Below are 72,089 nucleotides of genomic sequence, written 5' to 3' on the forward strand. Positions count from 1 at the left end.
GTTTCAGGCCATGTTGGGTTGGAAGGCAACCAGGTAGCGGACGAACTAGCCAAGAAGGGACCAGGGATGCTTCTAGCTGGAGCAGGACCCTTCGGTGCAATCGGAAACGGTTTCATGGCTATGACAATAAGAAATGCAGAGGAACGGTTGAGGAAACTATACCGGGCAGGCCTACCAGGAATGGAGCAGTCCAGGATGCTTATTGGGGGATACGAACCCAAGCGCAAAAAGGATTGCTTAAACCTCACTAAAAAGAACCTCTGAATCATAGTGGGTATTCTGGCTGGTCACTGTTGGCTAAACTGTCACCTAGGGAAGCTAGAGATATCTACGGACACTGCCTGCAGGTTTTGTGCGCAGTGTGATGAAACCTCTATTCACGTTCTGGGACAGTGTCACGCACCGCACCAACAGGCCCAACCTTTCCAAAATCGAGTGTAATGTTAGTCGTGTGATTTTTACCTTCATTTCTAGGGAAGGTCACAACACCTGAGGTACCAGAAAAAATCTCGTACCGCTCAGTTTTTGATATCGCTTCGATGGCTTTTTCTATTAACCTCCAGTTACCAAGCTTCAAGGATGTCCACCAGGGGATCACATTTACGATGCGAAAGTCATTAACGTAGGATCCAAAAACGCCCAATGACTGCTTCAAAGGAATAAATTCATCTAATTCATATTGTCCCGCGGTTTCGTATTCAGGAATTAGATCTTGGATTGCTTCCGATAAAGACCGCTGCCTGTAAAAATATGTGTGAATAAAGACAGAAAATTTCAAAAGATGATAATTACTTACTCAGTATCCAGGTTGATGTCGTTAATGAAAACTTGAGAATAAGGAATCGGCAAATTCGCAAGATTATCGAATTGCTGCCACTCAAGGATAGTGCTACGAGCACCAGCTACGTAATGCAGGAAACTGGGCCGCTCTAGTTCCGCGTTGTAGCAAACTAGCGCAAGAACTACAGGTCGATGTTCCACGAGGAATCCATAGGCAAGGTCTTGAAATTCGCATCCAGGCACCCTAGTTACGAAATATTTGGATGCACTAAAACAACCAAGCCATTGATCACTCCCAAGTTCTACGGCACCCAACGTCACTCGAGAATCAATGCAGGAAAAGACAACGTGCGCCAGAGGAAACATTTCAAGACTGTTACTAACGTGGTCAGTACCGTTGTAAAATCCATACCTGTGGGAATTTTCAATTGCTAAATATCCAAAAATGTATGGATACATATAAATAAATGACTAACTTGAGAGTACCCCAGCAGTAACCATTCACTGTTGTCCTATCATCCCAAGATACTTCACCCCCTCTTGTGCTGATAATGATATTTTTGGAGCCAAATTCTTGGGTAAAAATGGCAGGAAAAAAACGATCATTGTTCAGGAAGCACACGTCTACGTTTGAAAAAGGAACAAGGATTACTTCTGAATGAAAATTAGAAAATTACAAGAATACTTGCTAATCCGCCTGTAACAAACAGTAAGACTGCTAACACCCAGAACATGGTTACTGCTTCTGATAACGCTACCAAACTGACTGACTTCGCGGCTCCGATTGCATCTATTTAAATTAATTTTTTTCTTTTTCAAAAGTATAGGAATTGATAACGCCGATTAACCTTAAACTGAAATGTTATTTTAGTAACATGACACGGGGCCATTCAGATACGGCGAATTATTATTCCAATTTATTTGTAAAATTAATAAAAAATTAATCCCGCAACGTTTCTCTTAGATACAAGATACAATAGACCGGATTAAATCCTCTCCCCTGTATAATCTAATACATTCCTAGGATTACACACTAGATTGAGTTCCATTAAATATGATTACCATTTACTCATTGACAGCCTTTTTATGTCCCGCGATCTCGAGCTGGAAGAAATGCTGTCCCCGCTCGAGAACACGGTACGGCTCTTCGTATGGAGGCTGCAGCGGCTTCCGGACAGCATCCCTCCTGCCCCAATATGTGCGTGCACGTGTCCAACTCCTTGGGCGCGCAGACAGGTGCGGACTAGTGTTGGGTGCGAGGTGTGGCCTTGATGCGTCGGAGATTGTCCCTCCCCCCTACTCTGTGAGACCCGATCTCTTGTCGAAGACCAGGGCCTCGGGTTCTCCTCTCCCCTCTCCGCGGGGCTGGCAGCAAATTCCTCTCGGCGTGTAGTACGTAGGCCGAGTAGGATGAGAGGCAAGGCTTGGGTCCAGGACAGATCATCGCGTGCCATAATGGCAGCTTTCAGCGTCCAATGCCAACGCTCTAACATCCCATTGGATTGCGGGTGGTATGCAGTAGTCCGATGGCGTTTAAATCCCAGAAGTTTGCCTAACTCCGAGAAAAGGGTGGACTCAAATTGCACTCCCTGGTCAGTCATAATCATTGCAGGGACACCGAATCGAGGGATCCACTCTTGACAGAGGATTTCGGCACAAGATTGCGCCGTAATGTCCTTCAGAGGTATTGCCTCAGGCCACCGCGAAAATCTGTCGATGATTGTAAGGCAATACTTGTAACCGTGCGAGTCTCGCAAAGGGCCTACGATGTCGAGGTGTATGTTGTGGAATCGCTTGGTAGTGCGTGGAAATGAGCCCACTTCTTTTCTTACATACCTGGTGACCTTGGCATACCATGCACTCTCTGGCCTAGAAGTTGATGTCCTTATTCATGGAGGCCACAAGTATTTCTCGGTGACTAACCGATTTTACGTCCTGATGCCACTTCCTTGCGAAAATTGGCCAGAATATATGGCCTGGGTCCCTTTTCCGAGTATTCGCAGGAGAGAGAGAGGTTCGAGCCGAAGATGGGCAACTCCCGAAATTTATATTTGGGTTTGGATTTGAGGCTCTGAACTACTGTGTCATCTACCTGCGCCTTGGCGATAGCCAAGAAGTCGATTGAGGCGGGGATGTTAACCTCGAAGACACGTGACAAAGCGTCAGCAACTATGTTGTCCTTGCCGAACACATGTTGTATGTCGGACGTGAACTGGCTTATAAAGCTCAGGTGTCGAAGCTGACAAGGGGACGCTTTGTCGGGCTTTTGTTTCAAAGCATACATGAGAAGCTTATAGTCCGTGAACCCTGTGAACGGCCTGCCTTCTAGGGAAAAGCGGAAGTATTTAATGCTCAAGTACGTGGCGAGCAGCTCTCGATCGTAGGTGCTGTAGTTCCGTTGAGCGGGGTTTAACTGTCTGGAGAAGAAGCTCAATGGCTACCAAACTTGGTTCTCCTTTTGGTGAAGAGCAGGATTCACTGCGATGTCAGAGGCATTAACAAAAACGTCCGCGGGTGCATCTTGTCGAGGAAATGCCAAGAGGGATTTATAAAAAGCGCGCACAGCCTCTTCAGACCACACAATCTCTCGTGTTTCCTTTGTTTTGGGGCCAGACAAGTACTCGTTCAAAACGAACTGGTGTTGGGCAACCTTGGGCAGGAAATGATGATAGAAGTTTAACATTCCCATGAACCTCCGCAAATCCTTCACAGTTTTCGGACGCGGAAAACTTGTAATTGCTTGCACCTTGTCCGGGTCGGGCTGCATTCTGTAAGGGGTAATGAAGTGGCCGAGGAATCTCACCTGTGTCTGGAGGAACTTGCATTTTTCAACGTTTAGGACTAAACCAGCCCGAAGCAGACGTTGAAAAATGCACTCGAGATGGATTAAATGCTCAGACTCTGAGGAATAAGGGACCAAAACATCATCCAAATATATGAAATAGAAGTCGTTGTGGTTGTGGAGTCTATAAGGGACCTGTTCTGCAAGTCCACCAGCAACCCATAGTGACACAAGAAGTCTGCGCCTAGTATCGGGAAGCTGACTCCGCCAGGATGAATCGCCATCCTATGCAAGCCAAGACTTACGTCCACTTGCCTATACCCGTAGGTGTTAATTCGGGAGGAGTTTGGTGCCGCCAGATTCAACGGTTGAGGAAAGAGTCGATGGTGCCGGGGTACGGGAAGAACCGAAACCTCCGCACCAGTATCTACGAGATAACTGTGTCTGCTAAGAGGGTGATAAATTGTTAGGCGACGTGACGCTGCGTTCTAGAAGGCCGTCGCCAGGACCCCCCACGGACCTAGTTTTTCGAGGTAGGCGCAAATTTACACGGGATCGTACATCTGGTAGCTTTTTCGCCGAATCTGCGATGGTACCAACCTGAGTGCTCTCCGGTTAACAAAATTCGAAATAAATTTCGAATGCTGTTAACCTCGCTGCGCCAAATTTGTAAATTTTACATTTCGAAGATATACAAATTCTTCCTTTTGGCCACAGGGGGTCTTCATCAAGCCCTATCAGAGGACTAAGCTTCGTGGAAATTTCCGGCCTGTTTGCCTGCCTCGTCGAATTTAAATGATTCTGAAAACTATACACTGGTCTAAGGACTAATCAGTCGGATTTCAAACTGTTTGCCTTAGTATCCCAACATCACGTCATTTGTATTCCTGAAACCTGGTTGGATGACAGGATTTTAAATTCCGAGTTCATCGAATGCTACTCTGTCTTTCGTTGTGAGAGACACTGCGCTGCGCTTGGTAAGACAGCCGGTGGAGGTGCCCTAATAGCTGTTAAGTCCTTCTTCCCCCTCCTCCACCTCCGATTCTGTCACCATACTAGTCATTCCGCCAAACGTATGTCCCTTTATAATATCGTGTGTATATTTTCCTTGCCTCAGCTCGCTTTCTCTGTTCGAGGCTTTCGTCGACAGATTATCAGAGCTCCTAATCGCTTTGTTTCCCTCACTTCCCTTCATCCTCTGTGGCGGCTTTAATCTTCCCATGTTTTCCTGTCCCATTACTTCTGGCCTTCCCTCCCTCGTTAATAACTCTTTCCGCCCTTCCCTTCCTCTATCCACTTTCATGTACACCTTTGCCGTCGTCCAGTTTTACCATTCTAGAAACCAGTTAGATCCCATTCTTGAACTTGTCCTTTCTAACCTTCCTGTGCGTTGTCTTTCTAAAGATCAAGCCGTACGTACATATGTTGTCCCTGGCACCTATCATCCCGCTCTCGAGTTCGATGCTCGGATATCCCGACCCCACTCTCCTGTCGCGCAGGGAATGAGGAAGAGCTGAGTGCGTTTGGGCACAAAAACGCGTCGTTCACCGCAGCGATCAGCAAAAGAGGCAGTAAGGGCTGACATACCCGATGTGACATCAGGACCCTCAAATAAAGAGGAAGCCTTATCAAGTGGCGAGATTGACCCTGCGAAGATGACAACTCCCATACTTTGTAGTCAGCTCCGTCAGAATTGCTAGTCCTGAGCAGATGGATTCGGACACAAACCGAGTGGAAGTGCAGTCGACTGTTCTAGCTAGAGCCGAAGAGGAAAGGCTCATCAGAAAATGCGCAGCAGTGGTGCAGTGTATGCAGTCAGCAAAGTTCCTCCAGAGGAGCGTCAGCGTCAAAAACGCACTGATGGAACTGGAGATACTATTGGATCGCATCTTCTTCTACAGGAGAACGTGGAAAACAGCGCAAGGCGATTGGAGAGCAAAAATAGTCACACTCCTCGCTGAGAACGTTGCTTCAAACGGACCGCAAATAGCCCACTACAAAGCAAACTGGGGAAAAAGCAGAAAGCGGACGAGGTGCCTGAAGGAAACTTTATCGAAGCAGTTTCCAGGGTCCAAAGAAAGAAGGCGAAGAAGGAAAAAAACCAACAACTGACTACGCCGCCAGGAACACGTCTGTCCAAAGACAAGGAGGCTGCCAACCAACAGCCAGAAGCAGAAAAGACGAGGAAACGAAGGAGGATTAGACCGCCCGTTCTGCTCATTAACCCGACGGAAGGATGAAACCCGAAGACAGCGGATCAGAGGTGTCTTCCAAACGGAAAACGAGGAGTGGTGGAGTTCTCGTCAAACTGGGCCCAAAGACGGCTAACAAGAACACGTTCTGCGAAAAGGTCATGGGGTTATTTTGGGAGAACGATCAGGTTTCCAGTCTAGAGCCCATGTGCTCTCTAGAAATCCGGGATCTTGATTGCCTCACAGAAAAAGTCTAAGTGCAGGAGGCGATAAAGCGTGAATGTCCTGAGGTAACCAATGGCCGAGTAGGTATCACCTCTGTAAATGCTCGAGGCCAAAAACTTACCGTGGGGGAAGTCCCCGAGCAATATGCGAGAAAACTCAGTAGCGGGAGAATCAAAATTGAATAAGCAGTATGCAGGGTAGTCCACCAAGTGCTACAGGTGTCTGGACTATAGACACACGTCAGCAGCTTGCAAGGGACCGGACAAGAGGACAGCATGCCGGAGAAGCGGTGAAGTGGGTCATCAAGCGGAAACCTGCAATGAAAGCGAAAGTTGCGTTCTCTGCAGGGATTGTGACGCGTCTGGCAAGGGCGTCGCACACACTACGGGCTCGGGACGGTGTCCAATCTTCAGGGCGAACTTGGAAAGGGCTAGGGTGCGAACGGCATGATCCGCATTTTTCAAATTAACATGCACTGGAGTGCAACCGCTCATCAGTTGCTAGCACAGTTTGCTGCGGAAGTAAATGCTGATCTAGTGCTAATTAGCGAGCAATACCGAAACAAGGACCCGTCCTCATGGCATCTCGACTTATCGGCCACCGCTGCCGTCTGGGTTCGGGACGACGTTCGACTTCGTGTTCTGGCCGAAGGCCGGGGAAACGGATTTGTCTGGATCCGGTGTTTAGGGATAACGTCTTTTAGCCTTTACCTGACGCCGAACGAGACGATGCCAGACTTTCGGCGCCGGCTTGATACTCTTGAGGACGCCGCTTCGAGCACGAAGGGACGAATCCTGGTACACCGTGATTTTAATGCCAGGGCCCTTGAATGGGGCATGCCTTTGTTAGAGGCCGGAGGGAAACGGATTCTGGAAATGACGGCGAGAACCGAACTCGTATTTTAAACATCGGATTCACGCCAACATTCTTCGGAGGATTTTTGACTCGAACACGGCCAAAAGTTCGCAATTTTTCTTGCCAAGAACCCAGGTCTCCGAAGAATACATAAGGACTGGCAGGATTATTGTCTTGTACAGTAAGAGCTTTGACCCTATGGTGAGACGTTTCGAGCGGAACAATTTTTGTAAGCTGAAGTAGACTCTGCTGGCAGCCATCAACCGTGCCCGGATTTCGCCGTCATAGTTCGATTGTGATTTTCGACCCTAGATAGGAGAAATTGTCAACGGTCTCAAAATTGTAGTTTTCTGTGTTTAGTCTTTCCGTTTGAACAGTGCGGTTTGATGTTGTTGATTGGTTGGTTTTTGGTGCTGACGATGCCACATATATTTTGTCTTGGCTTAATTGAGGTGCCACCTCGAGACGCCTGCTCGATCTGGATGAAGGCAGTTTATACGTCTCGGGTGGTTCTTCCCGTGATGTCGACATCATCAGCGTAGGCCAGTAAGTGGGTGGATTTATAGAGGATCGTATCCCTCGCATTTACCGCAACGTTACTGATTACTTTTTCCAGGGCCAGGTTAAAGAGGACGCGTGATAGGGCATCCTCTTGTCTTAGACGGTTGTTGAAGTTGAGTGGTCTTCAGAGTGATCCTACTGCTTTTATCTGGCCTCCCACATTGGTCACGGAATACCGAATTCTCTCATGACAGTGTCATAGGCACTGTCTCATGACAGTGTCAGTCTCCGTCGGACAGTCGATTGTCATCTCCTCTAACAGCTCGTTGGCGGCGTCGATTGGGTTTAGGTCGTCGTCCGGTTTTGCAGAGCGGAACACTTTTACCTTTGCATTGCTGATTCCGAACCACACTTTATAGTCGGCCTTTTTCGGTGCCTCCAGACAGTCCTCGTTTATACGGATTAGTAAACGCTGGCTGCTTGTTTGAGGTTCCTCCTTCTTGATAACAACCCAGACGTCAATGGGAATCCCGGGGTTGTGAAGGCGCAGTAATTGGACAAGATTGTCCTTATCCATGCGGATCTTCGGCAACCAAATACGAGCGACCGATCTCCTGGGAATCTCGTCGTAAGGGATGACTTTGAGCTTTACGCCCCCCAAGCGTCGCTAATCTTAGCGACACACGAACCGAGAAAAATCCTTAGAGAACTGGTCCATGCAAGCTATTAGGTGGAACCCACGGACCACCTCAGAGGAATCAAAATGGGGAATGAGTCCCGGGTGTTTGCCTCCGGTATCCAGGAGATGCTCATAGACCATGCCCGGCAGGCTGGCTTCAACACTGGTCCACGCCTCCGGTGTTAGTTCGTCGCTAGCAAAATTACTATCCGCCAGCGCCACACGTAAGTGGCTCCTGGCCACGTCGCTGAAGGGCTTTGCAGTTCGTAGCTCGTCGGCTGACGGTTGCTGCCCAATTTCCTTAGGATGTTTCTTAGCGTCTACGCTCTTGCCCATTCTGCTCTACTTCTTATCTTGCTCGACCTCGTCTTGAGATCGATTGCGTTTCAGAGCGATGGGCTTCGCCTTCTGCTCGTCAGCCAGGCGTTTTCTATTGTATTCTTCTACAATCGCCTGGTATTTATCGAGGTCTTTTTCATCCTGCTCGTCGACTGTACCGGCCCCATTATTCTTAGCAATCTTGCTGAGAATATGCATGGCCTTCTGGTACTGGCTCTTGAGGAGGACACCAGTTGACCTTCGCTTCTTAGCCGGTTTCCGGCGACCGACGTTCTTGTCGGTTTTCACTTTCGAAGGATCCCCCGACACTGAGGGTTTCGGGTTAGAAGTACTATGTCTGGTACTTGCTACACCCAGCTTGACGGCAGTGGATTTCAGACTGGAAGCCACTAGTCCGTCTGCCGCTCCGGGAGGTCCTTGCAGTTGGTTTCAGCACAGCGGTGCTCTGGCTGGCTGGAACCCAGCAGCTCGTCCCCCGATGATGCGCCTGGCATCGCTCCCTCTTCTCTTATCGTCGTTTTTTTGCTTTTGTTTTTTGAAAATTGAGCCCATGTTTTGATTCCACAAGTAGTCCGGGTAAGGGTCTTATTTGAAATTGAAGGTGCCCAAGGTGTTCAGAGTTTGCATGCTAAAGACCAAGCTAGCCATTGGCCACGCAGTCCTCGGCGTATGCTGTTCCACCTTGGTTTGGGGTCTTATTAGCGCCTTTTCCGGTGCAGGGAGGACGATCCTAGGGCTGTTGCTTCGGTCCATCCCCCGCCAGATCTACTTGCCCCTAACACATGACCAGCAGTCGTCAGTTGGATGAGCCTACTCCCAGCCGGGCCCTATACACTCTTGGCCCGCCCGAAGACGGTTTCCAGCGGCCACCACGAGGAGGTAGTGTGAGGACTTGCCGAATTATGCAACTTTAACCTGAAGCATAATCAGACTAGGCAGCCCTTTAATCCTTAATAACCAATTACATTCATTTTTGTTAGCGTTCAATTTTATTCATGTTAGTGCAGCATTTTTTTGCCATAAAATTATTACATTACATTTTTAATTCAAAAAAACTGGGAAGTTATCCAATTTATCTTCTACTTCTGCTGGCTTGCAACAAAATGTATGACCAAGTGCTGCCATTTTTCTAGTCACTTTTATGGAACTAAGAACTCCGCCATGCTATTAACATAGTATGCTGGTCCCAAGCCCAGGTAAAGAGGAGGGTTTGAGGCAACGTACTCTGTACTATCCTCAGTAAAACAAAAATAAAATGCTGAGATCAGGGAAAGAGATAAATAGAGTATAGTTGGAGTTATTCTATTATGCTAAATCCTACCTGATCTCTCTTGGTGACAGGCCCCGCGACAGGTCGACCAAGAAAATGCATAGAATGTCGTTACAAACATGATGATCGGATTAAGTCACAGGCCTCGGAGAAATGCTAGGGCGTCCACCTCAGTCGACGCGGCAGGACGGGCCCCGGTCCTGTCGAGAAATGGGCAAGGGTTCTTGACGCATGGACGGCGTCAGGACGTAAGCAAGTTAGTCCGCACACAACGAACAAAACAAATACGTGTCTGCACGCTAAATGTTGGTACCCTAACTGGAAAGACCGAGGAACTCGCAAGACAAGGGGCATTGACATCTGCGCTCTGCAAGAAACCCGATGGTCTGGTTCCAAAAGCTGCGACATTGAACGCGAACGCGGTAAAAATGGCTACAAACTTCTCTATTTTGGTAACCCACACACTCAATATGGTGTTGGCATTGCCATCTCAGAGGGTTTCCGTGATGCCATTAAAGAAGTCGAACGATTTGATGATCGGCTGATGAAGCTCACCATTATATCAGCTGATCGCACTATTCACTTCTTCACCGCGTATGCACCACAGACAGGTCGACCTGATGCCGAGAAAGATGCCTTCTGGCAACTTCTCGATGAAAAGACTTGTCACGTGCCTGCTGACGATTACATAATCATTGCCGGCGACCTTAATGGTCATGTGGGTGAAAAGGCAGACGGTAACAGGTGCCATGGGGGAAAGGGGTTCGGAGCGCGCAATGAAGGTGGCGAGCGTATAATCGATTTTGCGGACACCCATGACCTTGTACTTATGAATACATGGTTCATCAAACGATTGTCTCATCTTCCCACATTTTATAGTGGGAACAATAAAACGCAAATCGACTATATTCTCATAAGACGTCAACATTTTACCACTGTCACTGATTGCAAAGTCGTTCCCTATGAGACCATCGCACCTCAGCATCGGCCGTTGATTGCTGTCCTGCGAATTAAGCCACCGATAAAACGGCGTGAGGAACGCACTGGCCCGCCGCGCATTAAATGGTGGCGATTTGGTGAGAAGAATGAAGAAACGGTCTCACTCATACGATTGCCAACCATTACGAATGTGGAAGAATCATGGAACCAAATGAAAGACACGATCCACAAAGCGGCCTCTGCAACCCTCGGGGTCACCAAGCCGGGTAAGCGGTACATCAACCGAGATACTTGGCTTTGGAATGATGATGTTGAAATAAAGGTCCGTGAAAAGAAACACATCTACCACAAATTTCTCGACGATAAAACGCCTGCTAATTGGCAAATTTATAAGAATGCCAACCAGGAAGCAAAGAAAGCGGTCGCTGTCACCCGAGCGAACCATTTCAAAAATCTTTACGATAAACTGGACACTCGGGATGGCGAGAGAGATCTGTATCGACTTGCTAAAAGCCGTGATGAACGCACACAGGATATCGAACACTTCTGTTGTGTTAATGACAAGAACGGTACTTTGCTTACCAACCGTCGAGCCGCAACGGATAGATGGCGAGAATACTTCGAGCAGATTTCAACTGAAGAATTTGCTCATCCTCCACTTCCACAATCATTGCCGACATTTGGAGCAGTTCCACCAGTCAGCGCAACTGAAGTCGCGGAGGCAATAAAACAAATGAAATCGGGGAAAGCAACAGGACCTGACGACATCGCTTCTGAGCTCTGGAAAGCGAAGAGCTGGGACTCAACACTGTGGCTCAGTGAATTCTTTAACCAGGTTATTCAGGAAGGAAGAACAACATCTGACTGGCAAGAAAGTACCACTGTTCCAATATGGAAAAAGAAAGGTAGCCCAGCAGAATGTTCAAATTACCGTCCGGTCCGGTTACTTTCTCATACCATGAAGATTTTTGAACGCATTCTTGACAACCGTATTCGCGAAATCGTTGAAATAACCGTGAATCAAGCCGGATTTGTCAAGAACTGCGGAACTACTGACGCAATACACGCTGCGCAGTTACTCATGGAGAAACACCGTGAGAAGCATCGCCCTCTTTACATTGCCTTTCTGGATCTAGAGAAAGCGTTTGACCGTGTACCACACGAACTCATCTGGTATGCTTTACGACAACACTTCGTGCCAGAAGAACTCGTGCGCTGGGTTCAATTGCTCTACCACGATCCGAAAAGTAAAGTTCGAAGTATGGCGGGTGTATCAAAACCGCTTCGTGTCTCTGTTGGAGTTCATCAAGGAAGTGCCCTCTCACCACTCCTCTTTGTCCTTGTTATGGACACGGTCACACGGGATATCCAACGTCCAGCGCCCTACACACTGCTTTATGCAGATGATGTTTTCCTAGCATCTGATAGCAAAAATGATCTGGAACAACTTGTTCAAAAATGGAATGATCGCCTCATGCAACACGGTCTCAGATTGAATTTAAACAAAACTGAATTTTTGACGACCGATCCCCATGAAACAGGCACAATCACTGTGGGCGGCAGTGATCTGCCCAGAACTGAGCGATTTAAATACCTCGGGTCAACGCTATCAGCCAATGGAGAGCTGCGTTATGAAATTGCTTCACGCATTAACGCAACCTGGATGAAGTGGCGTTCCACAACTGGTGTCCTTTGTGATCGACGTATCAACGAACGTCTCAAATCTAAAATTTACCGCAATGTCGTCCGTCCAGTCGCTCTCTATGGTTCTGAGTGTTGGCCGACCATAAAAGACAATGAACGGCGTCTCGTGGTAATGGAGACGAAGATGCTACGTTGGACTAGTGGCGTCACACGTTTAGATCACATCCGAAATGAGGATATCCGCGATCGTTATGGGGTTGCACCGATCGTGGAAAAGTTGCGAGAGAGGTGTCTTCGATGGTATGGTCACGCAATTCGTGCAAACGAGAATTCACTTGCAAAGATTGGTCTGAACATCGAAGTCGATGGTAAACAACCAAAAGGCAGACCTAAGCAACGGTGGCTTGATACGCTGGATGGGGATTTGAAAGCCTCGAGATTGCACCCAGATCAGGCATTCGATAGAGCCAAATGGCGAAGCCGATCACGACGAGCCAACCCCGCTTGTGAACGGGACAAAGGCTGAAGAAAAAGAAGACTTTTATGGAACTAAGCCACGAAATGCTGTCACAGATATCCTCGCAAATGATGTAGTCACCTTTCGAGCTAGCAACGAATGGAGTATTAACACCAATGACAACAACACCCTCGTCCGGGTGGTTCCTTTTCCTAATGTAATTCCACACATATTTTGGTAAATTTCGATCATGTGCAACTGCTGGAAATGAAAGTACACCGGTAGACGCGACCCCATCAATGGTAGGGTAGTTCACAACACCTGACGTGCCAGCAAAAATGTCGTAGGTCTCATCTCTTGATATCGCTTCGATGGCTTCTTCTACGGACTTCCAGTTACCAAATTTCAAGGGTTTCCACCAAGGGATCACATTTACGCTACGAAAGTCATTGGTGTAGTATCCAAGAATGCCTAAGGATTTTTTTAAAGGAATAAATTCATCCAATTCATATTTTACCGCGGCTGCGAATTCAGGAATTGAGTACTTCAATTCGGCTGATAAATATCGCTTCCTGTAAGAAACACAAAATTTCAAAGGATAATTCCGAATGAAAAATGAATTTTACTTACTCATCTTCCAGGTTACTGTCGTCAATGAAAATTCCAAAGTCAAAAGTCACATTAGCAACATTTTGGGTTGGCTGATTCTCAAGGATAGTGCTGCGATCGCCAGCTACGTAATGCAGGAAACTGGGCTGCAGGAATTCCAGGTTGTAGCAGACTTCAGCAAAAACTACGGCCTGTTCCCCTATGAAGAATCCAAAGGCAAGACCCTCGTATTTGCATGCGGGTACATATCTTTCGTAATATTGAGATGTTTCAGGACAACTAAGATTTCCATCATTTTGAAGTTCTGACTTGTCAAGCATCACATGCGAATCCTCGCATGAAAATGTAATCTGCTTCAAAAATCTCAGTTTGTAATCATCTTCATAGGTGCGAGGACCTTTAATTTCTAAATTTCTAAAAATATATCAATATGGTACGTACGGGGAAACCCATAAATAAAGGACTAACTTGAAATTGGTCGGGCAATAAGCAGTCACTGGTAGTCCATCATCGAAATGTAGTTGAACACCTTCTGTGCTGATGAACGTATTGTTGGAGCCAAACTTTTGCAAAAAAATGAGAGGGTAAGATGGCTCATAGAATAAGGTGCACCTACCTGAATGGGAAAAGGGAGCAAGGATTACTTCTGAATGAAAATTAGAAAATTACAAGAATACTTGCTAATCCGCCTGTAACAAACAGTAAAACTGCTAACACCCAGAACATGGTTACTGCTTCTGATAACGCTTTCAAACTGACTGACTTCGCGGTGCCGATTCCAGCATCTATTTCAATTTTCATTTTTTTTTTCGCAAAAGTATACGAATTGATAACGCCGACTAACCTTAGACTTAAATCTTATTTTAGTAACATGACACGGAGCCATTCAGATACGGCGTATTATGATATTATTGCATTTTTTGTAAAACTAATTAAAATGTCTCCGTCAAAGGTTAGTATAGGTCCCAGGGTCGCAACTCTACTACCAAGTCCGATCTTCACCTCCCCTTGGTGATTGCTGAGAGCTCTTCCCTAACGAAAAGCTGCACAGGACACCAACTCTAGGTTGAGGGTTGGGTAGGGCCGACATACTTACATGGAAAACACTTTGTTCCTCTCTAGATGGGAGCACTTCCACCCAAATTGACCACGTGCTGATTGATTGCTATCACCTCTCAGCTTTGATGAATGTAGGTACATATAGGAGGGCCGGGGCAATATATCTAGACTCGGATCATAACCTAGTTGGTATGATGCTACGGGATCGAATGGCAACCTGGCCTAGAAACTCTATCTACAATTAAAAAGATTGAACCCTGAAGCATCATAAGAAAGCCTTCTTTAACACCTATAACGGCAATGAATGGAAAAGTTTAATCTTCACCAGGTGGCGGACGACAATGCTCCTGATGAGGAGGTCAACTGGATCATCAAGAACGCGTTCTATATGGATGATCTGTTGTACGGGGCGTCCAGTATAAAAGAAGCTCAAGAGGTCATCCGAAAAATCACAGAAACTCTAGGGAAAGGCAATTCGTCGCCCACTTCGTTAGCGGAAGTTTGCCTTTCCCTAGAGTTTCTGTGATTTTTCGGATGACCTCTTGAGCTTCTTTTATACTGGACGCCCCGTACAACAGATCATCCATATAGAACGCGTTCTTGATGATCCAGTTGACCTCCTCATCAGGAGCATTGTCGTCCGCCACCTGGTGAAGCGTTCGAATTGCTTGCCAGGGTGCACAGTGTAACCCGTAGGTCACCGTTTTCAAGTAAAACTCTCTTATCGGTTCTTGAGGCTTCGCCCGCCAGAGAATCCTAAGCTTGATCTGATCCTCCGGTCTCAAAAGTATCTGCCGATATATCTTAGTAATGTCACTAGAGTATACATACGCAAACCTGCGTATTCTAGTGACAATGTAGAAAATATGGTTTTGCAACTTTGGACCGGGATGGATCATCTCGTTAAGGCTCACACCATTTGATGTCGGACTGGAAGCATTGAAGACATTCCGCAATTTCGTCGACGTGGCCTCTTGGCGAACCACGCTTAAATACGGGATATAATATACCTCGCCGCTAGTGTCAGATTGATGACCCTTTGGAACTTCAGCCATGTGGTCCAAGTTAAAATATTCTTCCATAAACTCATCCGATTTGAGCTTGTGGTCTTTGTTTTTCAACCACCTTTTCTCCTGACCGAGATAGTGCTGCACAGCCTTGTGGTAGGAGTTTCCTAGTTTAATATTATCTTGTCGCCTCGGGGTCGGTACCACGTATCGGCCATCATTCTTTCGGTAATGACCCTTTACAAATAGGTCCTCACAAATTTCGTCATCTACGCAACTAGATTCATCTCTACTTAGGGGCATATCCCAAAAAGCCCGTAAGACCTATTCCCATTCCTTGATAGTGACATGCGTTGAGGTGAACTTTGATACCGAAGATTCCGCCGGGCCAGACACAATCCATCCCAACTTCGTGTTCTGGAGCGGAAAACTATCTACGATTTCTACTCCATTCATGAAAAGTTGTGGAAGGATACTAGACCCCAATAAAACTGGGACATGAGATGCATGTTCCGTTACGGGGTCTACCAACTTCTTCCCTTGCAACAACACCTTTACTTGCGGCGGTACCTGTGGAAGGGAACCTTTAGTTGCCCGTCTGACTACCAACGCTTTAGTGCTGACCTCGGAACCATCGTCCAATTTAAGGGTGAGACACACAACCGCTGACACTTTCCCTGCTGACACACCACCTACCCCTGAAATTTCGATGTTGGTCTTTTTCTTTTTTAACCGAAGTTTCTGTACTAGATCTTCGGTTATATAGCTGCTCTGACTGCCTTGATCGATCAAACACCGAACTGGAACGGCATGTCCTTCTCTTGCCTCTAGCTTAACGGCAGCTGTTGGAAGAATGGTTCCAGACCATGACAATGCTGTCGAATTTTTGGCATGATGAACAGCAGAAAACGGATTATCCCCTTTGCACGGAAGCATGGCAGTAAGATGTTGCCCTTTGCATATTTCGCATTGGAGTTTCTTGCGTTTATTCCACGTTTCCCCCCTGATATATTTGTGGGAGAGACAGTAAATGCAAACATGATAACGGCGGAGCAGTTTCTCCTTGTCAGCACTTTCAATGAATTGAGGACACTGGGCTGTGAAGTGCTTCCCCATATATAAGAAGCATTTAATCCAGTTTCACCATCCGACTTGGAGAGCAAGGCTATCTCCTTCTGGGTTTTTCTCTTATTCCCAAGATCCTCCGCCTTGGATATCCCACTTAGACCATCCCAACCGGGGGACATGACCACATATCTATTTTCTAGGAATTGGTCGATGTCGTTTATCGTAACGGGCATTTTTGGATCTCGTAACGTTAAGTCGAACTCCCTTCGGGTTGTCATATCCATTTTCCTCGTCAGGACGAACGGAATGAATGGAATACCTTCATCTGCATTGAATCCTGCTTTCCGTAGGTTCTGAACTGCGGAACGCATGGTATCCAATGCTCTTCGATCTAGCCTCCCTTTGGTTTATCTGAGGTAAGTCAACTAACGCCTGAATTTCCTTTTCTATTAAGGCCCGACGATTACTGCACCTTCGGTCAAGAAGAACCCATGCTTGTTGGTAATTCTTTCCGTATATCCCTAAATGGTCGATTACACGTTTTGCATCGCCTCTTAACTTGCTCTGAAGCATCATTAAGCGCTCCGCAAAACCGATTTCAGAACCATCGTATACAGAGTTAAAGAGGCTTTTGAATGGTTCGTATTGACTGATATCCCCACTGAATATTGGAATATCTGGGATTGGTGGGGCGGGTCTAAAACGATATACTGAGTTCCAAGGGGAAAAATGGCTTGAAGGACCAAAATGGTTTGGCCGGGTCTGGCTGGGATCCAAGAAGGATTCTGAGCGGTTTGGTCCAGGAGTCCGAAAATATTCTGGGCGGGGCTGACTAGGGTCTAATAAATAGTCCGGTCGTAGTTGGGTGGGGAAGGGCCCAAGATTAGATGTACGCGGTTCGTCTCTCCACGTTGGATAATTTTGTCTATTCTTATCACAGGCCCCCCATGCCCCTCCGAACGCAACTTCACACCTGCTTGAACTCCTGGGCAGATCCCTACCTGTCGCTTCACCTTGGAGTCTGTCGTTGACGTCTAGGCCCAAGTCTCGTTCTAATAACTCTGTTTCAACTTGTCTTGAAACGGCCCCCCTACTCGAACTTCCTTCACCGGGATCTATATAATTTTGAGTCACTGGCGGGAGTTTAGGGACTTGTTCCCTAACTGGCCCCAAAGTTAACGGGTCGACCTCTGTTTGTCTCTCCTCAGGAGTAAGAGAGGGATGAACTCTCTCAACGAACTCCTTTGCTTTCAAATAAACTGATTGCATGAGTCCCAGCTTATTCTCTCGAAAATATATTAAATCTGCCGAGGGATTCAATAATAGAAGCCGTTTATGTTCTGCAATGAATTCTAAATAGATCTGCCGGACCTCGCTCCACGCGGTTTCAAAGCGTTCCTTAGTTCGCTTCTCCTGCCGCAGTTTGCACCGCGTCTCCCGAACCTCTTCAATCTTCAAAACCCGCTTTTGCTGAGCTTCAATGATCTCCTGGATCTCCATTTTTTGGTTCTATTTCAACTGGTGGTCAATTAATTGATTTAAATATTTCCGGTTGGCACGGACAGTGTGTATGAACGACACACAGATAACGTGGGAGGCGCAACACTATAAGGACCTTTCCTTTGGTCTGGACGCGCCCACGTAACAACAACAATAATTTTTAAAAATTTCCGTTTCGCACGGACAATATATTATGAACGACACACAGAATACGTGGGAGGCGCAACACTATAAGGACCTTTCCTTTGGTCTGAACGCGCCCACGTAACAACAACAATAATAAAAATGCACACCAACGATGTTAAAGTGTCGTTTGAGAAACGTGGGAGGCGCAACACTATAAGGACTTTGCCTTGGGTCTGAACGCGCCCACGGATCAACAACACCACAAAAATTCACACCAACGATGTTAGAGTGTCGTTAGAGAAACGTGGGAGGCGCAACGCTATAAGGACTTTGCCTCGGGTTTGAACGCGCCCACGTATCAACAACACCACAAAAATTCACACCAACGTTGTTAGAGTGTCGTTAGAGAAACGTGGGAGGTGCAACACTATAAGGACTTTGCCTCGGGTTGAACGCGCCTATGTATCAACAACTAGCAACTAGCATTGCCGGGCAATGCTACACTCTCGAAAAACACGGGCACGCGCAGAGTCCTATCACGAAATCCGTCGAGTGGAGAAGCAACCCTGTAGACAGAAAAAGGAAGCCTGGGAGAACCATCAAGTCTGTGAACTTGTGAAGTACAGGGAGCGGCCGCACCAGGTGCATAAATTTTACCAACAAGTCAGCAGCATGAAGGCTTATAAACCTCGATGCTCATCCTGACGAGATAAAGATGGTGTTCGAGAAACGCTTCAAAAACAATGTTCGAAAAATGCGTTCTTTGAAAATACTGGGACCGGACTTCTTTCGAGATTCAACCAAACTCACGGTTGGGTGAGAACGAGATGTTATAATAAAGAAAACGAAAGATTAGTGTTAATTGATTAATTTTATTGCCCGCACAAAGCATGATGAGAAGAAAAGAAACGAAAAAAATACGAGAACGTGAAAACAGTAAAAAAGCGAATTGCGCGTGAAAAATGATCTGATAAAACGTCAAGCGGAGATCTTGATAGAGAACCGCTGTAAATTTACACACACAGTCAGCGCTAACGCAGAGATAAGATGAGATGAGAAGCGGGAGATTTGAACAGATGGAAATCTGATTTCCAGTCGTATGGGCATGTAGGACGATGGGTTGAATACTTCGATGAACTGCTCAATAACCAAAATATCAACGGGTTGAAATTCCTGCCAAATGAACACGTGTGTGCGCCATGCGATGAAAAAGCTTTTGAAAGGACTTCAAGGACACCTATGACAACATAGCTAGAGCAGATGAGAGAATTCGGTATCTGGATCAAATTGGTAAGACTAACTAGAATGATCCTGACCAAAATACGAAGAAAGATAATAACCCTAGCCGATCCCAAGCCCGGTTGTGAAAGGAAGAGGGATGAATAACTTCAGTCTGAATGGCTGTACGCCTCCACAGCGTCTCAGGTGGTAGGTCAGGAAAGTTCAGGAACTTTATAGTCTCATTACTTATTGAGGAAGCTATCACCACAGTTCGCAGTTAAGTATAAAATGCAAATCCATCTATGAGAAGACGGAGAAATTTAAGGTCCGGTACGAATAACCGGCGGGTGTCGTCTCACTTGGGAACTGGGCCGGGCTGTCGTAATGGACAGCACGACGTCGAAACCGCTAATCGTGGGGTGGTTCGATGTCTAGGCGCCACGACGACCAGCAGCATTGCTCCGCCTGCTGCAGCTGTTTCGTCACAGTCTGTGGTGACCACTTCAGCAAGTTGGCGGAGGCAGCGGATGAAGTGCACTGAGCAAATGAACCTCTTCGTCATGCGCTCCTACTACGAAATAACGGCGGGGGCGGGTACAACACCTTACCACCTCTTGTTCCACCTGAGATTCGTCGAGCGTTTCCCACAATTCGCGCACGCGACTGCGCAGCGAGTCGCGGACCAGTACCACTTTATAACTCGCAGCGACACAATCCCGGCCACCATCAGGGAGCGTGTTCGACTTGAGGTCATCAGGGAAAGTACTGACCGAGAGTCGATGGGGGCAGAGGCGGTGGCATCAATAACACCACGTCGCACTCCAGTACAGTTTCAGTACTCGTCGAAGCACTCTTCTGCACCGTCCAGCTGAGGTTTCCGCTGAGGTTCGTGACGAATTCCAAAGAGCGTGTACAGAATTCTCGGAAATGGATCCAGACTAGGTATTCCCAGGCTCAATGCATCTCTAGCAACTCCGGGAATTCTATCTCAAATCAAAGATAAGATTGCATCTCGACTGTGTGCTGATATGTCGCTGCTGCAACTACAATCACTTGTGCACTGTAGTGCAGTTGCGGCTATCAGACTGTACGGTCAGGAGATTCGCCTTCGTGTTATTGGTTTGAGTGACCAAAGAGATCCACCATGGAAAATTCGTCTGAAACGTCGGCGGAACTCACTAAGACAGGACATTGCTATGCTGACTCAAATCAGCTCTGTCAATGTCAGCAGACGGGTGAAGAATAAAATGCAGAGGCTTTACTGTTACTATGCCATCCCCAGTGAAACACCCGTAGTTGAAATTCTGGACGCACTAAAGCAGAAACTTTTTATCATATGCAGTCGGTTACGACGGTACCGCCGAAGGCACCCGCCATGTCAAAACGCCTGGTATGATTTTTGCAGATGTTACCCAAGAGGAAGTTCGAAGAGTCATCAACAGCTCGAAGAACTGGAAAGGCCCAGGTCAGGATCGGGTGCATAATTTCTAGTATAAGCAATTTACCGACGTATACAGCCGGTTGACACAAAGCATAAATCAGGTCATGAATCGGTCGGACGAATTTACACCCTTCTTTCCTGCCGGGATTACCTACCTTATCCCTAAGAAGGACATGATGGAGGACCCCGCAGGTACAAGACCGATTGCTTATCCATCTCCATAAATTCATAAGGTCCATCATTAATGAAAGGTCAATGCGCACCTCGTGACGACATCCCGTCCGAGGAGCAAAAGGGCTGCCGAGTTGGCTCAAGGGGTTGCAAAGAGCAACTCATTATCGACTCGGCAGTTGTAGGACAATCAACTAGACGCCAAAAAAACTTTTTAACTGCTATGTTGATTATGCAGAGGCTTTCGACAACGTTCTGCATACCTGGCTAAGTGATGTCCTACATCTGCATCGCATTGATTAAAAACTAAGAAAGATTTTGGCGACAGTCTTGAAAGGATGGCACACCACCTTATGAGTGCGTACATCTGAGGGTACTAATACCTCAGAGTCCATCCATATACAGAGTGGCATCTTCCAGGGGGACCCTTTGACTCCCCTTTGGTTTTGTATCACACTGAACCCCCTTTCATGGGTACTGAATGATGCTAGTGAGCATGGTTTTGCAATAAAATCTGGCCTACGTTATGGCACCGCCGTTATAGCATAACAGTGCGTTTCCACTTTCCGCTTTCCTCTTTTATGAACACTTACTCTGCCCTGAATTTCAATATCACCAAAAACTCCTTGGGCCACACTCTCGATCTCTTCCTTTGCAACCTCTCCAAGCGCCACCCCCATTTATGTCCTTGCACATCCCCGTATGTCAAAACTGACGCTCACCACTCTTCACTTGAATTTGACGCGGAACTCGCTCGTTCAAAACCCAAAACCAAGGCTATACGCTCTAATGTGAAGTCAATGGTCAGAAAAGCGAGTAAAAGTTACTTATTTAGCATGGAAGCCGCCATTGCCCGCGGTAACTTAAAACCCTTTTGGTCTCACGCTCGTAATTCTCGTAATTTTACTCAATCTCTCCCTTCTTCTAACAGTTTTGCTGATTCCACTGCCAAATCTCCACAACAATGCGACCTTCCCTACACCTACTTCTCTTCAGTGTTTTCTCCCTTGAGCTCTCCACCCTTTACACCTCTTATAACTGCAGACTGCTTCGAATCTCTAGCCATTCTTCTCCTTACGCCTTGATTGGTTGAGTTCCTCATTGGTAATCTTGACCCCAATGTCGGACCTGGCCCCAATGCGCTTTCTAACTTCTTCCTCCTTAACTTAGCAAACACATTTCCCTCCCCCTGACTATAATCTACACCAAAAGTCTAGATGAACGCTACTTTCCCCGTCTCTGGAAAGAGGTCCTTATCAGCCCTATCCTCAAGAACGGAGACTCTTCTCTTGCTGTGAACAACCACCCCATTTCTCTTCTCTCCTCTTGCTCCAAAGTCCTCGAAAGATACTTCAACGGCTGGTTGACCGTGCACTTCGGTCACCTCATTGTCAAAGAGCAGCATGGTTTCATGAAAGATAGATCTACGGCTTCAAACCTTCTGATCTTCACCAACTTTGTTTCTAAATGCTTGAATTCACGGCGGGAGGTATATACTATTTATACCGATTTGCCCAAAGCCTTTGATACCATTGACTATAACATTCTCCTCTCTAAACTTTCATTACTAGACTTCCCTCCCTCAGTCATCTCCTGGCTTTCGTCCTTTCTCTCATACCATTCCTGCAAGGTTTCTTTTCATTGTTACTCATCTCGTTCCTTCTCTCCTTCCTTTGGTGTTCCCCAAGGCTCTATTCTTGGCCCGCTACTCTTCCTGTTTTTTATCAATGACCTCGCCTCACTTGCTCGTATTTGCTTTACGCAGAGGATCTTAAATTATTTGCCGGCCTCCTCTGGATTGTGCTCTCTTACAGTCCAACCTTGATAATTTAGTCCGTTGGTATTCAGTCAACAAGCTAACACTGAATGTCAACAAATGCCACTGTATGTGCTATTCGCTTAAACCCTCCCCAACATCCTTTTCCTATTTTTTCAGTGGATAACCCCTTTCACTATTGACCTGGTTCAAAGACCTGGGTGTAATATTCGACGAAAAACTTCAATTCCCACTTCGTTCACATCATCAATAGAGCTTCCAAAATGTCTGGTTTTATCCTACGTCCCTCCTCCGACTTTACCCCAAACCAGCCCTCCTTAACACTCTTCAATTCCCTTGTCAGAAACATCCTTGAATATTGCTGTGTAGTTTGGTTCCCCTTCCGCATTCGTGGTCTTGAAGTTGTACAACGCAAATTCACCAGGACCCTCTTTTACAAAAAGAATCTTCCACGCGTTGATTATCCGTCATGACCCCGCACCCTCAAACCCTTAACACCAAGCGAAGAAAGATAAAGGATAAAAGCAGCATAATTACTTTCGAAGCTATTCTACGTCAACAACGAACTAAGACAAAATCTTTTGAGACCTGTCCCCTCCCCCCCGTGATGTTGAGTTAAATGCGAGGGGCACAATCCTCTTTAAACCCACCCACCCCAGAGCTTATTTTTTGTTGAGGATGGTGAAAGTCCTGAGTCGACACCCACTTGATGACGGATCGGACCACTTGGGAAGCAACTTACTGCCAGTTTTGTGGTCCACGGACTCTTCCTTTTTGGGTTTAACACCTAAATTTTCCAGTAAAATTGACTGACGGTTTCGTCCAGAGGGCGGAGATAACTCATCAGACTCACCAGGCAGCGGAGTCCGTGGACCACAAGCGAGGAAATTAGTCGCTTTTCAAGTGGTCCAGTTCATCATCGAGTGGGTCCTAGCATCCTCAACAAAAAATTCAATTTTGGTCTGAACTTACAATGGGTTTCACTTCAATATAATTCGAACTCATGTCATGTTTCCGATTATATATAAATGCAGCGATTACCACCTGTCGTTACTTTCGGCCACGCTGCTCCCAGGCCAGAGGTAAGGCAGCGTCCGATGAGTTGCCTCTGCCCTGGATGTAACCGTTAGTCAACTTTTTTTTACTGGCTTATACTGGTGATATTGACATCATGAGAAGAACAGGACATGTGCGCACGCTCCTCGACACGAGTGGCAGGTTCTGGAAGAATTCTCGGCAAGTGACCATAAATACATTACCTCCGAAATGGTTGACACAAACTATCGGCGTGCGCTATCCCGCCGCTTTTTCTTTGCATGGGACGTTGCGGGAGTGAACACCGGGAAGTTTGTCGAAACCCTTGGAACAGGTAGGGCCGGGCTGGAGGGTACTCTTGAGGGTGGTGGCACTGCAGCTGGCACTGTGTAAATTCAGTTAACAACCTAATAACGACGGCCTGCGGAAATTGCAGAGCTCCGGAAGAAGTGCCACAGACTTCGCCGCTTAACACATCATGCATCGTAATGATAGAGTACAGATCAGCCAAGAGGATACTCCGCAACGCGGTTAACAGGAGCAACGCCCGCTGCTGGCAGCATCTGGTCAATTAGATCAATAGGGACCCGTGGGGACTCGGTTACAAATTGGTAACTCGAAAAATCGAGGCTCCGCGGAAACCCTGATCACTTAAGGCCACGTAGATGGACCGCATTATACGAGGGCTATTCCGCGCGGAGAGCACCGAGGACTGCTCACTTTTCTCTGCTAAAGAGTTGGAACAGGCAGTCTTTTCTATGAAAAACAAGAAAGCGCCAGGACCCAATGGTATTCCGGCAGAGGTATATATACTGGTATTTCTTGCCTAAAAGACTACATTTTTCCTTCTCGTTGGAAAGTGGCGAGGTCTGCGCTAATCAGCAAAAGGAAAGGCGAGCCTTGGTTATCGACTTCATGCCGCCCACTTTGTATGCTTGACACTGCTGGCAAGTGCTGGAAAAGCTCATCAGAAGTAGACCCACTGAAGCGATACGCGCTGCCAGAGATTTATTCACACGGCAGTTCGGTTTTAGAGCAGGGAGATTCACAGTTGATGCTGTCATGCAAGGCGCGGATACCGTTCTTCGAGCGGGGGCACGCAACCGCCGAGCTCGACGGGTCATTCTAGGCACACTAGAAAATTCTTTCACGTGCCTCTCACGGATATTGAGGGACTATTTTAGGAATCGCGCCCTGCTTTATGAAACGCTAGAGGATCAGAGGAGGATGCAGGTCGCGTCGGGGGTAGCGCAGAGATCCATCCTAGGGCCGGACCTCCGAAACGCTTCCTATGATAGTCTACTTAAACTCGACATGCCTGGAGAGTCACGCCTGGTCAGTCGCGGCGCATGTTGTTGGACGCACTGTCGAACAGACGCAAAGTAGACTCGGTATATGGACGCGATGAGTAGGTGGATGGATCACTGCTCATGGTTTCAACCTTGCACTGGAAAAAACCGACCGTGCGTTCATATCAATCGTGAGTCGATAATCCAGTCAAAACCAAGGGTAAAGTACTTTGGACTGACCTTTGACTCAAATATAAGCTTTTTTGAGTAAATCAAAGCAGCAGCGAACAAGGATGCAAATTTAGTTTCGACGTTAAGCAAGCTAATGGCAAATATTGGGGGTCCAATGTCTAGAAGGCAACATCTCCTGATGAGTTCAAAGCAGTCTGCCTCGCTCTACGGCGCAGAGGTGTGGGCAGATGATCTTGGCAAGGAGGTATATCGTAAGCGTCTCGCGCAAGTGCAGAGACGGGAAGTTTTGCGGGTGACGTCTGCATACCGTAACGCCTCTGAACCGGCCGTTGCCCTTTTTGCTATAGAGCGTCAAGCCATATATAATCGCAAGGAAGAAGACCTAAGGGAGGTGGTTACTCGTGAAGACTCTTTTGGCAAAATGAAACTTGAGGCAGATGGACTGCGCGCCTCATTGGCAGCTGAGCTGCGTGCCTGAATCGGAAGTATGGTGACACTGACTATTTCTTTACCCACTTCTTAAGTGGACATGGAGGTTTTTAGTTTTACCTGCGCAAGATAGGAAAGACACGATCTCTATATTGTGTGTTTTGCAATAGAGTTGTGAACGATGCTCAGCACACTTTTTTTTCTTGTAGAAGGTGGGATGAGATTCACCAGCAGTTCTATTTAAACACAGAGGATCAGTCTCCAAACGATGTTGCCGAGGAAATGCTGAGGACAGCTGACACGTGGAGCCGTGTTGGACATTACCAGTCCTTCTTGTTGCAAAGAAGATAGAGCTCAACCGGTGGAGGAGTCGGATGGCAGGGGGTTCCTTGAACAGACAGTTTCCTTCATCCTCTCCCTCCTCCCGTTGGTGAAAGGAATTCCCTGATTTGAAGGCTCCGCAAGGCGGGAGAGTTCGGCGGCTAGCCCAAAGTAATGTGACAAACGGTTCCAAACCGGGAGTCAAACGCTCTCTGCGTAAATGAATTCGTTTTCTTGGTGACCGGGTCCAAAACAGCAGAGAGAACCACCCGTCATCTCGTCACACACAGCCCGCGGCCCACACCCCTGGCAAACTTAAAGTTTGTACCCATGTTTTGGTGAGGACCGGTATTCTCAGGAAGCCGCTGAAGTTACCATACAAGGGGCCCTATAGAGTATTTGAGCATGGGAAGCACTCGTCCATTCAGGACGTCGGGAGCAAGTCCAAGAGTATCTCTTTGGACAGGCTGAAGCCTTTCTTCCCGGAAGCAGACGGCACTGAGGGGAAACGTGTTTGTTTTGACGTCCCAAGTCGACCACAGCCGAGTCCCTAAGTTTCAGCTGGGGGTGGGGTGCTGTAGTGGAGTGATACCGGCCCTGTTCTTAATTAAAATAAAAATAACTATTAAAGCATGGAGGGATCAATTGTATTCTCAGCCAGTTTCTCAGCGGTCATAGAAGATACTGTCAGTACCTGTGCAGGTTACCTCACCTGACGTATACTTTCAATTCCCAATGTTTTCCACACAACCTTAAAAAGTTGTCAAAGTGTCCTAATTCCGGTAGATTGATGTGCGATGCAAATTGAAATTCAGTTAATTTGTGGCCATTGCATCCGACATTATAATTATCATCCATAAGTGGTCAGTGTGACACATATGGCCTTCGGGGATACGTTCTATAACTCCAGCAAGCAAACACATACTGGCCACTCGGAATTAATGACAACAGCATCAACCACAATTCCATCCTCCTTGGCATTTAATGGTGACAATTTTCGAGCGTTGTCAGCACAAAGTCCTGGAACAATTCGAATCTAATGCAAAGGTCGTTATTACAATGACTGTCTGCTTGGAAAACGCCTCTTCCATTCCATTTCCATTGAACCAATTTCAATTATTCTTGCAAGTGTGTGTCATTTCCAATCAAATCAGAAAACAAAGCTCCAGTCGTAACCGAAATGGTTGGATTTCTCTTTCCGGCTTTTCCGGAATAGTCGGAAATTTGTTGTTCAAATTCTGTGTGCGCTCAATCCTATCTATTTATTAGGACATGAGTAGCCTCAGTTAGTGGTACATGGGCTGTTGTGTCATCCCCAGAATAGGCTCAATCATTAGCCACTGATGGGGATTAGAGGGTGGGTGTATGCGTATTGGCTAGACATTGAAAGTTATCTTGGAAAATTAATGAAATTGACCTAACCCAGCTCTTTCATGTTATTTTCCATGTCAACAGATTCGCTCCTTAAGAACCCTTCATCAACACATGGGGTCCGCCCCCATATAAGGATAACACAAGGAACATTGTCCTCTAGCTGATTCCTTCTGCTTGTGTTCAAGTAGCTTTTGCCACAAATATTTGTGCTGAGATTTCGGCACATCGCATTAATGCTGATGTAGAGATAGTAAAGGTCGCAGCGGAGGGTGTGGGGTCGCTTGAGTTACGATTGTCAAGATGCTTCCGCAAGACAAATTAAACAATAGACACAATGGACACATGTTATGGTTAATATGAAATCCTTGTAGGAAATGGAGAAATATGCCCATTTGTTAGGAATTCTTTTACTCGAAGCTGTTTCCGCTGTACGTGGACGTAGTGTTGCGTTGGAGTTTGCCACGTGAATCCACCGATGAACCATATTTCATCGCGGATTTAAGCTTCGGAAGATGCAGGAACAGCATACAATATCTGATCTCCTCTTGTTGTAGTTACGTGTTTGCCAGTTCTTGGGCTAATTATTCAATTTGGGGAGAAAGCTGGTTTCCTGTATTCTCTGTTGGTTCCGTCTTTTGAAACGTTTCACAATTTGGGAAGGTGGTGCATGAGGCAAACAAAAAAATCAAAAGAATGCTTGATGCCTTTTTCATTAATCTTTCTAGTATCCGCGGCCCTTAGCCGTCTTTTTCCAAGCGGATCTCGAAAACCAAGCTTCCCAAGAGCACGTGATTGCTCGAAATTTGGAGCGATCCCGGTAATCTTCCGCGGAGTCGCTCATGACGGCTGCAGTTCTGGGGAGACCCTGAAAAGACGCTCGTCTTTGCTTTTGCATCTTTATTGTTCAGCCCTTCCTCTAGCAGGAGTAGAACGAGTTAGTGCATCCCCCAGTGAACACTATCCTTGCATGCGGTTTTGACTCTGACTTGCCTCACAATCTTGCTGGGGCTAGGGAAAGTCTCGACCATTCCAACCGATCTGCAGTTTAGCGAACTATGGTATTTTTCCTTATTTTAGGACCCAGTTTCCTTGAACGAGCTGTCCTTATATCGTTTTCGCAAGTTCCACAGGTATTCACTTTCGAGCTTAGCCCAAAATTGAGTCTACAGCTCCTGAACTTGCAGCCACCGTTTTGCAGAGGATAAATCGCCCTTGAGCCCTTTGCCTATTAGAGATATACGAAGACAGTGGTGTATCAAGAAATGTGCAGGAATCAGCCCCTGAAGATCGTCTGTTAGTGGATACAGAGGTCTGCTATTTAGGATGACCCAACAGGAAGGAACCAGTATATGAAAATCTTCGTACTAACGGAAATTCATCCGAGCTCCACACAAAAATAAGCACAGTACCACTCACCACGACTGAACAACTCAAAACGCACTCACCTGAGCAACTCGACTACTTGTCGATATCAGGATGACAGCCACGAGGAAGGCGTAGCAATCGGGCTAGAAGTAGTCGACAAACAGGTGGTGACCACACCGGGAAATTTTCAATAGAATTTAGAATAGTCCAGTCGCGTGTCCAGCCAAGATCGTAATTGAGATTGCAATGAAAACCTAGCTTGGTTGGAAATAATACGAGGACCACAAACACCGTTTTGAGATCGATTAAGACAATTAAGGTTCGTTTACGTTATATTTCAGTTCAAGAGGAAATACCACCCCAACATCAAATTTAAAATACTCCAGGAGTCGAAGCTGAAGACAAGAACCGACTCAGTTTGTATCTTAAAGCACTATGCCACTATCTCAACGACAACTTGTTTGTACCACTGCAATTTTGCCGACAAGGCAGAGAAGTGCACCAGCCCATGCACGTCCACGGCATCAAAAAACTGAACTCGTTGGGAGCTCCGGTATAGCGGCTACCCAGAACGCAGCTTCACGCCGGCTAACCATTTGCGACCCTTTGAGCAAGCGCCATTACCTAATCGACAAAGGCGCAGACATCTCGACCCTCCCGGTATCACGGAATCACAAGTTAATCCTGCAACAACTTAAATTACCGGCGGCAAACTCCTCTACTATACACATCTGTGGCTGCAGGCAAGTAAACGTCAGTCTAGTACTTCGATGAACGTTTTCATGGAGTTTTGTTATAGCGGACACCAGCAATCCCATGTTAGGCGCAGACTTTCTAGGCCACTATGGATGACTGGTAGATCTGGAGAATATGTCTCTTATAGAAGAAGGTGTATTTGACGAAGTGGCATACCGAGGAACATAACTACCAAAAGTTGTCCTTCGCAGCCAGCTAACCATGTTGTACATCACTATATCCGCACAACTAGCTCCCTTCTCTTCTCGAAGGTGCGTCCACCTCAGAAGCTCGTTGTTGTTAAGAAAGAATTTGACGTACTTTTAAAACAGGGTGTTTGCAGAACACCAAATAGCTGATGGTCTTCTTCACTACACATGGTTCCAAAGCTCAACGGCGACTGGAGACCATGTAACGATAGCAGACGTCTGATGTTCAGACCATTCCGGACCGCTATCCGATACTACTCATCCACGAGAACGGCAATATGCACACCCATCGGGCTCTTCGAGTTCACACGGATGCCTTTTGGTCTGTGGAATGCTTCGCAGTTTTCTTAGAGATTGATCCGCTCACAATTTCTCCTGAGGGAATCCACCCGTATCCAAACGAGGTTCAGGCCATCATAGACTTCAAACAACCAAAAGCAGTCAAAGACCTGCCAAGATTTTTGGGCATGTTAAACTACTATCGTCGTTTCTTGCCAAAATCACACAACATCAAGTGATCCTCAACGCCTACTTGTCTGACCCCAAAACCAAAGGTTCGCACGTGATTGCGTGGTCTACAGAGGCCATCCAGATATTTAAGCTTACCAGACGACAGCTGGCGGACGCTACACTCCTGACATTCCCTCAAACATATGCAGTTTACTTCAGACATCCAACACGTGTCCGGCAAGGACAATGCAGTTGCAGACGGTTCGTCACGTATTTCAGAGGTCAAAATCCCTATCACGGTCGATTTTTCGGTAATCATCGTGGCATAGAAAGATGACGTAGTGCTTCAGACTCTCAGGGACAACCCCAAATACAAACTTCAGGAGTTTAGCCTCAACGGCTCAACCTCTGAAACACTGCGACAACGGCGTACGTCCAGAAGTGGTAAAGCGTACCAACAAACGACGAGTGTCACCACCTGGGCACAATCATTACTCAACATAACGACATTATTCCTCTCATTCGAGATGCTGTTCGCAAAGAACATTTCGATCGAGGACTACGAGATATGGAGGACTATGAGAAAGAGCCTGGAGCGAACCCACCTACTTATCAAATCTCCACTGTGAGAGTTCTGAAAAAGAACTCAGGCCATATATTCCGACCGCTTTTCGCCAGAAAGTATTCCATGCAGTACACGATCCTGCCCACCTAGGCATTCAGACAACGAATCTGGTGATCGGAAGTAAATATTTCTGGCCCTCAATGAATAAAGATGTTAACTCCTGGGCGAGGCGGTGCATCGCGTGTCAGAAGTCTAAAGTCACCAAGCACATACAAAAAAAGTAGGCTTATTCCCTTGGTATACAAAGTGTTTTCACACGATTGGGCTTTGTAAGATTCACTTCAAGTATTGCCTCACAATTGTCGATAGGTTCACGCGGTGGCCAGAAGCAATACCTCTAACCGATATTTCCGCACAATCGTGCGCCGAGGTCTTTTGTCGGGAATGGATCCCACGTTTTGTGGTTCTGGCCAGGGAATGCAGTTCGAGTCTACCCTATTCTCGGAGTTAGACCAATTCCTAGTTCTCAAACGCCATGGTACACAGTCGTACCACCCGCAATCCAATCGGATGCTGTCATAGGTCACTAAAGACCGCTATAATGGGGGATGATGACTCCTCTTGGTCGTAAGTCCTAACTTTCGGTCTACTTGGCCTCCGTGCAGCCCATCGTGAAGAGTTTGCCGCCAGCTTGACCAAGCTAATATATCGCGAAAATTTGAGACTTCTTAGCAACCTTGTGCTCGACACTAGGTCAGCCTTTTCCACCACAGGGTTTTGGGCTTGCTCTGGGACACAGCGGTCAAGTTGAAATCACCGCCGTTATCCCATCATTTTTCGTGGAGGGCTTATGCCCCCAAAGATCTGGATGCTTTACGAAAGCCTCTGCAACCACTATATGAATCAATTACAAATTGGGAATCAAAGTGCTGATACCCCCAACGTGCGTAAGATTTACCTGTGAAGCATTTTTTCACATACCCTTGAAAACTGAGCCCTCAAACAACCCTCCATAGTGGCTAGCCCTTGGGGGATTGTGACGCCAAATAAAGCGCAAGGCATCCTTCTAGGTTAGATAACACTTACTGCCATACCTTGTCTAAAGTTCGGGCATCCGCTACTAAATTAGTACCATAATCCGACCGAACTAACCTTGGCTGGCTTCGCCAGCTTATGAACTAGAACTTTGAAAAGCAGCTAAGAATGCATTAGTCCTGTGGTCCGAGCAGATTTCCAGCAGCAAAGCCTTGGTAGACATGTAGATAAATATAACCCCATATACCTTTAAAGGTTCTGGATTCGTGTGGAGTTACCTAATCTCCCATCAGGCGCATCCCCTCGTGCGGATCAGGGAATGCTCGGTGGACGCTACATGGGCATGCTTATGCGCAGCCTGGGTAGATTTGCATTAAAATTGGCAATTGGAAGGACACCCAGAAATCCAACAGGATATGGAGGAGAAGAAAGAAACTTTATTTATGGTGGACGCGGCCGACTTTTGCCGTACAAAGCCGGCTTTCGGGAATGTCATTGTTTTTTCAATGGCTTGCCGTCCGAATGACTATCTCGCTGCGTTCCCAGATGAGTCTTTCACCCACGTAGCACCACGGTAATTTCGGTAAGATCCATAGATTGCGGGAAGTGCCTCATTCAGCTCTCAAATGGTTTACGAAAGCAAGTTTTGAGCTGCCTCGCAATGGTTGAGGTTGATTTGTATCAACCTCATTTAGCCCCGCGATTCAGCAGTTGCTTGCACTACCTGTAACGTGCCGGTCGTCCACTCCCTTTTTCTTTTAGCACAACATGCATCGCGGATTTCAAATGTAGTCTTTCTCCACACTTCCTGAATTTGTTCGATATATCGTGCTCACTAGTACATGCTATTGTAAAGTGACCTTAATCGAGGCATCTGAAGGACATCTTGAGAGACACTTGCTCCCTAAGTTGGCACACGACCCAACCGAGTACCGGCGGTTTTTAGGAGTGGGCAAGCGGGCTCCCGGCCGTTGATATCCAACGGTCGCAGTGCATCAGTAGTAGGTAACTTGGCTACTTTCATATTCAATGCTAGAAGAGATCTTAGTTGAGTGGAAATGAGGTCCACATCCGATTCTTTAAAGTTACTACTGAGAACAACATTACCCCTGCGCAGACGAGCTTAGTGGCGGGGCTCGAAAACGAGCACGAATGATCCGTGGATCAACCTGAAGGCAGCAAACTGAAACAGTGTTTCTTTCACTAGGGGAACACATAAATGAACTCAGTGAGTTCATCGAGGAGATGCCGAATATCCACGAAAATATTAGGGCTCAGATACCGGGCATTAAGTTGTCCTATATTAGGACAATGCCCGACCATCATGTAGCAAAGTCACGAGAGGGACACAGGTAGTGTTTCCTCAACATAAGGTAGGTGAGAAGGCAGGAAAACGGAGTAGATACGGAATAAGTAAACATTTTGGTGCCCAGCAAGCGGCCGAGAAAAAAAAAGTCTCATCCCTGAGGAAAGCAGAACCGACGAAAGTTTCAAGTAGTTCTTCCATTACTGCCCTAGCTTTGACAAAAGGGGAAGAGTCTACAGGTTGTAAACCCGAAAAATGGAGAAACGTATTCGACAAAAAGGGCAAAAGGGAAAAAGGGATCCGGAAATAATTATTATTTCTAAGAAAGGAGATATGTATTATGCCGATATCCTTTGAAGAGCCAAAGCAATCCGGAATTGGCAGACCTGGGCGGCAGTGTAAGGCATATCAGACGTCCGTAGATATATAGATCTAGACAAGGTCACATCACCAGAGAATATCAGTGCTGCGATAAAGGGAACAATTCAATATTAGCGCAATAGTAAAAGTGCGATGAAAAGGACGAAAAAGGCGCATGGAACCACACAGACGGCTATTAGTTGCCGGTTGAACCAGGAATTTAACCTTTAATCACCGCGGGCAAGATAAGAATAGGTTGGGTTGTGTGCCAACTTAGGGAGCAAGTGTCTCTCAAGAGATGCTACTGATTCCTCGATTCCGGCCATTTTGCAGCAGCCTGTATTGGTGAACACGATAGGTCGGGAGGTCACAGGAAGTATGAAGACGGGGGGCCACCTTGTGGAAGACTACATTGGCGACCCAAGATACATATTGTCCAAAGGGAAAAGGTAGCTGAATCGTAGGGCTAAATGAGGTTGATACAAATCAACTTCAACCACTGCGACGCAGCTCATGACTCGCTCTCGTAAACCACTCAAGAGTCGAATGTGGACGTAGCTGTAATCTATGAAGCTTACCGAAATTACGGAGGTGTTACCTGAGTAAAAGGCTCATATGGAAATACCGGGATATGGACATGCAAATATTCAAGAAACAATGGCCTTCCCGGAAACCGGCTTTCTAAGGTCATAAGTCCATATAAACAGCTGTAACGCACCTCCTAATACAACATTAACGCAATATGAGAAGATTCTAAACGGCTAGCTGCTGGTCGCTGGAGACCGCAACCTCAAAACCATTGCCGGCGATTCCTACGCGTGGGCTTTATACTGGGGAAGTCGAGTGACGAACACCTGGGGCTAAATTCTGCTTGAAACCTCTACGGAACTAGTCACCGTGATAGGCAACGTTGGATCCGTGCCCACCTTCCGAAGCAGAGGGCTGGGCCAAATCGTTGATCTAGCTTACCTCAGTACTCTTTTAGCCAAAGGAATGGTCTGGCGGGTTCGTGAACATTACACCTACAGTCATCACGAGGCCATCTTTCTCGACATCAGAAACGAAGGGAGCAACAGTCAAGTAAGCAACAGAAGTTGAAAAACTAGGATAGCTGGACGGTCCACTGGAGCTTTCGAGGAAGAGACTTTCCTGGTTGTTTTAGAAGCAGGCCACGACCCGAACAGAATGACGGTGGAAAACGTGAGCAAGCTATGTCGTCGGGTAACTGACGCATGCTCTTCTACAATGCCACGACGGAAGCTCCATCACAATAGGAAACCAAACTACTGGTGGAACCAAGAAATCTCGCTGTTGAGAGCAATTTATCTGCCAGCGAAGAGGATTAGCCAAAGGATAAGTGGGAACCCTGAACATGAGCAGTCGGGGAAAGAATACCGCGATCTTAGAAGTATCCTTATCCAGGCTATATGGGGAAAGTAAGCAGAATTGCTACAGGGAGTTGTGTCGAGAGGCAAATAGGCACCCATGGGGCGTTGCTTACAAGGTTGCAATGAACAAGATTCATGTTGAAAATCTCTTGTTGAAAATCCTTTTCCTGCAACAAGAAGAAAGTGGACTTCAACCAATGGTTCAATAGAATGCGTTCTCAATCCTCGGGGATTGGACTGGATTCCGAACATAGCCGTGAAGTTGACTGTTAAAATCAGGTCCGCATGGTTCAAAGTGCATTTGAATCGTGCATGATGAAAGAAGTGTTTCCCACCCAATGGAATGGGCGGGGGTTGGTTCTGTTACCGAACCCAAACTGAAACCACCTGGCGCACTCCCTTCATATCGCCCTATCTGTCTTTTAGACATTATAATGAAGATCTTGGAGAGTGTGGTATACTACAGGCCAGCGGGTGGTCGATTGGAGCAGAGCGCGGTCCACTGTCAACGCAATAGCAACGGTCGCGGCGTCGCACGATTGATCACAAGAAGTTCCCAACGAGTTTAGTTTTTTGAAGCCGTGAACTTGTAGGGGCTACACTTCCCTGTTTTATCGGCAATTTAAAGGACTCGTTGGAGACCCCGACGCGCAACTACCTAACATCTTACCACTTAGGGAGTTTAAATCCAGCCATCCATCCAACTATTTGAGGCTCTCCTACCACGACAGGGTGGTGTCCAGGGGGGAGTGTTATTGACTTTGAAACAAAGGTTTTCTTTGTTATTAAATCTGAAACGTAAGAATTTAATTCTGAGAATCAAATCTATTAGATTACTATTTACCCTGATAATCTCTAATACGTTAGTTTTCCGGGAATAGTTTGTATAATACTTAACACAGTTAGTTAATTACCTCTTTTCCTAGATTGGAACGATTTTCCAACTAATTTTACTTTTGCCTTTTGTGGCGCGATTGATAACTTTTTTGCATGCTTCGCTAATTCTCACGCGCGGATTCATCACTTATTATTCATCACTTAGTCTGTCTATAATGTCTTAATTGTCGCAATTTTGATAAGCCAATTGATTCCGCATTATCATCAAACAAATTGAAAGTAAATAAACATCTCGTAGAGGTTATCAAAAGCAAGCAACTGGCATGCTGCCGTAGTACGAGAATAAAATGCCGACAATTGGGGAGGAAATCAATAAGCTGCAAGCGAGAACTAAATAATGAACTTGTTCATTGTTTTTTGCGCAATCTTTGCAATTGTATCTTTTATAAATATGTAACTCAGGCATCAATTAATCTTATCCACTTAAGGCTATGAGTGGAATTGGATATCGGTCAGGAACAGTCTATGCATTTAACCTTCTGTAATCTCCACATGGGCGCCATTCGCCGTTTGGCTTAGGGACGATATACAGTGGCGAAGACCAACAGCTGTTTGAGGGCCTGCAGATACCCTGTTGAACGAGTTGTTCAAACTCTTTCCGTGCAATAGCCAGTTTCTGGGATGGTAGAGGACGCACCTTCGAGAAGATCGGGGAACCAGTAGTGATAATGTGATCCGGTCTTCGACAAGAGATCGGGTCTCACAGAATCGGGGTTGGTGCGTTTGCTGAGAGACAATCTCCGACGCATCAAGGCCATTCCTCCCACCCAACTTTCGTCCGCACCTGTGTGCGCCCAAGGAACTGGATACGTGTACGCACGTCCTGGTCAGGACGGATGCCGTCCGGAAGCCGCTGCAGCCTCTTTATGAAGGCCCGTACCGCGTTCTCGAGCGGGGAGAACATTTCTTCCAGCTCCAGATCGGTGGACACGAAAAGGCGGTCTCCCTGTCCAGGCTGAAGCCCGTGCGCATCCCTAAACAACGGCGAGTTCGCTTCAAGGACTGATGGGGAACACAGTTCCGGATTCGGTCGCTGAAACCCCTCGGTTTCATCTGGGGGCGGAGTGATGGGGCGCGGCAGGATTCGCGGCATTCGAATTTATTTCGAATGTCGCGAAATCCAGCGGACAGATGGCGTCATCGGCGCTCTCCACTCAGTTCAGACCTCGCTACAAGAGTGAAGAACAGAGTAGGGAGAAACGTCAGATGAAAAATAATAATAATAAGAAAAAAGACAGTTGGCAGTCATTGGGAGAAGAACGAGTTTTGTGCAAAAAGAAAATAGTTACAGACGAAAATCAGTTTAATTTCTAATATCTCGGAGTGATAATAAGAGTACTTTCTTGAAATTGTGTATTGAACTTTGTAAAATACGAAAAACATGTCAGAAACCTATTTCGAAGAATAGAAGCTCTTAAATTTGTCAAAAGGAAAAGAATGCAAAGCTTCTAAACACTTAAGGCTGCAGCCGATTGGAGGCCCCCACTAGGGAAGAGTTCTCAGAATGCCTTTAACTCGGCCAACTGCGATTGGGTTAAGGGCACCCTGGCTTAACTGGGTGTGGTTACTTAGCTCGGATAATCGATAGTTATCTCTCGGAGAGGCTCCTTTGTTACGAGAAGGACGACGGGTGGAAGCAATATGTTGTGACAGCAGATGTTCCCCATGGAACCTGGGGATCCTGCTATGGAACATAATTTATGACGGAGTGCTCGGCCTGTGCGTGGCAAAGGAGGCAACGTTAATTGCGTTTGAAGACGATCTGGCGGTGGTAGTAGTTGTGAAACTCTCCAAGGACGTGGAACTGTATAGAAGTGAAACCATTCATGCCATAAAGGCATGGCTGCAAATGGTGAAACTGGACGGAGGCGGTCCTTATTACCAATCGCAAGAAAAACACTACTGTCAAAATCCGGGTTGGTAATCGTCAATTCGTTTCAGAATCGTTCATTAGATACCTAAGGGTAATAATCGACGCCAAGATGAGCTTCAAGAGGAACCTGGACTATACACGCGAAAAGCCAACAAATGCTAGCTCATCTCTAGGATAATACCTAATATTGGAATCTAGTTGCCGCCTGCTTATCGTTGGGGTGGTGAAATTCGTTATGCTGTACGTGGACAGGAGCCGCATTGGATAACACAATGAACCAGGGAAGTGTAAGTTCGTTATACCGACCAATCGCGCTGAGGGGCGTACTCACCTCGTGAAACCCAATCATAAAGATTACTCGGGCTCCGATGCAATACAACTTTTCTAAACCTACAAATTTGCATCCCTTTAAGGCGAGTAGGGGATACTTTGAGTGAATTGTGATCCCTCTGCTCACAGGGAAATCCTTGTCGTAGAGGGGCTTTCGCTTTAATAGTAAATTCGCCATACCTGTTCCATGGGACCGGTCTGTGAGTTGCTTATGAATACACTCAAAGTCTTCCCTGCTTGTCGTAAAAGGAAAGGGCAAGGCAAGGGATGGTAATTTGCGGGCTAGCAACCTGCAAACTTTGAAACGTCATCAACGCCACGGATAGCGACTGACCTCACGTCGAAGATCTTTGACTATCGAAACCGAACTATAATTGGTGTCTGGAATGTGCGCTTGCTTTCTTCAACTTGGCCGGGAATTCCAACGATATAAACTGGAGATTCTGGGTCTAAGCGAATCAAGATGGAACTCTAGATATTACGTTGTCCCTCTTGCGGCAATGTGCGTTTTGTACTCTCTCAGGAAAACCAAGTGGTAGAAGATGCAATTCAGGTATTGGGTTATTTCAGATGGCTACCACAAGGTGTGCTCTCTTGACCTGGGACGCGGTTTCTGACAGACTTCTCACGAAATCCAGGAAAGGTTTCCTATTTGATTGCCAATATGGGCCATGGCGATTATAACGATAATGGTGGCAAGTTCGTGGATTTCTGCAACTTCCACCGTCTCGTCATTAGTGGCACATTTCGTTAGGTTTCAGTAGGCGTACACCGTATGAGCAACCAGATCGACCAATTCGTGATCAACTACAGATTTAGAAGTTGCCTTCTGGATATTCGTTGACATCGACCTCGAAATGAATCACCATCTGATGGTGGCTTATGTTCGTTTGGGTGTAGCGTCCGCCACTTCTCACAGGGTGCTGCGACTCCCTAAGTACAACATTGATCACTTGTATGACCCAGCGGCCGGTCGACAGTGGGAGGGCAATCTCAGTGATCGGACGACTGATACGCTGAGTAACCCGCCTCCGAAAATCGATGGGCATTAGGCCGTCATCAAAAATGTTTTTTTCTTGGGTGCTACGCTAGTCATCGGCTACGCCCCGAAGGGGCGGCATAAGATCTGACTGACTGCGGAATCCTGGAAGCGGGTCGATGAATGGAAGGGACTGAAGGCTCTGTTGATCGCTGCGAATCACGGCGAACGTGACGCATTCGAATTCCGATACGGAGCGAAATCTGGAGAAGTTCAGGGAGCGCTGGTCAGAGAAGCGGAAAATGCCGCAGAACGCAATAATTTCAGAAGTGTATACTAAATCACGAAATAGCTTTCAGGTGGTCGCAAATTTTTCAACAGTCCTGTGAAGGATGGCAATGGAAGCCATGAGAGCGAGCAACTGATAAAATGGCTAGTCACCGTAACATGCAGATACAGACTATTCCTCCAAGCAGTAGAGCAATCATTTCGACTATCAATGGCCTCAAACGGAATAAAGCCGCTGGGTTCACGATCTCCTAGTGGGGTTATTTCAATTTCGCCAGATCCGCTATTATCCCAGACCTTTCCTAGTGAATGGAGTAAGGGGATTATCATTATGACTGAAAAAGGACACGGTTTAGTGTGGACAGATATCTTCTTGCTCCTCGGCGTCGCAGAGATAATAGCTAAAATAATCCAGGAACACACCAAAGAACATCTTGAAAGCTTGATCGACAGAGAGCGGGCTGGTTCCCTTTCCGGATCCTTCTGCATTGACCACATCAATACCCTACGGATTATGTTGGCACAATGCGCAGTGCTTACATCTTCGCTGTACCTTTTGACCAATTTCGAAAGAAGTTTCAATAGGGAGTGCATCCGGCGTGCTTTATGTAGGAGGGGCATTCCGGAGAAACTAATAACTTCTATCAGAGCAACATACGATGACGCAAAATGTCATGTGCTGCAAATCTCAGGGGAATTTGAAGTCGAAAGTGGAATCCACCAGGGTTGCATCATGCCACCAATATTACTTCTTCTTGTTATCGGTAGCGTTCTCTATGCTAGCCTGTCCGAAGGATGTGGGGTATTCGTACGCATTGTTATCGTAAGGCAGAAGTGGATAGGTCTTGGCAAATCATGAGGGAGCTGAAGGCCATTTCAAGTAACTGCACTATGTCCCCAAATGGCAACCACATATATAAATGAGCACTGTCACTTCGGTTTGTCCTTAGCCACAGATGTCTGGGACGTTCCCTTTTCTCCAACCTTGGCACAACCCGGGGTTTGTAGTTTGCCTGAAGCAGGTTTGCCTAAAGGCACATGCTTTCCCGAGGGAACCACTTTAGCCACAGTAGGTGGCGCCGAGGTGAGGGATGTTGACCGAAGCCTGCTTTCGCATGCCCGTTAAGGACTAGGTCGCAACTGGATTGGTTCTCATTCCAATAAGTGGGGAATCTGAACATAACCTCAAAGTCTCCACCATTGATTCATCGTCGCGATAGACATTTAATTCTGATTTTAATGGACCAATACCATTTGCGTGCTCAGGACGTTAGAGAATAAGGACCTCTTTAAGTCAAGGTTTCGTCATCATGCGCCAGTGCGGCCAAGTAGTTGCTCGAGGCTTTGTTGGTGAGGGCTTTGATGGTTTGGAGGGAATCCGTAATGATGATGAATTGCGAACTTTGCGTCACCTGATGGCTTTACGGCTTGCCAGAGGTCGAGAGGGCCGAAACTGCGAATGTCTTGAACAGGGAACAGAGCGCTTCGAGTTTTGAATAAACCGCGCATCCGGAATTCACCAATTTTGTGAAACCTAAGGCTTCCCATTTGTCGGCTTTTTTCCACAGTGGGAGGCAAGGTTCGAGTTGTGTAAGACTTTCTCCCAGTATGGATTTAAAACGGTGAAGTTTTTGGTTGTGTTTTCTATGATTTCGTGGAATTTATTGAAAACTGCGTCTGGTGAGCGATTAGAAAGGGGGGGGGGGGTTGAGGACTTTCGCAATCAGGATTTCTCTCGCCGCTAGCTGGGTTTCTTTAAAGATGGGAGGAGGCTCGTTAACTGAGTAAAGACGGCCTAAGTTGGGGTGGATCTGGTGAGCCAAGACATCGGGTGTGAGGTTGAGATTGGTAAGGAGGCAAGTCAAGTACGGGGCTCACCATCCCAATATATAGTTTTAGGGCCTCTCTCAGGCCCCCGTCGTGAAATTGATCTGCTTCGCAGCTTATTTAATTTTGATAGTGATGAAGTGAATAATAATAATAATAATAATAATCGTTGGCACAACAATCCATATTGGATCAGGGCCTTGAAGTGTGTTAGAGCACTTCATTCAAGACCGTAACGGTACACTAGGAGGCCATGTGGTCAGCATTGCGCTCGCCCGAGATTATTACCCTGATTCGACTCAGGTACTCATTCACAGCTGAGTCGACTGGTATCCGACATCAAATCACGATACAAATCCCACTGCCGCCAGCGAGATTTGAACCGCGACCTTCCGTACGACAGCCTTGTGCTCTAACCACTCAGCTATCCGGACACTGATGAAGTGAATATGGTCCTTAATTACTAGTGAAGCAGTGATCGTTCTCCACAAAAAGGTAATACATTTTTTACGTTTAAAGTAGACGTGGTTGATGGTTACTCTAAATACACTACGCAGGGTCCCGAGAAAGCGATGGTGTAGCATTTTTCAAGATTAACGAGAAGTTTGAGGTTGCTACATTGCGATGAGGATGTATAGATGTTGAAGTGCATCGGACTCAGGAAACACTCTTGGGGTAGGCCATTTTTTATTAAAGCCTGATGACCGCACATAAAAATATGCTGTTGTACATTATTTGCCAAGTCCATAGGATAATGCCAGTGGGAGCTTCATGTTTATCAAGAAGGACAGGTCCATCATCTCATAAGCCTTACTGACGTCAACGGATAAGCTGAGAATATGTTTTTTTTTCTTTATCGATGTGTAGAAGAAGGTGTTTGAGACAGGAAGTGGTAGATCTGTGCTTTCTATATGCGTAGCAGCTGTTGGGGAGAATGTGATACTTCTCGAAGCACTAATTGAGGGTGGATTCTACCAGCTTAGAAAGCACATTTAAGAATGAAATCGTTGTGAAATTCTGAATTGTTCTTGCTTTTGAATCGAGACCCGCTTGATCTTGGACCAGCCCTCTGGAGGGGTCTGGTTAAGCCAGATCTCCTTTCAGCACTTCAAGGATCTTCCGCGCTACAGGTTTCAACCATTGGGGGTAAGTGCAGATGATTTCATTTGTGCCAGGGGCAGACCGCCTTTTGTGCTTAAAAAGGACATAATAGAATTCGTGGGTGGAGGCAGGTTGAGTGACATAAGGGAATTCTGTGTTAGGGGGAAATGGTGTTGTAATGGTTTTGCATGAAGTTCAGGAAGTGAGGATATTTCATGTCGTCCCAGGCGTCTAGATGCCCCTTATGATCATCAAGCGGTTTGAGTTGATTAATCTGTCCCCAAAATTTTTTGGAGAAATTAGATCCGGAAATGTTCATCCATGTGTTGTACCAAGAAGCGCTTTAGGCCACCCTCCGGGGATCCAGTTGCCTCTTGTTTCGGCGAAGGCTAGGAAGTTATCCCAATTCACAGTCCTTCTGAAGTTCCCCAAACCAGCTGCATTGTCCAAAAATACAGGGTTGCTACATCAAGCCCCGACTGCTGTAAAAAGTAAAGAGTGAAATTTAATTTTTTGATATTTCAAATATGCTTTCAAGGCCAGTCGCAAGGGTGATTGTGGAAGACCTACGATGTAGGTAAGAGTGTTTGATTCTAGACGCCCTGATTGGGACTACTTTGCTATTTTGGATGAGAATTGGCCGATGGAGGCTGTTTGAGAGCTCTTTTTTTAGTACGTTCCAGAGCCACTTAGTTGGGACTGAATTTGACAGGGTTGTATCAGAGACAGAGCCGACATGGTTCGGTCCAGTTAGGCGCTTAGAACAGGAAGGATTATCATTATTTAGGAGGCGGAAGTTGGAGCTTCCAGCCGTTTCCTCGGGGAGGTAGCCTTCGAAGGAGTTATGGAGTTCCCAGGAAATTCAGAGGAGCACTTAGATCCTCTGCTAGCGATAGCATCTGATATCGAAGAATTTAATGATTCTATTGAGTCCAGCGGTATAAACAACCCTATCAGCGGATGGAGAGAAATAGGCCGAGATTTTTATCCGGATTGGATCTAGACTTTGCAATGACTATGTCCATATCTGTGGGGTATTTGATTTTGCGAAAGCAGATGTCCGCGCTGAAAGCCCCTTCCATTTTGGGCTTGCCTAATATAGTGCATCCTGAAGTTTGGTTTTGAAGGGAGTTTGAACATGAAAATTCCTTGCGGCGCTATGATGTCAATGTTATTAGAGTTGGCATCGAATTCTGCCAGTGATTTATTTTCCGGCAAATTTGAAATACTGTCTTGTAAGCTCCGTACCATTTGCCAGGTTGATGTACAATTCGCTGTTGATGTTTTGATTGCCCACAGTGCTTTTGAGGTTATCACAGGCGTCCGAATATTTTAGTTTCGTGAGTTGCTTGCTAGCGGTTTTCGGATCCAAAGGATTAGTGATTCCATTTTTTAATATCCGATATAAAGAACAAGGGCTATTGAAGACAAGAGCAGTGCTTATACCCTGGGAAGGGATCTCAGGGCTATCTACCAGGCCTGGTTTTGGTGCAATTTCATTGATACGCTTTTGGGAAACGGTTTTCTTACCGCGCAACACTTGGCTAGTAACGGCTTGAGAGTTCTTCAGATATTTCGATCGGGAAGCTGGAGTCTCGGGGTCATCTGGGTTAGGGTACATGAAGGATTTGATGGAAATTTTCCTGACTTCTCCTGTGGTGGTCTTTTGAATGACCGTTAACTCTACTACTCTCTGGAGTTATCTGGGCTAAGGTGCTTGAAGGATTCGAAATAATTTGCCTCATTTCTCCTGCGGTGTTCTTACGAATGGCCACTAGCTGAACTAATCGCAAATGTCTTAGCCACTTCGGGCATACGCAATCCCTAGTGTTATGATCAGAACTACTTGGAAGGCTTCCTCAAATTTGGCCTCTTTGCCGCAGATTATTAGACTTGCAGATTTTAGTGGTATGCACTAGACGCCTACACTTACAGCATTGCTGGGGTTTTGTGATGAAGCATTCAACGTAGATCTAGGTGTAACAGACGATGTGTTCCGGAAGCTCAGTTCCAAAAACGCCAGTTTCACAGTGGTGGAAAGAATGTGTCCTTGTGGGTTTTCGGGGTTTCTCCCACTTTGGCGTAAGACCCTGGCCAGCTTCACATCCGAGAGAGCCTCCCTAAGAATCTTATCCTTTCCGATAACAGGGGGGGACTGCTTTACTGATTTCGAATTAGTAGATGGTGGAAGGAGTTTAGAAGGAACGCTTTGACTTTAGAGTTCTAGAAAAAACTGTTCCCCTTTTCGGTGCTGCCAAAGAATATTTTTACCGTCGTAAAGCCAGTCATTTTAACATCCCGAATGACGTTTATCTCCTACTTCTCGTTAATTTGAGGAATTTGAGATCGTTCAGGCTCATTCTAATGCCATCATCGAGTATGCCTTGACCTAGCAGAGGGTAGCTTTCCTTTATAATCATAAAGCATCTTTTCCGGTTGCTGGTGTTCCGGAAACATTGGAAAGTCGTCTTTTAGGTAATCTTTTTTAGGCCCAGATGGGGTTTGGTTTGGGCTGTTTATGGATGTGGATTGTCCTTCTCACTAGCTGATCTACGACCTTTCTTTCTAGCCATTTGTCTCATGGGTTTCATGCCTAGGGAGTCAGATTCCTGCGGGGAGAAGAGACTCATCCCAGATTCATCAGTTTGCATATCATAGGGTGCCCAGTTGGATGACCTCCATGGGGGACGCCTCGCTTATCCCTCATTCTGCGGGTCAAAAACTCAGAGACGCCGCCGGCCGTAGTCTGTGTGGGTTGCTGGGGGGGAATGGAGACCAAAATGTGATGAGAAAAACGAGAAAGGACCAACACCAAAAAAGCATGCCCAGCTCTGGCAGAAAAGGGACGACAGAAGGAAGATAGAATAAAAAGCTTCAAAGGTGTAGAGGGACAGACCTAGAGAAACGCGCCGCGAGACCAGATTTGATGAAAAGAGGGGAGAAAATAGACCTGACCAGTATTTTCTGAAAAGTATAAAGAGAAACTGAAAAGGGAAAAATATCTGCAGCCTTACAACTTCTACAGTAGGACACCATGCTGTTCTTAAGTGCCCCGGTAAAGTCCACTGCTTCGCTTGGCACCAACCGATAGACACACACCATATGGGCCAAAAAGAGCGCAGAGCGAGAAACGTCCGGACACAACGACGGATGGGAGAAGAAAGTGTAAAGAAAAGTGTCGCTATCGAAACCTATTTTACTGCTCCCCAAAAGGCAACCTTATGCCTTGAATGACGACTACTATATCAAAAGGTCCGCTAACATTCGATTGAATTGACACAAGTGAAACCTTACAATTGGAAACGAATTTCAAATTCTACTCAAAAATTCCCTCTAAAGGAAAACGATCCAATAGCCCCCGCAAATAGGACAAACAACCCCGACCCCACCCTCTCTCCCTTGCACTAGTGAGTCGGTCTCGAGGAAGCTGGCCAAACTGTCTCCAATCGATTCATAAATTGAGCAACACGATTGAATTTTCCCAATACCGAAATCAAAGAGCAAAAACCTCTTTCGACGGAATCAGCATTTTATTCCCGGAAAACGAATCAGATTATTAGCTCTGCCAGGATTGTTCGGAAATGTTTGCAATACATTCGTTTTCTCGTGCTAATCTAAATATTCTTCCCTTTTTTCCGTATGTGCACAATCACTTCGCAACCAGCGCGTTTCGGCAATCGTTTCGATTTCCTTCAATTCAATTTCTTTCTGTGGCATCGATTAAAAGGCCCGGGAGCCATTTCGATGGAAGCGACACGTCCTTTTTAGGACTCATATAAGCGGTCCGCTCACATATCAATTGGTTGTACGTGATTTCGTCGACGGCAATACGTCTCCTTTGGTGACAACTTCATTCCATCGATAGAGATCTGCCTCGTGCCGGCAGATGGATGGATGCTGGTCGATTGCCGGTTTGTCGCTGTCAAGGGTATCCTTTTTGAATAGATTGAACAGAATTCGAAATGATAAAGAATTTACTCAAACATATTATGCAGCATGTCGTGGGCTAGCTCCATTTGTATAACACTTGTTGAAAATGGAGAGGATATTTTAGTCGTACGATGGGGATGCTGTCGAAGACTTTGAGGTTTATCATCCGTGGATGGTTGAGCCATGATTTATTGAAATCAACTTCATGAGTGAGGACATGTAGACAAAAATCGTTTATAATAGCATCACTCCAAGCTGATACCAGTTGAGTAGAATTGAACTATCAACCAAGTAATAGATGAATAAATTTACCAGATCTTCGGGTTCAAAGCTAGACTAATCTGCTACACTACACTACAGGAAGCTTAGGTCAATAATCAAGCATGACATGAGACGTGTCATAGAGTGGTCTTTTTTTACGAATGGAGCCGGGAATCTTAAAAAGACGCTGCTGCGTCAGATTGTAGCAGTGTGTGAATTTCTCACCCAATAGAACTACCCCCAGATCTCCACCCACACGCCCGGGCGACCACCGCAGAGAATTATGCCGCGAGGAGGGCTCTGATTTACACCAGCAGGATTAAGTTACGCGTCCGTCGCTCTTTCCGGACTCAACCAAGTTCCAGCTACTTTTCGGGTATCCCAGTTACTGTTGCGTCTATCACGCTTCAATTCGCTTCCGACTCAGAATCTCTTACACGGACGTATGGGGTCCGATGACTATGTTGAGGGTGTCTTTTAACCCCTTTCTTTCAATCGTGAATCTTGGACAATGGAACACAACATACTCCGTCTCCTCGGGTATAGCGACGCATACAAACAGTCTAAGGACTCGCCCAACCGGAAGCGACGCAGGTACTTCCTATATCCGTAAGGAACTGTGTTAAGCGGTAACTCAATTCTCTGTGTTTTCTACCGACCCGTCTCTTAACACACGGGATTAGTGTATGGATCAAGCGGCCTTTATCAAATATATCCCTCCGTTGCTGCCATCTCCTGTACAGCCTCTTCCTAGTAGCCTTTCGGAAGCCCGTAGTCACGTTAGCCGGATTCGCCCCCCTTCTTCGGTAGGGATAGTGTACCTCGTTCGCTAGAAGATCCAAGGGAATCATCCCCCGACGATCTGCCCTGCACACCCTCAGTACCAATGGCTAGTATGCCGAACTTACTGTTCTTTCGTACACCGCATAATCCAGTGCTTCCACCTTCCCTCCACCCAGATACTCCTTCGATAAGCAACCACCGACTTGATTTGGACCCACAAATATTGGGCATCATCCTTGGTATAGATGAGCTAGCTTTCGGCGAAGTTTCTCTCGCATAGTGCAGGTGGCCTTTGAGGCTCAACTTGGCATAGATCATTACCCCTTGGTATCTTCTGATCGGATCGGATTTTAACAGTATTGTTTTTCATACGATGGGTAATAAGGACCGCCTCCATCTCATCGTCCGTCAAGTCCAGTCTAAACATACATGGCCACAAGCTTTGATTTCAACAATGATTTCACTTCCACACAATACCACATCGTTGAGGTATTTGTCACATACTACCACCGCCACGTCGCGAAACCAATCAATGTTGCTTCCTTTGGCAAGAGAAGACTAAGCATATTCTTTTGATCCGTCTCGTACCAAAGAAATCTCTCCTTAAGATCACTTTCGATTATCCGAACTAAGTAAGCAGCGACACCCAGTTTAGCCAGGGTACCTTAATCTAACCCCAGCTGGCCGAGTTAACGGCATTCCTGACATGCATCACGGCGCAGCACTTACTAACGGCAGAGGCCTCGCAAGCCTGACTATTGCATCGACCGTAGACCTTACTCTGCGAAATCCATACTCCGGCTTCGATAGACAACTCGCTAACTGAACGAACGGAAGCAGCCTGTTATATAACACACTCGCCAGTATCTTCCCCATAGTGTCCAATGGACAGGTAGGGCAACATGAAGATGGTACGCCAGGTGATTTTTGGAGCTTCAAAAGCAGAACCAACGTCTGTCTCTTCCACTGGGCGGCAAACACTTATTCCACCACGCATGATTCAAATCTGCTTATGAACCATATGGACCTGATTTTAGCAGCCATTTTCAAGGCTTTGTCTGTAATTCTGTCCCAATTCGTTCACACATCTCTAGTAGTTCCTTCTTGGTCAACCCGGGGATAGAGAAGACGTCCTGTTGAACCATTGGCTGAAGTTCACTTTCTTCCTGTTTCCTGTTTCTTTTGAATAAGATTTGCGGGCACGTTACCTGGGGGTTCGTATGTGCTTTAAGGCACAACAGGTTGTGGCTATTCTGCTTACTTTCCCGTACAGTCCTCTTAAGGCTACCTTGAAGGTCACGGTGTTCTTTTTCCATCTGCCGACGATCCAACTTCCCTCTTGCCCTCTCTTGCAAATATGATGACTTCAACACCGAGATTTCTTACCTCCACCAGCAGTTTGGTTTCTTACTGTACGGCGACCTCCATCACGGCATTGCTGACATAGCTGATTCCCTTTTTCCAGCGCCATTTCCTTCCGGTCGTGACCCCCTTCTAAAGTCTGTAATGATCTAGATGAATTTTCGATGGTCAAAAGACCATCTTTAGGGGTCGGAAACGACCGAGAGGGGAAAGCTATCCCACAGACCTAAAATGATGACGAAATTGACCATGAAGGTGCGCTCCATCAAAGTGTTCCGTCGACATATGCATCTCTGTGCTAACCAGGTTCGGGACTGTGGGGAGGAGGTCCTTCGATCCCTTACGTGCCATTTCACAAAATTCCCATGTCGGTGCGGACCCATCCACCGGATCCTGAAAAGAAAACTACGCAAACACGGGGATTCGTACCTACCGAAATGAGCAATACGCGAGCTAAATCTAGAAATGGAATAAAATGAAAGAAAAAAAGGTAGCTCGATCATACGCGTGGAGCCGTAAAACTCCGGCTCCAATCGACAGTCCATATTAGTCACTACAAATGCGCCCAACGTGAGTCCCAACATTTCCTAGGTTCTGGTTACTGGAATTGGTAGAAGCTAGCCTACTTCGTCTCACAAATTCATTCGACAGAGAAACAAAAGTTTCTGAACATTATTCCTGGCTAGGTTCCAGACTTCATCTTTCAAGTTTTGGGTTTCACGCCGTTTTCCCCAGAAGCAAGTTCTCCTAAACTTCAATTTTCCTTCCGCCTTGTAGAGTAGAGTCTCCTGTCCTGTCCTCGGTAGTATGCCTTCCAGAAGTCTCTGGATCTACGGGCCTTTGCGGCTATATGTGGAAATTTATTGCTGTCCGAGCTTCTGGGAAGTATCCTTGTCTACCTTAATGTAAAAAGGCTATCTCTTCGTTTTAGTAATTAAAAAAATTGAATACTCCTTCTTCTCTGTCGGGATGAAGTGACGGATCGGATCAATCTTTGCTGGAATATGGAGGCAATTGTCTAAGTGCTGTGCCATTCCGTACACAATGATTCGTCCTCACCTAGTTCCATGCGTTTTGCCCGACTAAGAAACGGCAGTTGAACAATTTAGGGTGAAAGGAGTCCTCAATTTCCCTCTTGAAAATGTTCGATAATTTTGCTTTGATTTGGGTTGTTATTTTCATTTTAATTTCTTTGTTCTTTGTTATAATTTTCACTATTTTTGAGCTAGTTTTCCTCCCTTATACCGCAAAGCTTCCAAATGAGTGATATCCTCTAATGTCATGGCCTGAAGATGTCAATGCAGGGCGAGGACCTGAGAGGCCGCGCCTCACAATACATCAGGGCAAAGGGGAACATTGGTTGAGGATGTAATCAGTCCTCGTTTTCGATTGTGGCATTCGGGTCCAGAGTTTTACGTCCCCACGCGTGCGATTGAGATGTTCTCTTTATTTTTTTCATTTTCAGGTTTAGCTCGCCTGACGTTTATTTTGACAGATGCGAGCGAATCCCGATGTCTGATTTATTTTTCAGATTCCGGTGCAGACCGACTTCCCGGAAAATACAAGTAGTTTTTTGTGAAATAACATATGAAGGATCGAATCGCTCGAAGAACCACTAGCGCCCCCCTCCCCCCCCCCCCTTCAACATTTCCGAGTTTGGCTAGCACAGAGGCCACTTCGATGTAGCTTCAAAATTTCTTGACAGACCTTCACGGCTTGTGGGATAGTACTCCCCTCTTGGACGTTTCTGGCTGTTAAATGTGTTTTTTTGACCATCAACAATCCAAATAATTCATTACAAGCCACCAAGAGTATTTCTTCCTCGAAGGAGCTAGTAGACCAACTAGCTATCCTGGTTTTCCACTTCGGTTGCTTATACGATTGTAGCCTCTTCCATTTGTGATTTCGAGTACGACAGCTTGGTCGTCACTGTGGGTGTAGTGTTCACTCACTCGCCGGACTACCCCTCTCGCCGACGACGATCCAGTCTAGCCCTCTGCCTCGAAAGGTGGGCACGCATCCAACGTTTGTTGGTACGATATCCTGCTCCGAGAAGGTTTTAACCAAGATTTGGCCTCTGGTATTCGTCACTCGGTTATCAACCTCATTTTGATCCTACAATCCAACTTCCTCCTACATGTCGGGCACCTGCCACCAATTGCAACTTACCGATAGTACACTACTTCCCTCCTTTGCACAGCATACACGGTGGATCTTCAATGCAGTGTTTGATAAAGTGGCTCCCTTCTCCACACTTCCTACACCTTTTCTACCTATGATACTCGCTAGTATATGCTGCTGCTGTCCAAAATTGAGGCATCTGAGTCATCTCTTTAGCCATACTTGCTTCTTAGATGGGCACGCGACCCAAACTATTCTTACTTTGCCCGTCGTAATCAGTTTAATCCCTGATTATACCAACAAGCTAGTAATAGCGGTCTGTCTATCTCCAAGCTGTACTCCCTTCTATTCCGCTAAGATTGAATTGTTCCTTTGGCAGTAATACAGATATCCTCCCATGATGTAACCTCGCCTAGGTCTTTGCATTCGATTACTATCTGTTGCTTTCAAGCTTTCACATCTGCATGCTCACCTAGTACCTTTTTCTTTTCTCCTTTGGTCACTTTTTGCAGCCCATTTTGGTCCATTGCTCTGGTTTACGAGCTGCGATTCTTTCCCTTGCGTTAAAATTGGGACCACAATCGAGCAACTATCCGGAACCTTCGCTGACTCATCTTTCTTTAGCAAAGAAATTTTTTTTCTTAGCCGCTTGCTGGGTAAGGAGCTCACTTATTCCGTTCCTACTCCGTTTGCCTGCGTTCTTACCTACCTTATATTGAGGAGGTGTCACCTGCGTTTCTCGCGGGACTTTGCCATACGACGCTTGAACATTTCTTGGCTCCACCGCCCCAATATACAACAACTTAGTGGCCTGCATCAGAGCTCTGATATGTTGCAGGATATTCGGCATCTTCTTTATAAACTCACTGAGTCCATTTATGCGTTCTCCCAGTAAATAAATGTTGCAGTTTGCTGCCTTGTATGCCCATCTTTTACAGCTGCAACATTCATGTCGATCCGTAGACTATCCGTGTTCGTTTTCGAGCCCCCGAATCTTGGTTGCCTACGGATAATGTAGTCCTTGGTGGTGACCTTTCAAGCTTTGAGCCATTGCAAAAAGAATCCCGTGTAGATCTCATTTCCACTCCACTTCTATCTCTTGTCACGTTAGATGCCAAAGTAGCGAAGCTTTCCACTACAGAGGCATTGCGGTCGTTGGATATCGACGGCCGGGAGTCCATCTGCCCCCTGCAAAACCGGCGGTATTGCACTGTAAAAAAACTTCCTTTCTCGTCCTCCATATTTGGTTTGCTTTTTGTATATCCTTGCCATAGCCAATTTTGATCCACGGATGGGCGTTTATTCCCACATAGCCAGCCTATGCATAGGTTTCCCGATGCGTGGACATCTCCTGATGTGCACGCTCTTTACGCATCTGTCGAGCGTGCTCTTATCCCCACGAAGGGGACGGGGTGGGGGATGGGCAATTTGGCATCTCCCTACAGGGTCCTCTGAAACATTGCTTATGAACCCATTCATTGGCTATGTATCTAGTTAGTTGAGCTAAGGTCATCCATGAAGATTTTGCTAAGTATGCCAGCTTAAGGAACTAGAGCGCTCCTGGATTCATATATACATCGAATGCAAATCAGCACCTCCTCTCTCAGGATGAATGCAGGAAATTAAATCTGAACCTAAAGTTCGACCTGAATGATTCATTCTACGGAAGTTTCAACCCCTTGTGCTTTTGCAATTATTTTCTGATGAGTCAATCCATAGACGCTACCAACGCGCCCCGAGTTCACTCTTTGGTACCTGCCCTACCCGCAGTCCCAGGACCTTTGAAATGTACAATCCACTTCACTCCATTCGCTTTCTGTTTACATTTCTTGAAGCGCTGAAAGTCCTCGCAACGCAATAAATAAACTTAATTACAACCACTTCATAGCAATAGCTCCTACACTCGTAGATCCACTTCAATCCTCCCAGGACGAAACTTCTTCGTTTCGCTGGCAATTCAAGGATTGCACAGTGTGGGATGTTGTTTTGGTCGATTGCACTAGGAAGGTTCCACACAATTCTCACTTGTGTTTCGTTCGTAAATTAAGTTAGTAATTTGGCGTCGCGAGTTGGTGGTTGCTCCCGTGGCGGTTGGAACTAAGGTTGTAAATTTCCTTGTACCGCCAGGATCCTAAGAATGGCGCTAGTGACTCACGTTTTGCGGTCGTTTGGAAATGTAGAAAGTAAACGATTTCTCATTTATAACGGCCACACGAACAAGAAGTTTCCTTATCTTTCAAATGTGGCGCTTTCACACAATTTCGTTATTGCTAAAGTCATTAGCGCCTAAATTATGAGTAAGGAAGGAGCGAAGAAAATTGAACGGCGAAATATCATAATGTAACAATGTATGTTCCCGAAATGTGAGTAATCAAGTGCTGCCAGGATTATTATTGCTTCCTACCAAGGCACCATATAATAGGCAAGGAATAAATCTTAGCTGAAAAGCTTCGTAGCTTATTAATGCTGATGCGAAGTAATAATGTTTATATAGCGCCCAGTGTGGGCGAACTAATTGAATTGCATCGTAATTCATAAGGCAGTAAAGTATCATTAGTAATTAGTGCCTTGGCTTTTTCACTCAGCATTTTCAGTGAACTTTGATAGGAATAGATTTGCTGGACTCGCCCAGTGGAATGGAAACAAGTCGGAAACCGGAAGCTCGATATTGTTCTGGCAAGCGAAAGTAATGTTAGGACCTTTCGAAAAGGATGGTCTGGACCTGACTTTTGTTAGCCCTGCATTGATGCACTGAATGAGCAGACCTCTATGTAAGTGTGGCTGGAGAAACCTACTAAGGCTGACGGCTCCAAAGGAAAAGCTCTCAATGTCACACAATGCATTTGTAAGGCAGGTAGAAAAACCAACTACTGGTCTAATAGTAAACTGGTCGGCTTTCGATCAGCCTACCACCGAGCCAGAAGAATGGCTCAGAGGACGGTAGGCAGGTTCCACGAGGTGCAAAAAGAGCAGGCATACAAGGAACCTCGCGAAAATCTCAAGCAGCAGCGGACCAAAAGGGAATGTTTTGAGATGCTCTATTATAAGGCGGATATAAAGTCGTGGGGTAGCACCTTAGATTTGTGATGGGGCGATTCAGAGGCCAGCCAACTCCGCAGATCACGTGTCCTACTCTCTTGCCGAAAATCATCCAGAGGTCTTCCTCTCATCAGGAGAATGATGCTGCCACTATTCAGAGAACCCTGGATGAGTCGGCAACTAACCGTAGACGAGCTGTTCGAGATCTGCAGCAATATAGGTAACAGCAAAGCTTTGGGCCTGGATAGAACACCGAATATGACCTTTAAGCTCCTCGAACCGTGCATGTTCGAGAAGATATTCCCTACAGCATGGAAGCCGCAGAAGTTGGTACTGTTGTCTAAGACTGGCAAACCTCTAAGTAAGCCATCCTCCTTTAAACCCATATATCTCGGTCATTGCGAGCCGAAGAGGTCCCTCAGATTCACAGTATGGATTCTATAATGTCAGATCCACTATTGATGACATCAAATTGGTTACTGGCATGGCCAAAAATGCAATTTGTGGAAAGGGTGATATTAGCGAATATTGCGTGGCTGTAACCCTGGACGTGGTAAATGCATTCAAGTCGTCCAATTTGAGCCGAATACAGAAGTCCCTGTCGAGGATTGGTGTTTCCACCTATCTCGCTGCCATTGTGGACAGCTACTTGTGAACACCGATGATGGACCTCAAGAATACACTGTCTCCGCGAGACTGGGCCCGCTACTGTGGAACATTATGTACAATAACTAAACTACCGGCTCCGAAGGGAGCTACGATGGTGGGCTACGCCGATGGTATTGCGCAGGTTGTGATTGCAAAGTATCTCGAAGACGCTGAGTTGTACTCATGCGAAGCAATCAGTGCTGTTAAGGCTTGGTTGGCTAGCGTTGGACTGGTATTCGCCGGGTGAGAAATTTCACTCCCATTAGAATTTGGAGTCATGTCATCACTTTGAAACCTAGCATCAAATACTTGGGAGTGCTGATACATGCGAAGCTTAGTTTTAAGCAGCACGTAGAGTATAAAGCCATCCACCGCCAGTATACCTCTGGCAAGAATGATGCCGAATGTAGAAAGTCCACGGCATACTTGCAAGTTACTGGTAGCCAGGATGGGGAGTTCCATCTTGCTGTATGCATTCCCAATTTAGAAATCAACGCTGCATATTTTATCTAGCGGACATAAATTGAGTGCGGTCTATAGAAGAACAGTCGTATGGGTATGGTCTGCCTTCCAGATTTTCTCAGATGATCCACCGTTCGTCATCTCAGGAACATATATTACATCAAGCCCACATCTCCTTTATCGAAATCGAAAAAGCCAAAAGGGAAAGATTTATAATTAGATGGCCACAGTTTTGGGACTACTCAGACAAAGGTCGTTGATGTATCAGGGAGTGTCTGGAAAGAAAACGTAGAGAAATCAATCATAATCTCATCCAGTTTCTCACCGGGCATGAAGGATATCGTCAATACCTGTAGAGCTTTAAATTGGAAACCTCACCTGATTGTCCAAACTATCTTCCGGGACCCCAGCGAATATATTCTTTCGATGTACGAGGTTCGTAGAAGAAAGGAGGAACTTACAGAAATGCTACTACCGGAAAATTTTGTCCAAAAACTGATAGGTTGCCAGGAGGATTGGGATGTGAAGTCCATGATTGGAATGACCCAAAGTTAACTGCCCAAAGCGGAACAGGTAGACCGAAGGAGACCTGGCTAAAGTAAACTAACTCCGCCTCGTAATGTAATACCCAAAGGTGGTTCCAAGGAGTAGGGGGTAGTCAGCGGTGGGTAAAAATCCCACACATTGGCCTGGCCATGCCAGTGTCGTTTGAAGGTGTCCACTTCTTAGAAAAAGGACAGACAGACGACCAGCTGACAGACAGGAAGTAAAGCAATTTCAATAAAGTTTTATTTTCAAAAAAAGCCTCGAAAAAAGCAAGCGCTACTCGAACAACACTTGTGACGCCTCCTCAAAATCCAAAGACGGTAAACTTCAAAAAAGTTCTAGAGAGGGAATGAACAATGTTTTGGATCCTCGCAGGATCGCAAAAACGCCTGCCAACATGAAAGGGGAAGACCAAAAAAGTGACCAAAATTGTGAAAACAGCGGCACCGACTACAATGGACCGCAAAGAGGTAATGCCCCAAAAAAGAACCGGGGAAGTATAAATAGCGGTTGGTAGAAAGAAAAGCGCGACACGTAAAAGAAGATTGCGGCTGAAATTAATTATCATGTCTAAAAATGGTGATATGACATACGCCAATATTTTCAGGAAAGTAAAATAAGATTCGGGGCTAATGTATCTTGGAGAAAGAGTCAACTGAATGATAAGTTCCTAAACATGAGATTTGATGCTGTAGTTGAAGAAGTTATCGTGCAAAACGGCTGGAAATTTCTTTGGTAAGTTTGAAAAGTCGTTAGGGGAAGAGGTAGAAGTACGGGCCAAAAACAGGACATTGCGATACAATGCAAAGGCATTGATAAAGTTATGACCAGGAAACATATTCGCGAGGCCCTAGAAAAATAACTGGGATCACTCGATTTGCAGGATTCCGCAATTAGAGGACTAAGGAAGGCACATGGAGACACAAATACATCAACTATAAGCCTACTAGCGGAAGCAGAGCTCAAAGAGAGGGCGGAGTTGCTGGCTACATGTTTTAGAGGAAGGATCGCCAACGATTTGGGAAAGACTAGATTCCGACGAGCGATCCTTCGAGATAGATTTAAACATTTTGTACGCGTTGATGCAGACCAACGGACGCGTTGATGGAGAACAACGTACAAGGTTGTTATGAAGAAGAAGAGAGGCCAAACACTACACCTGACCTGTCGCATATTCATCCCTCCAGGCTAAGAAAAGTGCAAAGGATATAAACAATCGTTGGACGTCAACTCCATATTTGTGATAACTAAGGAGGAACTTGTTGAGGTTTGTCTGAGAATCAGTGACAATAAAGCTTGCGGTCTGACTGCTGCTCGCTGACTCGCTGTTAATATCAGACCCGACTAGTATATCAGCGTATCTGAGGCATGCACGGTAAAAATTGTTTGCCTTGCTCAGTGAAAGAACCAAAAGCTAGTTTTGCTCCCGAACTCCAACAAGCGGCCGGGACACCCACAATCATACCGCCTAATTTGCTTTATTGGTAGGAAGGATACTCGAAAGGGTCACCTACAATTGGCTTCTCCCTATTAATGAATATGTGGATGGCCTATTGGAACGACAATTTGATTTTCGCTAAGCTCACTCAATGATCAATGCCACAGACGTGGTTTTGAAGCTGGCTCGGGACGCCGTCGTCTAATAAATGCTATGCCGTGGTTACACTGAATGCCAAAAATTTTATTCAATTTAACAATTTAATTGGGAGTGGATGAAACCCTCATTGGCTAAAACGAGTGTCCAGTTATCATATTTGTCTGAGCTCCTCGGAGGTTACCTCTCGGAAAGGATAATTTGGTGCGATACGGATGGGAGACCTAAGCAGTACACCGTCACATCAGGAGTACCACAGGGCTCAGCGTTGGAGGGGAGGGGGGAGGGGGAATCCTTGTCTTTCCCGCGCCAAAGGAAGCCACGTTAATCGGTTTCGCAGATGATCAAGCAGTAGTTGTCGTCGCGAAACCATTAGCGCTATAAAAGCTTGAATTGAAATGGTTCAACTTGACCGAGGGCGGTCTTGATTACCAACCGTAGGAGAAGGAATACGATTCGCGTTCTTGTCGATGGCCATATCATCTCTGCAAACCCGGTTGTTAAATAATTGAGGGTGATAATTGACGTAAAGATCAATTTCAAGGGACACTTTGAATATGCCTGTAAGAAAGTGGCAGCCTATCGTTAGCATAGATGATGCTCAACATTGGAGGCCCCCGAAGTAATTCGTTTCACAGTATTTTACGCGATATCTGTCTGGGATGAAGCACTAGTGCAATCGGGGGAAGGTAAAGACGACCTACCGCTTAGTGGTGGTAAGGGTGTGCTTTCAGAATAATCTCACATAATCTGGCAACAGTGGCATACTATCAATACGAGAAAAGGAAAATGAATCTACCTGGAAAGTATACAGAATAAGGAAAAGTATTAAGTGGCAGAACCGGGAGAATGACTCTCAAAGGGGCAACTGGTTTCACACTCTGATTCCCTTATTGAGGTCTAGATTCAGCGATCCCACAACAACATTAACTACCTCCTGACCTAATTCCTGCCAGGGCACGCGAGTTACAGAAAGTATCTGCACCGATTCAGATTGGATGATTCGCGTTTTTGCCATGAATGTGATTGCACATTTGAACCCCCGGAACATGTCATGTTCGACTGTCCACGATTTTGGTTTAGAACTCTCGCTCGAGTAGGAGAAAGTAACCATTCTGGGGGCCCTCGCTACCGTTATCAGGAAAGGTGCGTTTATTCCAGAAACCGATCATAGTCTGTTTTCGATAATCAAATCATCAAATCAAATCATGGCAAACATTTCTGCCGATGCTAGCACCGAACTACAAGCTGCTTGTCTCCTTGTCGAAAATCTGGAACTGTAGTTATCCTTACAACCATAACAATTTCAGATTGCTCCATGCCAATGTTCTTCCTGTGTTGCTATATAGGCACATAGAAACTGACCCCCACTGTTAATCAAAAGCTCCAAATCTTCGTGAGCACTTACCTGTGACGTGTAATCGGCTCTTCGAAGACTCGTTCCATCTGTTTTACCTCTAACCTTGCCTAATTCCTACAATCTGTCGACGTGGATCATGTCCAACACCACCAATGTTGCCTTATTCGGTGTGATTTTAAAAGACCTGCATAGCCTCAGAGCTATGAGGTAAACAAACTCAACTGTTTTTGTCTTTGTGAGTTTGTGGGCGCCACTGCCTATACAGCCGCAGCGCTTAGCAGAAACAGATGGCATGACTCCAGCTAGAAAAAATTTCCAATAATATTTCGTTCCGAGGCGACCTGGTCTAATTACATTTCAGATTACATTTGCATAATTCGGCAAGTCTTCATACGACCTCTTCGCGGTGGCCGCAAGAAACCGTCTTCGACCGGGCCAAGATTAGGGTTGGGCTGGGAGTAGGCTTATTCAGCTGATGAGGTCTGCTTATTTGCTGGTCATGTATAGGGGCAAGTGGATCTAGCGGGGGGATGAGCTGCTGCATTGGAGAACGTGCTAATAGGACCCCAGGCCACGGTGGAACAGCGTACGCCGAGGATTGCGTCGCCAATGGGGTGCTTGGCCTTTGGTATGCGAACTCTGAATGGGCACTTCCAGTTTCAAATAAGACCCTTACCCTGGTGAGCGAGCTAGCCAGGGTGGATATTCTTCCCGGACTACTCGTGGGATCAAGACATGCGCTCAATTATTTAAAAAAAAAGCCAACATACCGGCGATAGAAGAAGAGGTAGTAATGCAGCACCCATCATGGGAGGACGGGCTGCTCGCATCCAGTCAGGAGACAGTAGCTGTTGAGAGCCGCACTCGATGTCAGCCTTAGCATCGCTGTGGTGACACCAACCGCAGGGACCTCCCGGAGCGAGGTGGCGGACGGACTAGCTGTTTCAAGCTTATAATCCACGGCCGTCAAACTGTGCGTAGCGACTACGGGGCATAGCACTCTTAATCCGAAAACGTCGACGCCGGGGGAACCCTCAAAATTGAAGACCGACAGAAACGTCGGTCACCGGAAACCGATTAAGAAGTGAAGGTCCTCTGGAGCCATGCATATTCTCAGCAAGATTGCTAAGAATAAGGAGGCCGGTACAGTCAGACACACTTTGGGACGAGTGGGATAAAAAAGGCCTCGCTGAATACCACGCGATTGTTAAGGAATATAACAGCAAACGGTAGACAAGCGGACGGCGAAGCCCTCCGCTCTGAAAAACAATCGATCTCAAGACGATATCAAATAGAAGCACTAGCGGAGTAGAGTGGGCAAGAGCTCGGACGGTACGCAACCTCTGAAGAAAAGTACGCAGCAACAGCCACTAGACAGCGAAACCCTTCAGCGACGTGGCCAAGAGCTTTGCTTGGAGGGTTTGCGGCCACCTCACCCGTGCAAGACAATCCAATCGGTAATTACCGAGGATAAGATCGGCTGGGCTATAAACAGCTTCTCCGCATACAAATCTTCGGGTCCAGATGGCATAATGCCAGTCAACCTACAGAAGCAATAGGAAAAGGTTGTGCCGTGGCTTGTTGAGATTTACCGGAGCTGTATCTGTTTAGGATACGTCCTGAAGTCCCGAAAGCAGGCAGGTGCATGTGTCTGGGAAGGACTTTTGATTAATCAGCTTCATATATTTCGTGTTGAAGACCCTTGAGCGTGTTCTGGATATCCACTAAAGGGCGATTATAGAGAGAACAGCTTCCTCTAAGTCCCAGCGTGCCTAAATCAAAGGAGAATCCGCAGAAAGCATATCCACCTCCCTAGCTTCCTTCTTGGATATAGAGGAAGCATTCAACAACGTTAATACCAACGCCAGCAAGGACGGAGAATTGGATTATCTTCATGCTAAGTACCAGGATTCGAAACTAAATTATAGGTTGAACAAAGAACTGGGGTATCGGCCGGGGATGGTTGCCTAGATGTACACCGCTGTGGTGCGACCAATCCTAACGTACGGCTCTATTGTATGGTGGCAGGCTTTGAGCTACATGTACAATAGAACGGAGCTTAATAGGATTCAAAGAACCTCGTGTGTAGATGCTGCTGGAGCTCTGTAGTCCTGCCCGGCAGACTAGGCCTCCACATTAAATACGTTGTAGCATACAGTGCTGCCAGGCTACGTGGGTCCGGATGATGGACCCCGAAATCCTACGGCCATAGCAACATCTTAGTGAAGAACCTCGGGAAATCTGGGCATTCCCCACCGACTATACCACACGCAAGCTGAACTTCACAAGAAACTTTGCTGTTGACTTTATAACCAGGGCAGAGTGGAAAACCGGCGACATGTTGCAAGGTTATGACACAGTATTCTTCACCGATGGATCAAAGATGGTCTGCGAAGTCGATCCTGGGATTTCCTCGAACACAGAGAGTGTACCCGAGTACTGGCGATATTGGAAGTCTGTCGATGGCTGGGGCATGATCCGAGCCCCAAGCGTTACATAGTCATTCTAACCGATTGCCAAGCGGCCATTGAGGCCTTGTACTCAGCAACAACATCCTCCAGGCTGGTGTGGCTGTGCAGAAGCACGCTGGACAGGCTGGGCGGCACGCTCAAGGTCACCCTCCTCTGGGTCCGTCAAATGAACATAGAGGCTGACGTATTCGTCAGGCGGAGCTCTGCTCTTCGCAGTTCTGTGGCGACTACAGTCGGTGTCGTGATGGCGACTTTCAAAGGCGGAATCTACTCACACTGTTTAGCAGCCGCGGGCCTTAGATGGCGAAGGCTTGTGTCAAGAAGTCAAGGAGGGTTTGGCTCGCTTATAATAAAACCCGATTACGAGATCTCCACTGCCAGACGCGTGAAAATAATTACAAGATTACGGCAGTCTGCATGAAACGCACAGGGGACCATGCCGCCATGTCGGCATACCCTACAATTCGCATTGCCGAAGCTGTGGAGAAGAGGGGGAAACCCTCAGTCACTTCCGCTGCGATTGCCCTGTTCTAGCTAGAGTCAAACTACGGACAGCTACGGGAAACCATTCTTTGGGGACCTTAGAGAGATTTCTAGCTGCAAGATGGGAGAAACGCTTTCCTTCGTGAGCGCTACGGGCTAGCTCTGAAAACCAGAGCTGAACTCTGCCTCCCTGCTCCCATAACAGCAGTCACGGTCTTAGGAGTTGGTGGCATCAAAACGCCGCACCACAGTGCTAATTGGGCTCCTCGGAGCAGCGACTGATACCTATTTCGTTCCAGTATGATTCAGCAACAATCTTGCCGTAGTACCACCAGATGCATTTTGACTGGCATATTCTAGGTGCTCTCTAAAACTTAGAGGCAAATCGTAGTCCGCAGGTATTTGATAGTCTTAGGGACGATCGTCTCTTTACCTATTTGCATCTTAATATTATTTTTCTCTCAACGGTTCCTGATCAATATCGCTTCCGTTTTCATATCGCCCTGGGTTAGTCAAGTCCGTCGCAGCTCTCACTGTCTCCGTGGCATAGACCTACACATCCCCTAACCTGGCTTCCCTTTTAAAAGCAGAGAATTCCACTTCAAACCACCTCATCCCTCTCGATTTCAAATATCCAATAAATCCAACTAAGCTAAAGGGATCCAAGATACAAATGTAAACACGTTTTTATGGTTCTGTATCAACCTTTAAGCATGAACTTCAATAATACAAAATAAACTTTAAACACCATTAAAATGCACAGTTGCACCTGAATTTCCTCAGCTTTTCAATCCCTCTAGTGCTGCTAATCACAGGAAAACTGCTGTCGAGTTAAATTTTATCTTGTTCCAATTTACAATTTCAATCTTGAAGAGCAAATCTTAGAAAAAAGTAAAGTACTCGATTCGGAAAATCCTTTTACCCTATCCGATGGAAGCTTGGCAATCGACAGCTGGGTGACAGGATTTTCCAATTCGAGGAATATTACAGTAAACCATTTTGGCACGTTCGTTATTTGGATTGTATTCCATCCATGTCTGCTTTGATTATTTCCAATCGTGTCTACTTTTCGATTCAATTCGCTTTTCATCAGCCATTGGAACTCGGTACAAAGTTTTTTGAACTCCATTTCATTCACAAACTTATTAAGTTCTGGTTCAGTGTGTTGCCGAACTGTTGGAAATGGGATTTCGATGAACTATGTAACTCTACAATAGTCCGTTCCATGGAGAACCAAGTCCATTGCTAATTTCAATATTCTCATCCCCTTTTCACAGACTAAGGGTTCGACCTTGATTATTTATTATGAACTAAACCGTTTTTGAACTTTGATGATCCCCAAGTAAACAACTTCCTTTAGAGCCTGTTCGAAACCTTGTCCTTACCCTCTTTAAACTTTCTTCGCGATAACGAGCCGAATATTGAGGGGTCGTATTAATCACCTGTTGCCAGGTACTTTTGGAGGAAGCGATGACTCCTCTTATCAGCTTTCCACAAAATTTCACCCTTACACCAGTTCACTGAACCAGATTAATAGAAACACACGGTAATACTACCCCAACACCCCAAATTCTGTTCCGATAGATCGATTCGGGCTCTCCTGCACATCACCTTCAGCACCTGCTGGAAGCATCACTGCAGCTTGAATTAACGTAATGGCTTGCTGGGAAGTTGGCAAGAAAGGAAACGCAAACTTTTGATGGCAACGTTTCCCTGGAAAATGATGGCAGCGTCCATGACTACGCTGACTGTATATGTGCAAACCTCGTACCGGCGGAAAATTGATGGCGACTCATAGAATTAATGGACCACAACTGCCGTGAAGGTGGAGTTCTCCAGTTTGGCCGAAAAATGAAAAATCAAAACGATTTATCATCGCTTTTTGTTTCCTCGCACTTTCATTTCGAGCTGATTGTGAGTTTATCGGAAAACGATTGCGGACCTGAATAAAATCAATAAATCATCGTTGGCCGAGGTTTTTCATAAAGCCACTGAAAAGTTTCCCGGAGGTCTTCAGGAGCTTTAAGGATGCGGTTAATTTGTCATGTCGTTAATTAGATTCAGATCAGATAGTTCATAAAGTTAATAATGGGAGTTGAGAACGCGTAGGGATGATACTGTAAAAGAAGTCGAAAATCTGAGGAAAACATGCCAACTTTGTATGTCAACAGTGAGTTTTCCCAACGATATCCAGCGTGCACTTATTTCTCTCCCTAATTACGTATTCAGGTCCAGCGTTTCCCTCGAAATTTTACCTTAAATAATCGTCTGTCGATTAGTGATTCCTGAAGTCGCGACCCACATTTATTCATCTAATCTAAATTTCGGGAATTAGGGCGAAATACAAGCGATACGACACCCTCAGGGTGTTCTCTGAATATTTAAACTCGCTTCAACACACTCAGAGGAGACTGACCAACACAAGAATGTTATCTCATCCCCATACCCCGCAGATCGCTCTGATTTCTAAACCAGGACCTGTATCCAATGACCATGACTGAATCCAATGCAGACCACAAAGTACGGAATATCCCTTAAACGAAGGATTACGAACAAATTTCTTTGTTCATCGCAATAAATTAACCCCAAGGGTGAAAATTTATATCCCCGGCAACGGTGAACATTGCAAATAATGATGAAAAACTGAACATTTTCCTTGCGGTTTTATTCAATCTTTACGTCACTTGAGCAGGCCTCGCGTAATTCTCGGCCTTGTTCCTGAGAAAAATTAATTTTCATCCAGGCCACAAAAATTTTTATGGCCCCACTAAAGTATCCGTTACTGCCAGAGAAATTCCTATGGTCCTTGGATGTTTTTCATCTTGGAAACATTTTCGTTAGTCTAAATTTGGAAAGTATGCTGAATGGATATTTCCAGAATAATGCAAAATGTGAAATTCCGAAAGACATCAGTGAGATGGGGTGAAAACGAGTTAGACGGGGGTGGACGTGAAAAATATGGCCTTGTGTCGGAACGTTCCTTGAAATATTCTATAAAATTCTAAGTGGCGCAAACATTAAAAAGTAATTAGAGCTTCTTCCATACTGCGGAGTGCAGACAGAAAAAGTGATTTGCTCACGACTGTAAATAGAACGATTACTAATGAGCCGACGAATAAAAAGCTGCCCAGATTTCAGATACTTAACTTTCAATTAAGTGATTCCCGGCAATCAACTTTTCACAGGCAGCACAATGGCAAAAATAATGAGTTTTATGCGCCTGCTGATAACGTTCGCACCTTTTTCCCTATTGTGCACCACGTGCCCGGAATTTTCCGTGAAAGGGATACAAATAAAGCTGGAAATTAGGGCCACATTGAACGTAATTACCACAAAACCCTTCATCACCACATAACAAACGTAAAAAAGGTGGCCTTATAACTCCATTCGGACGAAACCATAATTTTTATTGGGGGATCGAATACTTCTTTGGATCCTCCTCAATAGAATCTCTCTTAAGCCATTCTAGACACCAATCTCTCCTTTCCGAGAACAAGCTGGGCCATACCTTGACAGGAGGAAGGGGTGGCCTAAATTTCGGAAATTCAAGAATTTTCACGTTACAATGTCGGGGAACGCGAAATATTGCGAAAAATCGGGCGCCAGGGAGGTTGTCGAAATCCAAGAAAATTGAAATTTCCAGGACTCCCGGGTCGACAAAATGACGAAAAATGCAAAATCGTTGGGTTCCTGTCGGAAATACCTCGATCTGAAGAAGAGGCGGCCCAGATCTCGGAAATTCAAGAATTTTCACGCTGCGATGCCGGAAACGCGAAATATTGCGAAAAATCGAAGAAAATTGAAAATTTCCGCGACCCCCGGGTTGACAAAATGACGAAAAATGCAAAATCGTCGGATTCCTGTCGGAGATACCTCGATCGAAAGGGGAGGCGGCCCAGATTTCGGAAATACAAGAATTTTCACGCTACGAAGCCGGGAACGCGAAATATTGCGAAAAATCGGGCGCCAGGGAGGCTGGCCGAAATCCAAGAAAATTGAAAATTTCCACGACCCCCGGGTCGACCAAATGACGCAAAATGCAAAATCGTCGGAGTCCTGTCGGAGATACCTCGATCGAAAAGGGAGGCGGCCCAGATTTCGGAAATACAAGAATTTTCACGCTACGAAGCCGGGAACGCGAAATATTGCGAAAAATCGGGCGCCAAGGAGGCTGGCCGAAATCCAAGAAAATTGAAAATGTTCACCACCCCCGGATCCACAAAGTGACGAAAACTGGAAAATCGTCGGAGTCCTGTCGGAGATACCTCGATCGAAAGGGGAAGCGGCGAAGATTTCGGAAGTGCAAGAATTTTCATGCTACGATGCCAGGAACGCGAAATATTGCGAAAAATCGGGCGCCAGGGAGGCTGGCCGAAATCCAAGAAAATTGAAAATTTCCACGACCCCCGGGTCGACCAAATGACGCAAAATGCAAAATCGTCGGAGTCCTGTCGGAGATACCTCGATCGAAAGGGGAGGCGGTCCAGACTTCGGAAATTCAAGAATTTTCACGCTACGAAGCCGGGAACGCGAAATATTGCGAAAAATCGGGCGCCAAGGAGGCTGGCCGAAATCCAAGAAAATTGAAAATGTTCACCACCCCCGGATCCACAAAGTGACGAAAACTGGAAAATCGTCGGAGTCCTGTCGGAGATACCTCGATCGAAAGGGGAAGCGGCGAAGATTTCGGAAGTGCAAGAATTTTCATGCTACGATGCCAGGAACGCGAAATATTGCGAAAAATCGGGCGCCAGGGAGGCTGGCCGAAATCCAAGAAAATTGAAAATTTCCACGACCCCCGGGTCGACCAAATGACGCAAAATGCAAAATCGTCGGAGTCCTGTCGGAGATACCTCGATCGAAAGGGGAGGCGGCCCAGATTTCGGAAATACAAGAATTTTCACGCTACGAAGCCGGGAACGCGAAATATTGCGAAAAATCGGGCGCCAGGGAGGCTGGCCGAAATCCAAGAAAATTGAAAATTTCCACGACCCCCGGGTCGACCAAATGACGCAAAATGCAAAATCGTCGGAGTCCTGTCGGAGATACCTCGATCGAAAAGGGAGGCGGCCCAGATTTCGGAAATACAAGAATTTTCACGCTACGAAGCCGGGAACGCGAAATATTGCGAAAAATCGGGCGCCAAGGAGGCTGGCCGAAATCCAAGAAAATTGAAAATGTTCACCACCCCCGGATCCACAAAGTGACGAAAACTGGAAAATCGTCGGAGTCCTGTCGGAGATACCTCGATCGAAAGGGGAAGCGGCGAAGATTTCGGAAGTGCAAGAATTTTCATGCTACGATGCCAGGAACGCGAAATATTGCGAAAAATCGGGCGCCAGGGAGGCTGGCCGAAATCCAAGAAAATTGAAAATTTCCACGACCCCCGGGTCGACCAAATGACGCAAAATGCAAAATCGTCGGAGTCCTGTCGGAGATACCTCGATCGAAAGGGGAGGCGGTCCAAACTTCGGAAATTCAAGAATTTTCACGCTACGAAGCCGGGAACGCGAAATATTGCGAAAAATCGGGCGCCAAGGAGGCTGGCCGAAATCCAAGAAAATTGAAAATGTTCACCACCCCCGGATCCACAAAGTGACGAAAACTGGAAAATCGTCGGAGTCCTGTCGGAGATACCTCGATCGAAAGGGGAAGCGGCGAAGATTTCGGAAGTGCAAGAATTTTCATGCTACGATGCCAGGAACGCGAAATATTGCGAAAAATCGGGCGCCAGGGAGGCTGGCCGAAATCCAAGAAAATTGAAAATTTCCACGACCCCCGGGTCGACGAAATGACGCAAAATGCAAAATCGTCGGAGTCCTGTCGGAGATACCTCGATCGAAAGGGGAGGCGGTCCAGACTTCGGAAATTCAAGAATTTTCACGCTACGAAGCCGGGAACGCGAAATATTGCGAAAAATCGGGCGCCAGGGAGGCTGGCCGAAATCCAAGAAAATTGAAAATTTCCACGACCCCCGGGTCGACCAAATGACGCAAAATGCAAAATCGTCGGAGTCCTGTCGGAGATACCTCGATCGAAAAGGGAGGCGGCCCAGATTTCGGAAATACAAGAATTTTTACGCTACGATTCCGGGAACGCGAAATATTGTGAAAAATCGAGCACCAGGGATGCTGACCGTAATCCAAGAAAATTGAAAATTTACACTACCCCCGGGTCGACAAAATGACGAAAAATGCAAATTCGTCGAACTCCTGTCGCAGATACCTCGAACGAAAGGGGAGGCGGCCCAGATTTCGGAAATACAAGAATTTTCATGTTACGATGCCGGGGACGCGAAATATTGCGAAAAATCGGGCGCCAGCGAGGCTGGGCGGAATCCAAGAAAATTGAAAATTTCCACGATCCCTGGGTCGAAAAACGACGAAAAATGGAAAATCGTCGGATTCCTGTCGGAGATACCACGATCGAAAGGGGAGGCGGCCCAGATTTCGAAAATTCAAGAATTTTCACGCTACGATACCGGGAACGCGAAATATTGTGAAAAATCGGGCGCCAGGGAGACTGGCCGAAATCCAAAAAAATCGAAAATTTACACGACCCGCAGTCGACAAAATGAGGAAAAATCGTCGGATTCCTGTCGGAGATACCTCGATCACGAATTTTCACGCTACGATGCCGGGAACGCGAGATATTGCGAAAAATCGGGCGCTAGCGAGGCTGGCCGAAATCCAAGAAAATTTAGGCGGCCCAGATTTCAAAAATTCACGAATTTTCACGAAAGGGGAGGTGGCGCAGATTTCAGAAATGCAAGAATTTTCATGCTACCATGTCGGGAACGCGAAATATTGCGAAGAATCGGGCGCCAGGGAGGCTGGCCGAAATCCAAGAAAATTGAAAATTTCCGCGACCCCCGGGTCGACAAAAGGACGAAAAATGGAAAATCGTCGGATTCCTGTCGGAGATACCTCGATCGGAAGGGGAGGCGGCCCAGATTTCGGAAATGAAAGAATTTTCACGCTACGATGCCGGGAACGCGAAATATTGCGAAAAATCGAGGAAATTTGAAAATTTCCACGACCCCCGGGTCGAAAAAATGACGAAAAATGGAAAATCGTCGAATTCCTGTCGGAGATACCACGATCGAAAGGGGAGGCGGCCCAGATTTCGAAAATTCAAGAATTTTCACGCTACGATACCGGGAACGCGAAATATTGTGAAAAATCGGGCGCCAGGGAGACTGGCCGAAATCCAAAAAATCGAACATTTCCACGACCCGCGGTCGACAAAATGAGGAAAAATGCCCAATCGTCGGATTCCTCCCGGAGATACCTCGATCGAAAGGGGAGTCGGCCCAGATTTCGGAAATTCAAGAATTTTCACGCTACGATGCCGGGAACGCGAAATATTGCGAAAAATCGGGCGCCAGGGAGGCTGACCGTAATCCAAGAAAATTGAAAATTTCCACGACCCCCGGGTCGACAAAATGACGACAAATGCAAATTCGTCGGATTCCTGTCGCAGATACCTCGAACGAAAGGGGAGGCGGCCCAGATTTCGGAAATACAATAATTTTCACGCTACGATGCCGGGAACGCGAAATATTGCGAAAAATCGTTCGCCAGCGAGGCTGGGCGGAATCCAAGAAAATTTCGAATTTTCACGCTACGATGCCGGGAACGCGAAATATTGCGAAAAATCGAAGAATTTTGAAAATTTCCACGACCCCCGGGTCGACAAAATGACGAAAAATGCCAAATCCTCGGATTCCTGTCGGAGATACCTCGATCGAAATGAGAGGCGGCCCAGATTTCGGAAATTCAAGAATTTTCACGCTACGATGCCGGGAACACGAATTCTTGCGAAAAATCGGGCGCCAGGGAGGCTGGCCGAAATCCAAGAAAATTGAAAATTTCCACGCCCCTCGGGTCGACAAAATGACGAAAAATGCAAAATCGTCGAATTCCTGTCGGAGATACCTCGATCGAAAGGGGAGGCGGCCCAGATTTCGGAAATTCAAGAATTTTCACGCTATGAAGCCAGGAACGCGAAATATTGGGAAAAATCGGGCACCAGGGAGGCTGGCCGAAATCCAAGAAAATTGAAAACTTCCACGACCCCCGGGTCGACAAAATGACGAAAAATGCAAAATCGTCGGATTCCTGTCGGAGATACCTCGATCGAAATGGCCCAGATGTCGGAAATTCAAGAATTTTCACGCTACGATGTCGGAAACGTTATTGTGTTCAAAACATCAAGTGTCATTCGTGCTAGTCCAGGAGTAAAGGTGACGCATCGTCTGGTTGTTCTTCTTTTTTGCCTAAAATATGTTCCGTCCACGTCCCCCCTTTCGTTTTCAAACCTCAACCATATCACGCTATTTCTGTTCGTCTTGAGAATGCCTCTGCTGGAAGTATAGTCCTTCGGCATAGTGAACTGACACTTGGTAGTAGTAATTCGCTAACATGTATTCCAAAAATCAGCGAACCGAGTAGTATATTATACGGTAATATGCGAAGCAGCTTTCCCTCCCTTCGACTAAATTGAATTATTTATGTCGCATCGAAGCGAGCTTCTCTACGCTGCTGCCCAGCTTATCGATTATTCTGTCATCACGGCGCGAGTATTTTAGGCAATGCAAATCATAAATATTTAACCGGAATATTCTGCATCACATGCATGCAATTCGAGTCCATGGAATCAACCCTGTAAATTTAAATTAGGTTTGCTGCCATTCAATGCCATCATGCATTCCCGGATTTGCATTCGAGGTAAATTATCTACCGTTAAAAACACGAGTGATACCATTAGCCACACTAGCGCAAATTGCGTTGCCATGCTCCGGGGCTCAGTGAAAATCCTATCTGTCAGCCAGTTGCCTCGGAACGCAAGGATGATTTCCCAATTAAATTTCACCATGTCTACTACCTACTCAAGTTTAGTTGTTTCATGTAAATAATTTTCTCAAAGTGCCGGGGTTGGGCCTATCCACATCGGGGGCTGTCACCGCATGCTTTTGTCAGGCCGTGTAATACATCAGTTTAATTATCCTGCGACACATGTTCACCTGGCGTACACATCACACCAACACTTTCGGCGAGAAACCACATGCTTTTCAATTTTCGGGACTCATTCGTTTCGGTCGAATAGGCATTTATCGGGAACATTGCAAAATGTGTTGCTCCACGCATCGATGGACTTTGATAGGCCGGCAAGCTGTGTGATTTCTTGCCCCTGTAACGATGGAAACTAATTAGGTTAGCGCTTTACACAGAGAATGCAGACATCAGCTGGACTGAATGCTTATGAAATTTTAAAGGCTCTCCATGTTGGCATGTCCGTTGAAATAATCCTGGCTGACGCGGCCTTAAACGGGGATGGGACAGTGGAAAGTTACCATGCAGGCCTAGGTGACTTTGAGCCTTTCCACACGTCAGATCATGGATTCCTTATTTCCCTTCTCAACATTAGATACACCTCCTTACAGTCGAGCCAAGCATACCTTACATTTATTATCAACATTTAGGGCTTATTACACTTTCAGGACATTTGGGCTCCTTTCGAAGCTGCCTTAGGTTACTTGAATCCTAATTGAATTGAGCAACATGTCTACTCCGGGCGATAAATTTCAATAGTCTGATAAGAGCCTGGTAAATTAATTAATTGAAATTACATCTGATAACGGTTAAGTGCTCGTACAATTCCAATTCACACTAATATGTCCCGATCCGTGATTTACGCCCATATTAGTTCATCACAATTAATTTTCATCCCACTTGACGCTGCTGTTTATAGCTTTGTGCTGAATGCTTGCCATGTCTTCAGATTAGATCCTTGAATTGTCAACTAGTGGAGTTATCATGCAGTAGATGGTATCATCAATTATACAATGCAGCTATTGTGTGCTCTATTGGAAGTCATATTTCAGCGACGTTGGTCTGAACGTCATGAATGATTCAGTTCTCAGGGAAATGTATTTATGGTTCCTAGAGCTCCTCTCAGTCGGTAGCACTAATTTGCAAGGACTTATTGTTTTAATTGAAACATTTCGGTACGTCAGAGTTTCGGGATATGAATGCACGGGATATGACTGCACGGATTCCTGCGTTTATAGATAAGCTTTTGATAGAAGGGTTGCAAACCATCACATATGTATAACCAATTCAATTTTCCTTTAAAAGGGGGTTCCAATAACTAGTATGTAAAGACATGTGGTTCATGCAATCCTCCCTGCACTGGAGGAGGTGCTAATAGGACCCCAACCCAAGGTGGAACAGCATTCGCCGAGGGCTTCGTGGCCAATGGGGAGCTTGACCTTTAGCATTCGAACACTGAATACGCTGGGCATTTTTAGCTTCAAATAAGACCCTTACCCTGGTGGCCGGGCTAGCCAGGGTGGACATTCTTCCAGGACTAATCGTGGGACCAAGACATGGACTCAATTTAAAAAAACAAAAACAAATAAACCGACTATGAAAAAAAAGATAGTGATGCCAGGATCATCGGAGGGCAAGCTGCTAGCATCCAGCTAGAAGACAGTAGTCGTCGAGAGCAGCACACTCGGTGTCAGTTTTGGCACTGCTGTGCTGAATCCAACCCCAGGGACCTCCAGGATCGAGGCGACACACGAACTAGTGGTTTCCAGCCTGGAATCCACTACCGTCAAGCTGGGTGTAGTGAGTACCAGACATAGTGCTCCTAACCCGAAACCGAAAGTAAAAACTGACAAGAACGTCGGTCATCGGAAACTGGCTAAGAAGCGAAGATCCACTGGTGTCCTGATCATGAGCTAGTACCAGAAGGCCATGCGTATTCTCAGCAAGATTACTAAGAATAAGGAGGCCATTACTGTCGACGAGCAGGATAAAAAGGACCTCGCTAAATACCAGACGATTGTTGAGGAATACAAAAGTAAATGCCTGGCCAGTGAGCAGAAGGCAAAGCCCACCGCTCTTAAATGCAATCGATTCCAAGAGGAGGTTGAACAAGTTCACAAACGCAGCAGAGTGGGCAAGAACTCGGTCGCTAAGCAATATCTGGAAAAAAGTACGCAGCAACGGTCAGCCGACGAGCCACAAACT

The 72,089-nt window shown here is 46.2% G+C and overlaps 2 protein-coding genes across 2 annotated transcripts; both read right to left on the reverse strand.

Moving 5' to 3' along the window:
• Positions 1–373: 373 nt before the first annotated feature.
• LOC119647203 lies at positions 374–1,528 on the reverse strand. Its single transcript, XM_038048027.1, has 4 exons — positions 1,466–1,528; positions 1,257–1,404; positions 797–1,192; positions 374–740 (listed from the first exon to the last, which is right to left on the reverse strand). The coding sequence occupies exons 1-4, from the start codon at positions 1,512–1,514 to the stop codon at positions 374–376; spliced, it is 960 nt and encodes a 319-aa protein (XP_037903955.1). The 5' UTR covers positions 1,515–1,528.
• Positions 1,529–9,333: 7,805 nt separating this feature from the next.
• Positions 9,334–14,036, reverse strand: LOC119661129. The gene is made up of 5 exons (XM_038070328.1): positions 13,950–14,036; positions 13,741–13,888; positions 13,294–13,686; positions 12,756–13,235; positions 9,334–9,500 (listed from the first exon to the last, which is right to left on the reverse strand). The coding sequence occupies exons 1-5, from the start codon at positions 13,996–13,998 to the stop codon at positions 9,395–9,397; spliced, it is 1,176 nt and encodes a 391-aa protein (XP_037926256.1). The 5' UTR covers positions 13,999–14,036; the 3' UTR covers positions 9,334–9,394.
• Between the last annotated feature and the right edge of the window lie 58,053 nt (positions 14,037–72,089).

The sequence above is a fragment of the Hermetia illucens genome, chromosome 1, assembly GCF_905115235.1.
Source record: "Hermetia illucens chromosome 1, iHerIll2.2.curated.20191125, whole genome shotgun sequence".
Classification (NCBI taxonomy): domain Eukaryota; kingdom Metazoa; phylum Arthropoda; class Insecta; order Diptera; family Stratiomyidae; genus Hermetia; species Hermetia illucens.

Excerpts from the sequence above, each read along its gene's own strand:
- LOC119647203 (XM_038048027.1), bottom strand. The coding sequence starts at position 1,514 with ATGTTCTGGGTGTTAGCAGTCTTACTGTTTGTTACAGGCGGATTAGCA. Across the intron at positions 1,405-1,465 it reads TGTTACAGGCGGATTAGCAA|ACGTGTGCTTCCTGAACAAT; the intron begins GTATTCTTGTAA and ends TTTCAAACGTAG. Across the intron at positions 741-796 it reads GACATCAACCTGGATACTGA|GCAGCGGTCTTTATCGGAAG; the intron begins GTAAGTAATTAT and ends ATATTTTTACAG.
- LOC119661129 (XM_038070328.1), bottom strand. The coding sequence starts at position 13,998 with ATGTTCTGGGTGTTAGCAGTTTTACTGTTTGTTACAGGCGGATTAGCA. Across the intron at positions 13,687-13,740 it reads TATTGCCCGACCAATTTCAA|AAATTTAGAAATTAAAGGTC; the intron begins GTTAGTCCTTTA and ends ATATATTTTTAG. Across the intron at positions 9,501-12,755 it reads GACAGCATTTCGTGGCTTAG|TTCCATAAAAGTGACTAGAA; the intron begins TTCCATAAAAGT and ends CGGAGTTCTTAG.